At 38.9% G+C, this 72,089-nt stretch overlaps 1 long non-coding RNA gene across 2 annotated transcripts; it reads right to left on the reverse strand.

Moving 5' to 3' along the window:
• Window positions 1–23,570: 23,570 nt before the first annotated feature.
• LOC120536028 lies at window positions 23,571–54,001 on the reverse strand. Of its 2 annotated transcripts, none has more exons than XR_005635000.1 (4): window positions 53,778–54,001; window positions 31,052–31,390; window positions 28,842–29,111; window positions 23,571–23,605 (listed from the first exon to the last, which is right to left on the reverse strand). It is a non-coding gene; the product is annotated as an uncharacterized LOC120536028 (long non-coding RNA). The 2 variants fall into 2 exon arrangements; XR_005634999.1 differs by having other exon boundaries at window positions 23,599–23,638.
• Window positions 54,002–72,089: the final 18,088 nt, after the last annotated feature.

Genomic DNA, 72,089 nt, shown 5'->3' on the forward strand with positions numbered 1-72,089 from the left:
GCCTCATTTATTTATCACTTTCACATATAATCCTGCTTCGCTGGAAATTCTGCATGCACTGTCGGATACCCAAAGACCAGAGCACAAACCTGATATTGTAGTACAAGTCTTTTGGATTAAGCTGCAGGAATTACTTAGAGACATTCTACAACAACATCTTTTTGGGGTTGTTATTGATTATATTTACGTAATCGAATTTCAGAAGAGCAGCCTTCTTCATACCCACATACTGTTTACTCTTCACAATAATTCTAACAACCAGTCTTCAGCCACGGTCAGTTGTACGTGGCTTTTAACAGGGTTAGATCTTTCGACTCATTATCTGTCGTCGCCACCAAAACACCTATTAACAACTGTGTCTTTCAAGAAGTATTTATTTCTTCTTGATTTCTGAATTCCTTTCTCACCATTTTCCGTTCCTATTCTTACACCGCCGTATGCTACGGCGGGCGTCAGCTAGTATCTTTATAACATAAGACAGTTAAAGGATAAGTTCTGTATTTTTCAAGTCAAACTTATTTCTTCATAAACACTGTGTTCTAAAGTCAAGTGTTTTCTATAAATATAAAAAAATAGTTTGCCTGCCTTGGACTTTTATAAAAGAAGTCCAGAGAAAACGAAACAAGCTTTCTTTGTTTTTGAGGCATGCTTGTGACAATAAAAGTGGTCTGGAAATAATAATTTTATTATATATTACTGGTACTTTTTTGTTGAAGTAAGGAAATGTTTTCTGTTTGCTTAGAGTAGTTGGATCAGTGGCCTTCCTGGAAGGGGTTTTCATGTAAATAGTGACATATAGCAACTTGATACCAAGTATGTGGCAGGAACAGTTTAATCTGATTTTTTCTTTTGAGAAAAATGGTCTGGAAATACACATTTTCAGGGTTTGAAGACAAAATGACAAAAAAAAAAAAAACATTTACAGTTTCCAATTACCTCCATATGGTAATCAAGACACGTTCAAATTATGGCTTGTTGTGCTTAGGTTGGCAAGCAATATAGCATAGTATGTAACTAATTGTATTTCAAATGCTCTAAGTAACCTTGGATAAAGGCATTGGTCAAATAAATAAATGACTTTAAGACCTACTAAAAGTGGACCTACAAGTTTGTAGTGCTCATTTATTCATGGATGACTACTTACAGCTAAAGAATTAAACAAAAATATACCTGATCATTCACTGCTGAAGCCTACTTCAGTTCCTACAATAAAAATGTAATTTACTAGCAATACTGAATAGATGAGTAGTTATAATGTATGGTGTATGGGTGCCATAGTGTATGGGCACCATTGTTAGCAATACTGCTTCCTGGGTTTGAAACTCATGCTCACTGGTTGTCCATGTTAAGTTTTCATGTCCTTTGTGAGATCTGTGTTTTCTTCCACTTTTTCAAAGACATATAGCTAATGTGATTTTACAATTTAGCATAAGATAGATACATAGAAATGTGTATGGCTGTTGGCATAATAATTTGCTGATTAATTTGTTGGCTGAAAGTAGTCAGTTTTAGTGTGTCAGAGAAAGGATGTGCTGCTTCTTCATAATGGCACTCAGTTTTGTTTTAATTTTCTCCCTTGCTACAACCACCATGAGGTCCAGAGTGTGTCCTATGACTTATCCTGCCCTTTTAATTAGCTTGTTGATTCAGTGGGCCTCTCTTGAAGTTATGTTACTAGGCAGAACACAAGAGCATAGCAAAATCACACTGGTCATCACAGTGTTGTAGAACATACGAAAGATGTCACTTAACACATTAAACGATTACAGTCTCCTAAGGAAAAGGAGCCTGCTCTGCCCTTTCTTATATAGTTCCTCTGTGTCCCGATGCCAGTTCAAACTGTCATTAATGTGGACCCTCAACTATTTGTAGACCACGTCTACATCCACTTCCTGATAGTGACCGGACATAGAGGCTCTTTGGTGTGGCAAAAATAAACAACCAGGTTGTTGTTTTTGCTGATATTAAAATGCAGGCAATTCTCTTTGCACCAATAAACAAAGTTCTCCACATGATTCCTATTCTCACTGTCATCCCATTTATCAATACACCTCGTAAGTGCAGAATCATCTTACAATATCTGAAAGTAATATGATCTTTTCTTATATTTGCAGTCTGAAGTGTACAGAGTAAAGAGAAAAGGAGAGAGGACTGTTCCTTGTGGTGCTCCAGTGTTGGTCACATCCATATCAGAGATACAGTTCTTGAGTCTCAAAAACTGCTGTGTGCCCAAAAGATAGTTCATCATCTAGGACACCATAGGCTCACCCACTTGCATATATATCTCTGAGTTTACCTCATAACAGGGATGGACGGAGGGTACTGAAGGTACTGTAGAAATCAAAAACATAATTCTCTCAGTGCTGCCAGGTTTGACCAGGTGAGAATACCCCTTTGTGGAGCAGACAGGTAATTACATTCTCTACTCCGATCTTTGTCCAATAGGCAAATTGCAATGGGTCTAGGTGGTCTACCACAAGAGGACTCATATAGTCCAGAACCAGTCTGTCAAAGGTCTTCATGATGTGAGATGTAAATGCCACTGGTCTGTAGTCATTAGGTGAAGTGGAACAATGCAGGATGTTTTCCATAGCAGTGGCATTTTCTGAAGCCTTTGGGACCGACTGAACAGGTGACAAAGGACACCACAAAGCTGGCCAACACACATTGATTTAGAGCCAAAATCCAGATGTTTCCCAACCTATTTTATTATTTACATAGAAAAATGAATGGTAATACACTGGTCGGTTTTTGTGTGTTTTGTGCTACAGTACAAATATGAGTGCCAATCTGTCCATTTTCCATATCTCCCCCATCTTACCTGAGTGTAAAGAAATGGAGTAGACAGCAAGGCACAGCTTCACTGCTCAAAAAGTAAATGACTCAGTGGTTTTTTGGTCTTCCCTGAATGTTTATTCCCTGTAACAACACCTACCCAGTTTTGCATTCTTTCGTAACCAGTGCCATCAAAGACATTCCATCAAACATTCTCCAAAAGTTGTTTCATCTGGTTCCCTAATCACATGTAACAGGGGTCAGTTTGCCCTGTATTAACCATCAGCTGCACCCATAATATCTCTGGAATGATGACTAATCCCTTAAGTTTTAGTATTGTTTTTTGCTGTTTCTTTCCTGTTTATTTAGATGCAGTTGTTAATGTGACATACTTCAAGAATAGAATTCCTGGGTATTTCAGCCACAACAAATTTAAAATTCAAGTCCGTGCCAGTTTGATGTTCTGGAAAACCTACCAACTACGCCAGACTTCCAAAGTACAACACCAGTCCCATGTTTAAAATAAGACTCATTTTTTTATCTTAAAATATATTTCTAAATATCACTGTTTATCACATTCTCTTCTATGTTTTCCTCTCTCTTCTTTCTTCCTCCACCTCCACTCCAGATGAGTTTTGACTTACTCCACTCCCAGCTTTCACTCAGAGTGGGCTTCTCTTAAAGCTAGACTAACAAGCAATTCTCGGTACATCAAAGCATACCTTGGAAGCACATATGGAATGGAAAGATAAAGGCTGAGATACCGCATCTGATGAGCTCTTTCCACAATTCAACTATGATTCCCATGCAACCTTGCTAAATTTCAGACTAGTGTTAATACCACAGGCATGCTGCCATGCAATGTACCGGGGGTAAAATACTAGCCTGGCAGGTAGTCCTTCACTGCCCCATCCATTAAATTCATGTGCTATACAAGGAAGCTACCATAAATCACCCTGGCCGGCCAACCAGTCCATCCATGGCCTACTTCACACCAAAAAACAAAACAGTATATATACTGCATGCAGACATATTTAAATATACTAATAGATATGCAGTATATAAATGTGTGTGCATGCTAAAATAATTTTTCACAGTTTCCAAAACTGTATAGAGACCCAAATATGCTAGGTGCCAGCCTTCCTGGTCCGGCATACCAATACACACACTCTGAGAGCAAACTGGAAACTGTAGTCCTGTTGGGCACCTCTGCTGGGTTCTGTGGATGCCGTTGGGAGAGCTGCAGGGAATGGCTTTCCCTACTTGTGGGGCTCCCATCTGAGCCTAAAGTCCTTTCTCCATGAAGTGCACTTTCAATGGAAGCACTCCCGGGGTCTTCATTAAAGGGGATCCTTCATATCATTTGTGGAGCCTGAGTTGCATGGAAGAGGAGAAAACCTGGCAGGAAGAGTGAGGGAAGATGTGAAGGATAGGAAAAGAAAATAAGTGTGTCTTTAAATTGTGGTAAAGAAGAAACACATATAAGGTAAATTGTTTCACGAATAGTATTGTTTTGAACCCTTTTGTTGGGCAATAGTGTCTAAGGTCTGGTGGTTTGTGACACACTCTAGTGGCCACAACTTTACAGGCAGAGTAATCTGTAAATCATATCAGAAACTACAAAAAAGCATTTTGAAAAGCAACAAAGAATGTCCTGGTTTTATAATCAGTAAACAATAAATGGAAAGTCACCATTCAAGGAATAAATCCTTCTATAAGCTGACTGATGTTATATTAAATTTGAATACCACGCACAATTTTCCAAGTTCATACTCTTAAAATCTACTCTGGATTACGCCCTCCTTATAAAATGTGCTGCCAAGCTGTTTGTTTATGCCATGCGTAGGAAGCTTATAGAATTATTAATAGACTGTCATTATGAGGTGTTTCAGCTAGTTGGATGCAATTGAGTGTTGTTTTGTTTTGGGTTTTATTATTATTTTTACATATTGCTTTTTCTGGATCTTGACATGTTGCTGATTTATGAGACTGCATGATGAAGTAGGAGTGGTCATGGGAGTCAATCTGGGTTGTTTTTCTTACATATGATAGGAGGTCTGGAAGTATACTATAGTTATCTGCTCTTTCAATCACTTTTCTAAGTACTTTGTTAAAGAGTACATGCCTTTATTCAAGGTGACTTACAAAGCAAATTAATTTATATGCAATAATAATTAGATGGTGTAAGCATCAAAAACAACAGAGGATAAGGTAAAAATCAGAGCAAGAGGGAGTACTACTACTAAATAACTCTAACTGCAACTAGATAGAGGCAAAGCTGACAGTATAACACCAGCTATCCTATAAAACATAAACTAAGCAGTTCCAAAGCATTTAATAAAAGGGTGCATTTACAAAAGACACCTAAACAGGAGTAAATTGGGTGTAGTTCATACAGACAAAGAGTGATCATTCTACAGCTTTCAAGCAAGAACAGAGACACATTGTCCATTCCTACCTGGCAAAAGGAGAGATTTCTTGAAGGGACATATGAAGAGACTACAAACAGGAGCCACTGAAGAGCAGAACCATTCAGAGAACCCATCAATTAAAACAAGGGTTTTATACTGGATCCATGTAGCAACAAGAGCCAGTTTAGAGACTGAATGAAAGGAATCGTCATCAATGTGCCATGCATTGACCCATGAGACTTCCACAATGGTTTTCCACAAAAATCAATTTAAAGTTTTCTTCCCTGGTGATGTCCATATCAGACCATGATCTTTCAGTTCTTTTTACAAGATGCAGTGCCATATCAATTTAGGGTTGCCTTATTTCCTTATGGTGTGCAACATAATGTGATCTTTGAATGAGTTTCTGGTTGCATGTGAAGAACACGGCCCAACCATTTCCACCACTTATTCTTGACAATTCTTGTGAGTAGTTCTGTGTTAGATGACTGGGGCAAGTTTTGTCTTTTTCTGATTTATCTGATTTGCCTGATGCATCTGAGGCACTTTATCTGAAAATCCATGCTCATTACTCTGTGAATACTGTTGTGCATGAAAAACCTAGCATGGTTTTTTCTACCTGGTATTTTTGTGCTGGTGCATGCAGTACCCGGTGCCATGCTGCATTGAAGGCCTCTTTGATTTATGCCTGTACACATGATCAATTAATAGATAATTACTGTTAAATTACAATTTTTAAACATACTGTATGATTCAGCTACTGATTGAGCATTCAAGGTTACGTATGCTTATTCACCACACAACCTTTAATCTTGTCCTGTCGCGTAAATGCCTCTGATTTTTTGACTTCTGATTCTTATGTTCTTATATTTTAATACTCATTTCTGCTTTGTACACTGTGTCACTTTTAAATAATAAACACACTTGTTTTAACTACTTTGATTTAGCTTTTATTTTAAAATTAGAATGCATTATTTACCTACTGTAATTTACATCTTATAAGATTAATGTATCTAATAGATCTCAAATATATGCATAAAATGTGCCTTGATTTGAATCCTTCCATGGATCTCCCTTTCAGTTTCCTGACATTATTCAACTAACTAATTAACTAACACATACATATATCAAAGTAATTACTATGTGCAGTATGTTAAGCACTCATCATTTCTTTTGAAACAGTTTACTGATTGCTGAGAAAGTGTTGAGCCGACAGGTGAAAAAACAGATTTATGTCTATTTCTGGCCTGCTTATTGTACAAACACTGCATAATACAAAACACAGCAATGTGATTTAACACTATAATAACCAATATAAACACAACATCAATGGCACAATATTTAATTGAACAAAGAATAATGAAAGCAAATGACAATATGGTGACATGGGGTTAAATGTTGCTGTTGAGTTTTTGTTTCCTTTCCATACCAAAAATGTGCAGGTAATGCTAACTGGTGACTCTAAACTGGTCTATAATGTGCCCTGTAATGGACTGGTGCTCTCTCCATGACCAATTCCTGCCTTTTGCATGATGCTGTTGTAATGGGCTCCAACTCTCCATAACACACAACTCCACAACTGAACTGGATTTTGTTTGGCAAATACAGGAGATACGTGGATATGCTGAGGTTTTCATTAAAAAGAAAATGCAGTTTAATTGGTCTTGACTTAAGGCTTGGAAGAAGTTGTGTGCAGTGATATATTTTGAGATTGACCTGCTGAAACAAGAGAATGAAAGAAATATATTGCATCATTTTTATTTATCCCCAAAATATTTATGTTTATCAGTAACCTAGAACTTCTGTGGATATATGCAGCCAAAACACTGAAGTATGAAAGAAATGTAATCGAATTACAGATCTGAATGACATGCCTATAACTAACCCTACAGCCTTTTATCCTTGAGTATCCTTGTTTATTGAACATGAAGAACAGTCATGTTAAAATCATAAGGATATCTTTAGTCTGCAGTAGCGGCAACTGTTAATTTGGGCAGAGGCGTAGTTTTTGGGGAGACAAACTGAAGGAGCACTTCATAGCTCAGGAGAAAATAAAAGGAAAACTCATACACAAACTGTAATGTTGCCTACACACAAAGCACTTTAACTAATGAGAAAGGAGCTATACAGTATATGTAAATGTAAAGAATTATTATTTTAGTAGTAGTTTTTAGTGAGTAGGGATATATAATTTCACCCAGATAGGATGGTTTATAGAACTTGACTATCAGCAGCCGAACGAGGGGATCCTCTAATAAAACCCTGCTCAGTAATGCATACAACATTGGAAGATGCATACACACAAATTCAAATACCCTGGCATTAGAAACAAAAATGTAACATTCTTGGCTATTATAATGAGGAAACTAAAAGTATGGCCTCATAATGAGGTAAAAAAGAATAAAAACAAAAAAAATTAACTGGCATGATAGCACACAAACTATTGACGCCAGTAGTAGCGTACGGTGAACAACACTGTTGAATGAATATTTTCCTCTCTCTCAAGCTCTCACTCAGTTCAACCTTAACACAAACAGTATGCCTATTACTAAAGCTATTACTATTAATATACACATTGTAGATGTGCAGACATTGTGGTGGGGTGGTTAAGGCTTTGCACGTTAAATGTTGAGTTTGCAGGTTCACGTCCTAATACTGACATTGTTTGACCATTAGCAAGTCACTTCACCAGTCTGTGCGGCGTGTGGGCACTGGGCAAAGGAATGTAACCAGTAGTATCAAAATGTTGTACTGTATGCTGGATAAAGGCATCAGTTGTAAATGTAGAATATTTTGCCTTTAGAATAAGTAACTGGTTATCAATAGCTGTGTGAAAAAGTACAGTCACTGGTTGCAACCAAATATTTAGATGGGAGCGAATAAGAAGATGTCCGAATGCATACCTAACTTTAGCCTTGTGTACATTTCAGACACAAGGGTAGATTCTGATAAACAGGTTCCTCATGATCACCAGAGCATCAGCGTGTTAAATGAATCAAGTGCAATTGTCAATGCTTTTCCTCCTTGGTGAATCAAGCACAATCATCAGAACAGGGGTTGAGGAGGTTCCCACAAGTTGGAAAACGAAGTTCAAAACATCCTCTAAACGCTTTGGTACTCCTGGTATTCCACCCTTCAGAGGTGTCAATGTATTGATTCTTAAGAAGATTCTCACTCAGTCAATGTGCAGAGAGAGACAGTTTGGGAGCATGTGCTCCACCTGGATTGGGACCCAAATGCAGCGGGTGACACCTCAGCACTACACTGGAATAGTGTGAGGTTTTTTTTACAGTGGCTAGAGTGCCAATCCTGCCACCAACCCCAAGTTTACTCTGTAAGTTGGAGGACCTGCTTGCAGAGCTGGCAGCTAGAATGAAAAATATCTTTCCCTCCATACTGAGCAGAGAGATAGTACTGAACTGTTTAATTGTCCTTGACTTCTTCTCCTTAGGAATGCAAGAACCTACTATGAAACTCCATTGACGTGCTACATCCCCCCTCCTCTAGTTAACTCTGAGGATCTTCCACAATTGTTGTAACAGCCTAAAACACCTGTAGTATACTTTATAAGGTACTCTTCTGGGTTCTGGGGCTGAACTGACTTTGCTTTCCAACTGGGCGCCATGCTGCTAAAGTCAGCTATGGGTCTTGGTGGTCCTATCAGGCTTAAATCCTACTTCCTCGCTGCATCACTATATGTGTTTTGAAGATGGTGATCTATCTCCTTTTGGGAGCATGCAAGGTGGCCTGTGTGTTTCTGGTCTAGCAGCTGATTGGTGACTCCAGAAGAATTTGTGATAAAGGCAGACAGTTTCCTGATCCGCTCTTTTGCCATCCTTCTGTACTATTTTGCTCAGCAGAAAAGTGGTGACATTCCTTCTGAGAATGCTGAGGAGTTTATCCTAGTGCATCCTTACCTTCTTCACTGCCTGCTTTAGGGTTTATAGCTCCTTTCTTAGCTGGCCGATCTTCTTGGCTGTATGGTTCTTCACATAGAGTGACTCTGTTCCACCACCCTACCAAACCTTTCTACAGCAAAATCGATGATGATGGTGGTGGTTATTGTCTTTGAATTTCCATCAGCATTCCCTTTTATGGTGGCTTCAAGGCTGTTGTCTATATCGTCCTCATCAAACTGTTGGTCCTGTTTGTTCTTGGCTAGAGGACATTTGATCCAGCAATGTTCACTTACTCTGCTTCGGGCTAAAGATGATGGCATGTGGAGTTTTCAGTTACTGGGGGGTGCTTTCAAGCTTGGTTCCTCCTGCGTTTCACAAGGAGAATCCCCTGTGTACTACACCGTTCACTCCCTATCCAAACATTTTATTTTAACCTGGTGGAGTTAGTTTGGCCTAGAATGTACTCCATATTCATTTCATAATTGTTGTCATTAATCCTAAAACACAGATCATTCCACGTAGATCGTTCCTATTGGAGTATTTTATACCATCTCAAATGTAATACCAGTTTACTATTTTTTTTTGTGAAGACAGGTAGATGTTCCTTAGGCCTTAACCAAACATTAGCTTACTAGTAAATTCATATTTCTTCAGTTCTTGCATGTGCCTACATTAAACTCTTAGGTTATTGGGAGTGTCTTGCTTCTGCCTTCCATTAACATATATTTATTTGCACAATAAACTAGGTTGTTATAATATATCTTGTGCTTATACTATAAGCCTTCGTTTGAAAGTTGTCAGGAAAATTGTATAATGAAAAATGGATTTCTAACATTTATTTAGTTTCATTCTACTAAACTCTTACACACACATCTGTTTGTATTTCATGAGCATATCTGGTAAGGCAATCACAAGTACAGTGTTCATTTTAGGATATTGTCATTTTTCACTTTTTTGTAAAACCTTCCCTCTTTGGAAACTGAACTGAATTTAGCTGTAAAATAAATATATTCTCTAGTGACAGATCAGAATTAAAACAGCAACAGCTAGTTCAGTTCATAATTACAAGCATGTGAACAGACTATAGTGGAATCTTTACTTACCGTATATACTCGCGGATAAGTCCTCCCGCAGATAAGTTGAGACTTGATTTTACTGTATAATTTCTGGTATTTTATAATGTCAGTTGTAGAAGTTGAATGCGGAAAACTCACGCTATTGGTCCAAGAGATTATAATATGCTAACACTCACCTGAGAGACCAACCATGGAGCACACTGCCTTTTTTTCGATGTGGGTGCGGAATTGCACGGTATCAGCGCATGTTCCTAACCTCTCTCTTTCTCTCTATTGTGCCTACGTCACCACATGGTAATACCCAAACTATTCAGAAGCAATGTTTGCACTGATTTGTGGTTTTTGTATCTCACACCCTCACCTTTATCGTAAGAGCATCCCTTATCTGTGATGGAGTGTTCGATCAGAACAGAATATTAAGCTGGTTTTAAATTAAACATCGTTGAAGTAGTGAAAGAAATTGGTAACTGCGCTGCAACAAAATTTGATGCGTCTGAGAAACTGATGCGAGATTGGAGGAGGCAAGAAGAGGTAAAAAAAAAAAAAGTGTTGCATTTTTGAGCAAGTGTATTGATTTTATGATCGTTTTTTTTTTGGGTTTCAAAACCCAACTTATACGTGAGTATATATGGTACATGTCTAATCAACATAAAACATCACTACCATCTTTAGTGATTAAATGAGTAAATCAATCAAGCGTGATTCTCCCAAAAGGTTTGTATCACTAAGAAGGATTTTAACTTGTACTTTAATATGTGCGTGGTGGTTTCCCAACTCTTTGCAACTAAATTAGCACATTAAATGTATTTATTAGCTATGCCTGACCTGACTCATACTTTAATCCTAAAGTACAACGTTAACTGGTTGCCTCCTGCAGTACCCAAGCACCACACTAAAGCCAAAGGCAGAAGGCAATTGATTAACAAATAGCTGTAAATGCCTAAGGAAATGCAAAAAAAAAGAACAAAGAAAATAAATAAAAAGCACTATAAGAAGTCACATTTGATCTTAGTCTAATATATATGTACATGATGTAATGCAATCATGCATCTGTGAGAACTAATCATTGGGTTGTAGCAGCAGAAAAAACTTCCCTATAGGAACTTAATTGATGGCTTCTAACAAATGTAAATGAACGGGTCTCAGTTTAATCAATTGATATAAAAAGAACAATCAGGTTTTAATGCCACTATGAAAGAAATGGTAGCATGTCAAATAATCATTGTCCTGAACCAGGGGCACCAATAAAGACGCCTACTTTGTCCATGCAGCATTCTTGTATAGGGTAATGGTGGTTCTGCAGCTAGTGGAGGAAGACTTGCCATGACCCACCCATCATAACTATGTCACCTGTTATGCAGCTCCTAGCAACAATGAGATTTTTTGCCACCTAAAGGATTCCAAGCAGGCAGTCGGATATCCACAAGGCAGCAATATACAAAGAAATACACAGAGTCACAAGGCTACTTCTTCACCACACACAAATCTAGCATCCCCACTCACCCCTAAAGTGCTGCAGTAACTACTTCTATCCATCCATCCATCCTCTTCCGCTTATCCGAGGTCGGGTCGCGGGGGTAGCAGCTTAAGCAGAGAGGCCCAAACTTTCCTCTCCCCGGCCACTTCTTCCAGCTCTTCCGGAGAATCCCAAAGCTCCCAGGCCAGCCGGGAGACATAGTCCCTCCAGCGTGTCCTGGGTCTTCCCCGGGCCTCCTCCCGTTGGACGTGCCCGAACACCTCACCAGGGAGGCGCCCAGGAGGCATCCTGATCAGATGCCCGAGCCACCTCATCTGACTCCTCTCGATGCGGAGGAGCAGCGGCTCTACTCTGAGCCCCTCCCGGATGACTGAGCTTCTCACCCTATCTTTAAGGGAAAGCCCAGACACCCTGCGGAGGAAACTCATTTCAGCCGCTTGTATTCGCGATCTCGTTCTTTCGGTCACTACCCACAGCTCATGACCATAGGTGAGGGTAGGAGCGTAGATCGACTGGTAAATTGAGAGCTTTGCCTTACGGCTCAGCTCCTTTTCACCACGACAGACCGATGCAGAGCCCATCACTGCGGATGCCGCACTGATCCGCCTGTCGATCTCACGCTCCATTCTTCCCTCACTCGTGAACAAGACCCCGAGATACTTGAACTCCTCCACTTGGGGCAGGATCTCTCCTCCAACCCTGAGAGGGCACTCCACCCTTTTCCGGCTGAGGACCATGCTCTCGGATTTGGAGGTGCTGATTCTCATCCCAGCCGCTTCACACTCAGCTGCGAACCGATCCAGAGAGAGCTGAAGATCACGGCCTGATGAAGCAAACAGGACAACATCATCTGCAAAAGCAGTGACCCAATCCTGAGTCCACCAAACCGACCCCTTCAACACCCTGGCTGCCCTAGAAATTCTGTCCATAAAAGTTATGAACAGAATCGGTGACAAAGGGCAGCCCTGGCGGAGTCCAACTCTCACTGGAAACGGGCTCGACTTACTGCCGCAATGCGGACCAAGCTCTGACACCGTTGTACAGAGACCGAACAGCTCTTATCAGGGGTCCGTACCCCATACTCCCGAGCACCCCCACAGGATTCCCGAGGGACACGGTCGAATGCCTTTCCAAGTCCACAAAACACATGTAGACCGGTCGGGCAAACTCCCATGCACCCTCCAGGACTCTGCTAAGGGTGAAGAGCTGGTCCACTGTTCCGACCAGGACTAAAACCACACTGTTCCTCCTGAATCCGAGGTTCACTATCCGACGGACCCTCCTCTCCAGAACCCCGAATAGACTTTTCCAGGGAGGCTGAGGAGTGTGATCCCTCTATAGTTGGAACACACCCTCCGTCCCCTTTTAAAGAGGGGACCACCACCCCGTCTGCCAATCCAGAGGCACTGTCCCGATGTCCATGCGATGTTGCAGAGACGGTCAACCAAGACAGTCCTACAACATCCAGAGCCTTAAGGAACTCCGGCGATCTCATCCACCCCGGGCCCTGCCACCAAGGAGTTTTTGACCACCTCGGTGACTTCAGTCCCAGAGATGGGAGAGCCCACCTCAGAGTCCCCAGGCTCTGCTTCCTCATTGGAAGGCATGTTAGTGGGATTGAGGAGGTCTTGAAGTACTCCTCCCACCACCCATAACGCCCTGAAGTCGAGGTCAGCAGGCACCATCCCCACCATATACGGTGTTGACACTGCACTGCTTCCCTCCTGAGACGCCGGACGGTGGACCAGAATCTCCTCGGCCGTCGAAAGTCGCTCTCCATGGCCTCTCCAAACTCCTCCCATGCCCGAAGTTTTGCCTCAGCAACAACCGAAGCTCCGCTTGGCCTGCCGGTACCTATCAGCTGCCTCCAGAGACCCACAGGACAAAAAGTCCTATAGGACTCCTTCTTCAGCTTGACGGCATCCCTCACCGGTGTCCACCAACGGGTTCGGGGATTGCCGCCACGACCGGGACCGACCACCTTGCGCCACAGCTCCGTCAGCCGCCTCAACAATAGAGGCACGGAACATGGCCCATTCGACTCGGGGCGGGTTGAAGTTCTGCCGGAGGTGGGAGTTGAAGCTACTTCTGACAGGGGACTCTGCCAGCCGCTCCCAGCAGACCCTCACAACACGCTTGGGCCTACCAGGTCTGACCGCATCTTCCCCACCATCGGCCAACTCACCACCAGGTGGTGATCAGTTGACAGCTCCGCCCCTCTCTTCACCCGAAAGTGTCCAAGACATATGGCCGCAAGTCCATACACGACCACAAAGTCGATCATCGACCTGAGGCCTAGGGTGTCCTGGTGCCAAGTGCACATATGAACACCCTTATGCTTGAACATGGTGTTCGTTATGGACAATCCATGACGAGCACAGAAGTCCAATAACAAAACACCGCCGGGTTCAGATCGGGGCCATTCCTCCCAATCACGCCCTTCCAGGTCTCACTGTCATTGCCCACGTGAGCATTGAAGTCTCCCAGCAAAACGAGGGAATCCCCAGAAGGTATGCCCTCTAGCAACCCTCCAGAGACTCCAAAAGGGTGGATACTCCAAACTGCTGTTCGCGCATACGCACAAACAACAGTCAGGACCCTTCCCCCACCCGGCGGAGGGAGGCCACCCTCTCGCCCACCGGGTAAACCCCAATGCACAGGCTCCAGTCGGGGCAATAAGTATGCCCACACCTGCTCGGCGCCTCACCGGGGCAACTCCAGAGTGGTAGAGAGTCCATCCCCTCTCAAGAAGATTGGTTCCAGAGTCCAAGCTGTGCGTCGAGGTGAGTCCGACTATATCTAGCCGAACCTCTCGACCTCGCGCACTAGCTCAGGCTCCTTCCCTTCAGAGAGGTGACATTCCACGCCCCAAGAGCCAGTTTCTGTAGCCGAGGATCAGACCGCCAAGGTCCCTGCCTTCGGCCACCACCCAACTCACACTGCACCCAACCTCCTTGGCCCCTCCTATAGGTGGTGAGCCCATGGGGAGGAGGACCCACGTTACCTCTTCGGCTGTGCCCGCCGAGCCCCATGGGTGCAGGCCCGCCACCAGGCGCCGCCATCGAGCCCCACCTCCAGGCCTGGCTCCAGAGGGGGCCCGTGACCAGCGTCCGGGCAAGGGAAAACGTCGTCCAAAGGTTTCTCTCATCATTGGAGGTTTGTTGAACCGCTCTTTGTCTCATCCCTCACCTAGGACCAGTTTGCCTTGGTGGTTCTACCAGGCATAAAGCCCCGGACAACATAGCTCCTAGGATCATTGGGACACGCAAACCCCTCCACCACGATAAGGTGACGGTTCAAGGAGGAGAGTAACTACTTCTGTTACTGTTAAATTTTGCATATTCATGGTCATTTAAAAAAAAAAAACCAGTAAAACGTAAAGCCAGTATTTGAACTATACAATGTGTTGTTAAGGATTGTCTCCTTCCTTTGTGGGTGGTGGTTGTCTATCTGAAAAGAGAGTACAGCAATGAGTAGTTACATTTAGCCACACAAGGCAAAATACAGCAAAGGTGTCTGTTAGGGTTTTGCTTAATTGGTATTTTAATCTGTATGTTTTCTTTTGGCACTGTTATTTTATCTTATTATAGGACTTATGACAGCGCTTTGCTTTGAAAATGTACTCAATCAGTTATATTCAATCGACTTGTTGAAAGGCTGCGTTAACCAATGTTGTACTTCATTTTCGTTCATAAGATTTCCATCTTAAGAAGCCCCTTGGGAAACCGGCATAAAGGTTGCTTGTTAGTTACCTGTGTACTTCTTTAAGTAGTTTGCTACTCATGAACATTTTTGGGATACACACCCCAAAACAACTATATGACTAATAAAGCAAAAAAATAATAGGAAAACATAGAAATAGAAAAAATGTCCTAAGCAATACAAATTACAAAAATTATCAAAATATAAATGAAAAAAATATATAAAACACGTAATAAAAAAGACAATAAATATTAAAAAATATATACAGTATATATAGAAAATAGTAAAGAAGGATTTTTTTTCTTTTGTTGCCATATTTTTATATGTTTAGTTTCATTACTTCTTTTTGTGTTTTCTTAGGTTTTTGCACTATTGTTTCATTTCTGTTAATTTAAGATAGAATAAGATAGAATAAGCTAGAATTTGTGCAAGTAACTACAGTCAAACTGATTGGCTAATTTTCACTACAAAGGACTCAAACAGTAATCAATAAATTGGTCAATCAGAAAAAAACAAATTTTTCAGCTCCTTCTTTTCTAAGCTTTATGGTAAATTAGTTGTAGTGCTCCTTTTACACAATGTATTATGGTAGCTGAGCCAGCGTATGATTTTTTTTTCCAGTGAAATTCCTGTAGTGTAAATGAAGAGCAGCAACTCTTAGGATGGCAATACTTATCAGACTGCGACCTATACGCCTGTTCAAAAATGCAACATTTAATTTCACTTCCAATTTCGCATCAGTTTCTCAGATGCATCGAATTTTGTTACAGCAGCACAGTTACCAATTTCTTTCACTACTTCAATGACGTTTAACTTAAAACCAGCTTCATATTTTCTTCTGATCGAACGCTCCATTGTAGATAAGATAAAGGTGTATGAAGGTGTGAGATACAAAAAACCCAAATCAGAGCAAACGTAGCTTCTGAATAGTTCGGGTATTACTGTGTGGTCACATAGGCACAAGAGAGAGACAGAGAGAGGTTAGGAGCACGCGCTGATACAGCGCATTGCGGCACCCACATAAAAAAATGGGGAAGTGTGCTCCGTGGTTACTCTCTCAAATGGGCATTAGCATCTCATAATCTCTTGGACCAATAGCGTGAGTTTTCCGCATTTGACTTATATGATTGACATTAAAAAATACCAGAAATTATACAGTAACACCAAGTCCCGACTTATCCGTGAGTATATATGGTATTTTTGAAATCAAAACTGACACAAGTATTTTATGTGTCATTATTTCCATTACCAAGTATTTTTAATGAGCACAGAAATTCATTTTCGAATGATGACAACATTTTAGTGTGTTTCTTATTAATTGGTATAGGTCAATCTATATTTAAATTAACTAATATCATGACATTGCATCAAGGTCACCATAACAAATTTATTGCAAAATTTACATGCCATATCATTTTCTAGCCTGCTTAACCCAGACCATGGTTGCCAGGGAAGTGGAGGAAGGGCATTGTGTGTTGCTGCTGGAGCATATGTCAGCTAGTATAGGGCACAGGGCAAGAACAGAAAGTAGATAGGGCATCAGTCCATTGTAGAGACAATACACACATGCACCCACACATCAAACACACACTAGGGCTAATTCAGTGATTGTGGAAAGAAACCAGAGCAGGCTTAGTAAGAAATCCTATTCAGAAACACCATGCATGGAAGACTCCTCAGTGCCACCCAGAATTATCACACAAACATAATAAAGATTATATGCACTTTTTCATGTACTTAAACTGATCCCTTTAAAATATTAAAATTTACAAAAAAAATAACATTTCCATATTTGCATTTTCTATTATATTTCGTCCTTCTATTTTATTGAGAAAAAATTTGTCTTATTAGCATAACATTTATTTAAGTTTCAATAGATTAGATAAAGTAACAGTAACATTTTTATCCTTAATCATCTTTTGTCTCTGCGAGTGCAAGGCAGGAAAATTCCCTGGACAGGGTTAGAGCCCATCACAGTGTAAACACACCCACACACACACACACGTACACATGCATATACACACGCACACATATATCATGGGCCAATTTAACATTGTCAATCCACCTAACCTGCTTGTCTTTGGAATGTAAGAGGAAACAGAAGCACAATGCAATTTTAACAATAAAAAGCTAGTTATAAAAATTATTTTATTGCACTAGATGCTATGAATGCAATTTAAATACAGTGGTACCTTGGTATACGTCTGCTTTGGAATAAGTCCAACTTGGTATACGTCCTGTTTGGACACGAAAAATTTTGCTTGGAATACGACTCGCGTGCTAACCTTGTTTACCTCTCTCGAGACAAAGCCACGACTGCCCACGAGCGTTAGTGCGCCAGTGCTAGCATTCAGTGAACAACCCGCGCTATAACTCTCTGTGAACTTTCACGTGTGTGATATAGCGGGTCCACAGCTCCTGTCAAAGTCCAGCTTTAAAATAAATAATCACCGCGCTCGCAGCTTGGTGAGGGGGCGTGGTGGTTATGTGGCTGAAGGTTGCCAGGGCGATTAGCGATGTGGGCGTTTCTCACCAAAGTGCACTTGTGAGGGACCGTCCGCATTCATGATTGTTCCTGGGGCTGCTTATCTTGATAAACAGAAGCGCGAGTCGGCTAGAAGGGGAGTAAAAAAGAACGGACGGGAGGTTGAGTGAGTGAGTGAGAGAGAGAGAGAGCGAGCGAGTGTAGTAGGCAGAGTTAATGTCAGCTGCAATATATGAATAATTAAAATACTGAGATGTATACGTGATATCTTTTTCATGATGATAGGAGTTAAAACATGTCATTAAACAGGGGAACATGGTGCGTGATTGTGTGCGACCTTCGATGAAATTATTGTAGCAGTACTGTCTCTTTCAAACGTACTAATCTCCAATTTCTGTCCTAACTTTTCTTTCTCCAAATACCCAATCGCTACACAATCAGCTCTGTAATAGACATTAACCCATCTGTAAGCTTACAACGACGATTCCTCAAAACTTTTAAGGATCATTGAAATATCTTTGTAGTACATGTTTAATTATTCTATCCATCTATCCTTCCAGTGTCGCGTAAGCCCCAGAAAAAATACAGCACAAGGTAGGATCAATCCGTGAACTAGCTAGCACTGCAGAACCGTGTCCTCACATGTTTAATTATTAACAATACAGATTATTTAAATTAAGTTAAAGTTTTATCTATATAATATAATCAACATATTTTACTGCATTTCATCTTAAAAATGATATCATCATCATATGTAAATACGCGCTTTATAAACTGGCGCAGGTTGTGCAATATTATAACTGTAGTGCAAGTTTACAGTGAGATGATTGTACTTATAAGTACAAACAGTTCTACAAGGAGCACTTGATGGACTGATTGATTGTTTAAAGTTCTTGGGATGAAACTGTTTTTGAACCGCGAGGTCCGTACAGGAAAGTCTCTGAAGCGTTTTGCCGTGGCTGAGGCAGCATGTGCTTGATGCTGTATACCGATAATTCTCTTTCCGATCAGCTGCTGCTGTGATTCCCCACTCAGAATCAGTGATATTAATACTCCGAGTGGTGCAGTGACAGTAATATGGAAAAAGATGATCTGCTGTGGCAACACCTAACGGGAGCAGCTGAAAGAAGAAAAAAAAGGTGCAGTGAGAGTAACAACGCTAAAGCATTTATGGTATTTGGAATACTATGGCCATTCCCTGGACCATTATATTGTTACAAGTTAATTGCAATTAGATGCATTACACTAATAAACAATATGTGGTTAGTTTCAGTGTATTTATAAAGACGCGTCAGGAAAATAAAAAGTAACCACACATATAAAGTACCACTCCTATGATGCTGGGTGCTGCCAGTATGCAAAACTGAGCGGAGAACTTGCGTACGACAGGGTATGAGGTACCATGGAAACCATGTGTGTGGTTTTACGCCAAGTGTAGGTTTTATACATTGCAATTTGAACATGGAAACGTTCTTATGCAACATTTCTGTGCCTACGCACCGTTTACGCATGAGGCCCCTGGAATGTTCTTGATCTATTCTAGTAATTTTGCTGGTTAGCTCTGATACCTGCTTGGTTTCCAATTTATTTCTGTGGGAAAGATATGAGATAATCTGTTCTCTTAAGGAGGCCTTCAGGATTTCCCAGAGTATTCCTGTCGAGACCTCTAAGGATGTATTTGTCTCTAGAAAAAAACTGATTTGTTTTGATATAAATTCTGTATAGTTCTTGTCTGCTAATAAAAGTGGGTTAAGACACCGTCTTCGAGAGGAGTATGTGGGGCATAATGATTTTAACTCCAAGATCAGAGGGACAAGGTCAGTGATAACAATAGCGTCGTATCTGCATGATTTAATCGTAAGCAAGAAATTGTTATCAACAAAGAAATAATCAATTCTTGCGTAGCAATGATGCACTGGTGAGTAGAAGGAATATGCTCTTGAGTTTAGATTTAGAAATCTCTAGGGGTCTGATAAGTTATGGTCAGTTACAAACTGTGTAATTGTCTTTGCAGTGTCACTGTGACAGGATACCTATCTAGGTCTGGATTTAAGACACAAAGTCCCCAGCCATTATAATTTTATGAGTATTCAAATTGGGAATGGATGCAAATATATTTTACATAAATTCCCTATTATCCACATTGAGTGCATAAACATTTATCAGAATCACTTTATAGTTAAATAAATTACCCATGTATCTCCCTTCAGGATCAGATGCTACATCTGATACTACAAATGAGACTGTTTTATGTATAAGAATTCCCACACCTCTAGTTTTCTTTGTATAGCTGGAATGGAACATTTGGCCAGTCCAGTGTTTTTGCAGCCGGAACTGATCCTTGCTTAATAAGTGGGTCTCCTGTAAAAATACTATTTTAGCATTTAGACCTGTTAGGTGAGAGAATACTTTCTCTTTAATTTGTGATTCAGACCTTTAACATTCCAGCTCACAAAGTTACCTGTCCCATCTTGGAGACATTGGTTCTGAATTTTTGATGTCATTTTGTAGTCTTAACTGAAGTGAGACAGCTTTGACCTTAATTTAAAATTTTCCCAGGAGTTATTGCCATGCAGCCTATTGTTACATTGGTAATTATAATTATAAGGATTAAAAGGATAGATTAGAGAAAGCTTGCTCTCTTTCTCTCCCCCTACATTTTGCCTCCCCACGTGAGGCTGGACCCCACTTCACAAAGTCCCAGTCCTCTGACACACCTAAAGACAGAGCACGTCCAAAACAAATCAAACACACCAGTAGCGGCGTATAAGGATTAAAATTGAGATATCTATTGCCGATACAGTCTAAATACTATAAGCATAAAATATAATCCAGGGAATGGTGTTAAAAAGTGGCCCTGGATAAGCATAGCATACCCTAATACAATAATAACAATAAACCAAGGGTATGATGTTTAACAGTCTCCTTTAGAATAGTAGAAAGATAAAAAAAGTTACTAATTTAATTTCTTCCATACATACATAAATACATATATGTGTATAATTGTAATTAAAACATAAACAGAAAGTGGCCGAGAAGGGAAAAGGATGTATAATTAAGGTACCAGTATCACTGCAACCAGACCAGACAGCTGGTAATATCTTCTTTGCCATGCCATGACAGGGTGCAACTCGTGATCGTATTTCAGAAATGTGCTGGGATCAGCTTTCTTAACTCTTTATCTGCTTCATCCGTAGAGATGTATATGTAATGCTTGGCTTGAATATCCACTTTTAGTTTGGCATGTTACAAGAGGCTACATCTGATATCGGCTTTCCATAAGCACTGTTTAATGTTGTAAAAAGCATCACGTTTAGCAGCTGTTGGTGAGAAATCAGGGAAAATACGAATGAGGTTATTTTCATATATAATCTCATTTCTGTTTGAGAAGTGACATTACATTAAATTTAGATTGTGATTTTTGAAACACATGACAAAAGTCCTAGGTTTAGAAGTGTTTGATCCCCGTATGCAGTAAGCTGCTGCTATCTCAATAAAGTCCTCCCCAATTATTTTTGAGAATAGTTCAGCTACGAATTTCACTGGGTTTGGACTTTCACATTCTCAGGTAGACCTTCGATTTAAATATTATTCCTTCTGAATCCATCTTGCAGAGCAGCAAGTCTGTCTGTGAGTTTTTTGCACTCGGAAAGCATCGGCTACGGATGCCAGATCTTCGGCTGTTTCAATTCAAACAAGTGTTCTCAGTTTTTCCTCAAATTTTGATGCATTTTCCTTAATGTGCTCCTCAAAAGGCTGCCTCAAAGCGATTATATACATGTTTTTCTGAGTTTTTATTATCTTGCTGCAGCTCCTGCAGCTCCAGCCACAGCTTCTTGCTTGTCTTTTTACTTGTCTTGAGCATACTATTTATTTCTTTCTTTATATCTTTCTTTATCTCTTGCTTGAGCTCAGTGATCATTACCTTCAGTTCGGACAGATCGTTTTGGCCTTTGCACTCCGTAGGTGAAGCAAGCCCCTTTACAGCCGATGCTTCCGGCTTGTGAGGAGTAGATGATAACACGGACAGCAAAGCCATTTCCAGTTTCAAGTGATCTTCTGGAATCAGCAAGCTGTCACGACATGCATCACTCGCACATTCTCTCCCACTTTTGCTCTCAACTCGAGACGAGGCAGCGGACTGTGGTCCTGGGAAATCTGTGCTTTCTCTTTTCTGCTCCAGGTAAGTCTCTGTAAGGTCATACCTTGAAGTTAAACTTGTACTTGATGCATGTCTAGGCTTGGGGGTATCTTTGGGTTTCTTTTTCATTTCTTTCTGAGCCTGTTTCTTACAGCTCATGTTTATATATGCTTGCATATACTGTAATAGAACCTCCTCGAGTTGGGTAAATACATGATACCTCAGGATAATAATAAAAAAAAATTAAAGCCGCCATTAAGAGTCTTGAGAGAGTAATCCCAGGGAATGATGTTAAACAGTAGCCCTGGATAAGCATAATAAGCCCTAATACAATAAACCAAGGGTATGATGTTATACAGTCTCCTTTAAAAAAAAAGAAGTTTACACATACATATAATTGTAATTAAAACATAGACAAAAATAGCTGAGAAAGAAATAGGATGTAAAATCTTTGCCATGCCAGAACAGGATCTAACTCATGATCATATTTCAAAAAAGGATCAGTTTTCTTAACTATTTTTCTGGCTTTCAGTTTGGCAAGATACAAGAGGCTGTATCTGATCTCGGCTTTCCATAAGGGCTGTTTAATGTTGTAAAATGCAGCACGTTAAGCAGCTGTTGAGGGTGAGAAATCAGGGATAATGTGAATAAGGTTATTGTAGCTGCATTTACCTAAAATTACCAAACTTCTGGAGCTCCAGCTGGTAAATGGGATTCAGCAAAAGACAAACACATTAAAATGATTCCACAGACAAAATTTCTTCATTTTTAAAAGTTTTAGTTCAAATTCAAAGTAAAACAGTTCACACAAAAAAGAAGAAATTAAAATAGCAAAAATTGGAAAAGTTCTTGTTTAACAGAAGTTCAAAGCTTATAAATCTTTCTAATCATTACATCTCACTTCTAAGAATGGTCAGAAAACTGTATGCCTATCCCATTTCTGTGTTGAAAATGGGTCTTTTAAGTTCCTGTGCACTGGGACCTATTCTAAAAAACAACTGACTCAATTATCACACTGTATCTTAGTTATAGCAAGAAAGTTCTATCTCATACTAACTTACAGGAGGAAAGACTATACCATTGTCTATGATTATGAAAGAAATTTATATTCTATTCCATTTAAGCAAAAACTAACTCAAAGCTTTAACTTTCTAAGATTGGCTGTTACATTTCCTGTCCCTAATTAGCTATGCAGGAACAGAGACAATTACTATACTTTACTTCAATATAAGCCAACTAACGTTACTTTTACATTAACTGTTATTTTCAAATCACTAGCAATAACAACAACATTTATTTATATAGCACATTTTTATACAAATGATGTAGCTCAAAGTGCTTTACATGATGAAAGAGAAGACAAAAAAGACAAAATAAATAAGAAAATAGAATTAGGGAACATTAATTAACATAGAATAAAAGTAAAGTCCGATGGCCCGGGAGGACAGAAAAAACAAACAAAAAAACTCCAGATGGCTGGAGAAAAAAATAAAATCTGCAGGGATTCCAGGCCACAAGACCGCCCAGCCCCCTCTAGGCATTCTTCCTAACATAAATGACCTCACAATCAGTCCTTATTATATTCAGGGTTAACATGGAAGAATTTGATGATGATGATGATGGTCATGTGGACTTCTGGCTTTTAATCCATCAATATTGGGACATCACAGTGCTTTGATCAGGTGGTGGTGGTGTAGATTGCCACCACAGAAAACCAGAAAACAGAAGAGAAAGTAGGGGTTAGTACGGATTACAGAGCCACCAGGAATGATATTGATAATTAAATGCATATACAGAGTATCATGATTAAACTAAAATGAAGCTATGAGAAAGCCATGTTAAAATAATGAGTTTATAGTAGTTTTTTAAAGTGCTCCACCGTATTAGCCTGGTGAATTCCTATTGGCAAGCTATTCCAGATTTTAGGTGCATAGACGCAGAAGGCTGACTCACCACTTTTTTTTAAATTTAACTCTTGGAATAATAAGCAGACACTCATTTGAATATCTAAGGTTATGAGTTGGAGTGTAAGGTGAAAGACATTCTGAAATACAGTGATCCCTCGCTATATCACGTTTCCACTTTCACGGCTTCACTTTATCGCGATTTTTTTCTCATATACGCTTACGTCACAACGCATGCGTTTTCTGAGAACTTTTATCTAAGCCCTACGATGGCTCCTAAACGTGCTGCTTTTTCCAATCCTTCTGACAATAAAACTAAGTGCCGGAGGAAGATGCTTACTATCCAGGAGAAGGTGAAAGTCTTGGATATGATTAAAGATGGCAATACCCTACAAAAGCCTCCTCACGCATATGAAAAGACAGCGCCAGCAACTGCCTATCAAGATGTTCTTCAGCCGCGCACCCAGACACCCACTGCCTACTCCTAGTACTCCTTCAGTGGAAGAAGACAACAACGCACCTACTGAGGTCGTGCCTTCATAGGTTAGTGGTTGTGTTTTTTACAACTGTGTGTGTTTGTGTGCAATTAAATGTACAGTACAATAATCTACTATATAAAAGCATTCGGGATTGTCCTTCCGTCCTGTGAGTGCAAAGCGTAGCGGTATTCCGCTTATTAAAAACTTACTACTTGCGGCTTGAGGTACGAAGCGACGCGATGTGAGCAGAGTTCTGGTGCTCTCATCGTTCTCTTGCTTTTATGCGCGATGCGCTGGAAAAATAGACAAAATTATGTCTCTGGAAATAATTAATGTTGATGGAGTACAAATGCCTCACCGCGTAGTAAATATCAGGGGAGATGGTGCTTGCTTATTAGAACATTAGAACAATCTAAACGAGAACAGGCCATTCAGCCCAACAAAGCTCTCCAGTCCTATCCACTTGTTTCCTCCAAGAAAACATCAAGTCGAGTTTTGAAAGTCCCTAACGTCTTACTGTCTACCACACTATTTGGTAGCTTATTCCAAGTGTCTATCGTTCTTTGTGTAAATAAAAACTTCCTAATGTTTGTGCAAAATTTACCCTTAACAAGTTTCTAACTGTGTCCCCGTGTTCTTGATGAACTCATTTTAAAATACAAGTCTCGATCCACTGTACTAATTCCCTTCATAATTTTAAACACTTCAATCATGTCACCTCTTAATCTTCTTTTGCTTAAACTGTAAAGGCTCAGCTCTTTTAATCTTTCCTAATTATTCAAGTACTCATAACACAGTACTCAAGATGAGGCCTCACCAGTGCATTATAAAGGTTGAGCATAACCTCCTTGGACTTGTACTCCACAGATCGTGCTATATAACCTAACATTCTGTTAGCCTTCTTAATGGCTTCTGAACACTGTTGGGAAGTTGATAGCTTAGAGTCCACTATGACTCCTTAAACCTTCTCATAAGGTGTACTCTCGATTTTCCGACTGCCCATTGTGTATTCAAACCTAATATTTTTACTTCCTATGTGTAATACTTTACATTGACTGACATTAAATTTCATCTGCCACAAATCTGCCCAAGCCTGTATGCTATCCAAGTCCTTCTGTAATGTTATTCTCATCTATAGCTTATTTGGTGCATGAAACTCCGTCTTTAGCGGTACAGATTCGGGCTGACATTGTACGACTTTGGACAGGCACTTGAGGGGATAAAAAAAAACTTAGGTTTTCGGGAGATGTTATCAATGGGCACTTTGATGTTCTCATTCCCTACACTTACATGCCTGATGTACACATGAAGCGCACAAAAATTGAGGATAAAAGTCGGTCGCCTTAAAAGGCGAGTGCGTCTAGTAATATGATATTTCTAACATATAATATGTCTTATTTTCTCTTATTTTGTCTAATATATTGGGTAATACGAGTGTAATGGTGATATTGGTGATAGGGTGTTATTTCATGTCTAGAGGGCTCTAATAACGTTAAAAAACGTATTTAGAAGGTTGTAAACAGGTTTTCTATACTCTAACTGCGAAAATATTCGATTTATAAATAAAGAATCCTACTTCGCGAAAATTCATTTATCACAGTAGAGTCTGGAACGGATTAACCGTGATAAACGAGGGTTCACTGCATAGGATGGAGTGAGATTTAAGGCTTTATAAACTATATGCAGTATTTTAAAGTCAATTCTAAATGACACAGGTAACCAATGTAGTGACATCAGAGTTGGAGATATATGCTCGGATTTTCTTTTCCTAGTTAAGAGTCTAAGAGCTGCATTCTGTACTAGTTGCAATCGATTGATCTCTTTTTTGGGTAGTCCTGAGAGAAGTGCATTACAGTAATCTAGCCGACTGAAAACAAAAGCGTAAACTAATTTCTCAGCATCTTGCAATGTTATAAGAGATCTATCTTTTGCTATATTTCTTAAGTGAAAAATGCTGTCCTAGCAATCTGATTAATATGTGATTTAAAATTCAGGTCAGAGTCAATAGTTACCCCTAAATTATTTACCTCTGTCTTGACTTTTAATCCTAATGCATCAAGTTAGTTTCTAATAACCTCATTATATCCATTTTTGCTAATCACTAAAATTTCTGCTTTCTCCTTATTTAGTTTGAGATAATTACTACTCATCCATTCAGAAACACAAGTAAGAGATTGTGTCGGTGAATTAAGAGTGTCAGGGTCATCAGGCGCTATTGATAAATACAGCTGTGTGTCATCAGCATAGTTATGGTAGCTCACGTTATGTCCTGAGATAATCTGACCTAATGGAAGCATGTAAATTGAAACGAGCAACAGACCCAGGATAGAGCCTTGTGGAACACCATATAGAATATCATGTGTCTTTGAATTATAATTACCACAATTAACAAAGAATTTTCTACCTGCCAGGTAGGATTCAAGCCAATTTAAGACACTGCCAGAGAGGCCCACCCACTGACTAAGGCGATTTCTAAGAATATTGTGATCAATGGTATGAAATGCGGCACTCAGATCTAAGAGGATGAGAACAGATAAACGGCCTCTGTCTGCATTCACCCGCATTTGTTCTGAAACCCAACTGAAACTTATCAAGAAGGGCATGTTTATTGAGGTATTTAGCTGCATAATGACTACCTTCTGTAGGATTTTACTTAAGAAAGGCAGGTTAGAAGTATGTCTAAAATTTTCAAAAGCAGAGGAGTCAAGATTAGTTTTCTTCAGCAGGGGTTTAATTACAGCAGTCTTATGACAGTCTGGGTAGACCCCTGCATCTAATGATGAGTTTACTATGTCAAGAATGCTATCAATTAGCACGTTGGATACTTCTTTGAAAAAACTTATTTTGGTATTGTGTCAAGGACGCAGGTGGATGGTCTCAGTTGAGAAATTATTTTATATAAATCAGGTAAATCTATCCTGGTGAAAGAATTTAATTTGTTTATAATGGAGTACCAGGGCTTAAGAGGATCAGTATTTGGGGGATGTACTATATTATTTCTAATAGAAATTTTTTGATTAAAAAATACAGCAAAAGCCTTACAAGTTTCACTGGAAGTTTTTTGGAGGCATTCCATTGAGTTACCAGGGTTTAGCAGACGATCAATTGTAGAGAATTAGACTCTGGGATTACTAGCATTGTTATTTATAATTCTAGAGAAATAACACCTACTCTCAAGGCGGACTATGATGTTGTATTCTGTTATTTTAAACTTCAATATCTCATAGTGGATAATCAGTTTAGTTTTTCTCCATTTACTCTCAGCTCTCTAGCATGTTCTCTTTACATGAGACACTCTTTGCGTCTTCCATGGTATAACAGTGCTAGAAGATTTTTTAACTGTCTTTTCAGGTGTGACTATGTCAGCAGTAGCTCTTACTTTAGTATTAAAATTTTCCACCTTACTATTTACATTATCCTCAATATTGTACAAACAGACCGGTTGCTTAGAATGTTAGTAAATTTTGAAGGTACTGATGAATCAAAAAAGTTTATTTAAGAGTATGCTTCTTGTGAATTTTTTCTATCATTATTTCTATATTAAATAGTAAGCGAAAATGGTCTGATAAACCAATATCAACAATCTTCTTCACTTCAACTTTTAGTCCTTTAGTAATCACTAAATCTAACATATGACTTGCTTTCTGTGTAGGCTGACTAATGTGCTGGCTCAAATCAAAAGAGTCCAGGAGGGTCATGAATTCTTTTACTTTCAGGTCACAATGATTATCGATATGAAACTTAAAGTCACCAACTATTAGGAATGTGTCATAGTTCGTAAATACAATTGACACCAAGTCTGAGAAGTCCTCAAAGAAGGATGCATTGTATTTAGGAGGTCTATACACGAACAATACTAGACACTGAGAAACTCAATGAATAACAACGGCAAGATACTCAAAGGACTTGAATTTGCCAAAGCCGACTACTTTACACTTTAACTGGCTCAAGTAAATGTTTGGTAAACCGCCCCCTTTCTTACCTTGGTGATTCGCATGAGCAAAGCTGTAATTCGGAGGCGGAGATTTGATTAAAACAGCCGCACCATCCGAGCTAAGCCACGTCTCACTTTGTGCAATGAAATCGATTTTCTTATTACTAATGAGATCGTTCACGGAAAATTTCTTGTTTGGTAGATGCTCTAACATTTAATAAAGCCATATTTAATGTCTCAGAAGAGCAGAATTAAATTGTAAGAGCATTATGGGTATTCAAGAAAGAACTTATTAGAGCCGCTCTCTGCGTATTTTCTATTTAATATATAGTCTGTTTTTATAGTTTTAATACATTGTTCATCTAGAGGTGTAATTGTAATTAAATTATTCATATTTATGCCGCACTATCTAGATTTTTTACATGAATTAAGGTTAGTTATTATAGTATTAAGGCAGTGCACTTTCGAGGAAGATTTTGTTACTGAATTATCATGTCCTAGAAAACCATTACAGAAAGGTTTAGGAGTAATAGTTTAGAGTCAAGAGAGACTAAATACCTTAGAGATGTTTTCAGAGAGGACATGGGCGCTGAAACTATTAGGGTGCAGACCATCCTGCTTGAAGAATCGCAGCCTCTCCCAGAAAAGATCCCAGTTGTCTATGAACCTGATGTTTTGTCCCTCGCAGAAGCTTTTCAGCCAGATATTGTCAATATTGCCTTTAAAAATACTCAAACACTGGGCTTTGTTATTTTCTACCAGCCATGTTGATCTCTGATTCCATCTCAGGCACAAACAATTTATAGACAGAATTTTGCACCTGCAGGCCTGGAAAGATATAAAAAAATAAGAAAAGAAGATTCTACTGTGTTTTGACAGGTGTGACAATGAAAATCATGGGGGTTAAGGAAGAATAAGGCTCTTGGCTTGAATCAGTGTGCAGACCCCACCCAGCTGTATTGAGGGAAATAAAGAAAAACAAGCATGTAGTGTGAAGGTTAGGGGCAGTGAGACTTGAATAGCCCATCATAAGAACAGTAAAAACTTAATGAGCACAGCATGAGCAGGTAATAAGAGTATGAACAGGTACAGAATTACACAGACAGCATCTGAGATTAAGAACAATTTATGCATTATCTAAACATGTTTATCCAGAGCAGGTTCACAGGATCCTGGAGCCTACCCCAGCAGGTTTGAATGCAAAGCAGGAAAAATCCCTGGTATGCAATATGTATGATATGGCTGATGTTAAGAGCAAAAAGAATATGATATTTCAGCTATCTAATTTGAGAGAGAGAGAAACATTGAAAAAATGGGACAGATATTTTAAAGCATAATTCTGCTACTGGATTATTTTACCAATAGCAGGTATTTTGAGCTGTGAATATGAACTAAAAAAGATAAATTAATAAATACAGAATAAATACAAAAACAAATGAGTATGTTTAGCTTTTCACTACTTCCCCCTCCTACCTGTAGTTCAGTAGAGACATTGCCAGCTGAGGAATTTTACAAGGTTTGTTAAACGACGTTTTTAAAGCAAAAATGATTGGTCAGCAACAATATGCTGATCTTGTATGATGACCTTGTCAGTCTCTCAATCAGTGCTGTTTTATTTTCAAAAATTGGGAGTGGTTCCTCCTAGACTGTCTTGTGTACTCAGATATGGGGATGGATATTTGAGGAGTAAACCGCAAGACAATGATTATATTATGTACATTAAAGAACCATCATCAACAAATCAAATTAATAATATATTGAACAATTATTATAAAAGTAAAGTTGAATAAACCAGACTCGGCAGCTGCATGAATAAAAAAAAAGTCGAGTATGTTTTCAGGTAAAATACAACTTCCGGTTAATGGATTTGGCCCAAAAGTTAATACTGATCTACAGTTTGGTGTAACAACCACATGCCAAATTTCATCCATCTATCTAGTTGCATTTTTGAGATATCGTGTGTATACACACACACACACACACACATAGACATAATTCAAAAAACAGTATTTTCGGACTCTTGGAATTCTAAAACTGAAACGTTACTCACTTGTGATTTTTCTGTCCATACGGTAAAGTTTTTGATGAGCAGCACATTCTGATTTCAGGCATTTGAATTGCATCTTGATATACAAGTGCAAAGAAAGGCAGCACATAAATTTTCTTTCTATTCCACATGCTTTACACACGTATTCAGCTCACTCTGTCACCGCAAATGCTGTGTGAAAAGCCGTCCTCTGTCACCAGCCGCCGTTCACTGGATGAATACGTGCTGGCGGCTTGTGGTAATGGCTTTCAGTTTTAGAGTTAAATGTTATAAAGGTTAAAAACTAACAGCAAAAAATGAATTCAAAAACTAAAATTATGTTTAGCAAATTACCGTATTATTTTATTTCAGTTAGTTTTTACAGCTACTTTAACAGTTTCGTTTAGTTTTAGTTTTTCATTTCAGTTTTGTTAATTATTTTATTTCAATTTACGAAAATGTTTTTTTAATGATAGTTTCAGTTTTGATTTTAGTTTCCGTTAACTTTAATAACTTTGGTTCCCACTGCCCTGTTCTTGTGACTCTCAAAGACTGTCGGTGCTCTTCTCATAATATTTTGAGCACAAGCACCGGGAAAACAAGAGACAAAAGATTTCTGATTAGGGCATGAAATAGTTAGGTCTCGTACAATAGAATCTCCAATTACAAATACATCACCTGGGGTTGAAGGTAAACTGGGGGAGCAGAGAGGGTTGAAACGGTTCTGGGTGGAGATGCTTACCTATGCCAATGGAGGCAATCTAGCCTTAACACCCCACCTGCATAGCTGAAACAGGCCAAGTTCTTCGTCGTTGATGTCATCACTCTGACGACGAGGCGTGGGGGTAAAACTTACTTGGCTTTGACATTGACCGGCATGGCGTGAAGTCGATGTTACAGAGCCATGATTTGCTGAGATGATTTCAGATGTAGGGGAGGATTTTTCCAGTAGACGAGCCTTCAGATTCCTCAGGTGCCTTCATCTGGACAGGAGTTTCTGGATTTAGGATATCGAGAGCCTGGAGTTCTTCGACAATGCAGTCCATCTCACCATCGGTCATTGTCTGCTTCTGTTTTGTACCTTAGGAAAGAAAATTAGAAGGTTCTAATAATACTGTCAACAAACATTTAAAAAATGCATTATTTAAAACATTGACTGTTTCTTAAAGCAGGCACAGTTTATTCACACGTCTGTCCAATGTGCTGGTTTTGGTCTGCACACAAGCTCTTCTCACTGCACCTTTGGTATCTGGCATTGTCTTGATGACTCAACCCATTACCCAGGAACTGCGGGGTACAGGATCATCTACAATCAAGACAATGTCCCCTGGTTTCAAATTCTTCTTGGTGCAAGCCATTTTTGATGTTCTTGAAGTATTCACAAATACACTTTAGACCGTCTTTTCCAAAACAACTCAGCCATGTATTGAACTTGCCTACAGTGTCTTTCAATGTACTGGTCATTTTTAGAAATTAATCGGTTGGATAATGGATGGATGAATGAATCCAGGAGGCATGTTGGGTTGTGTCTTCAGTAGTAGCAAGTGATTGGGTGTGAGTGCCTTCAAATTATTTGAGTCATTTGAAGTCTTTGTGAGGGGTATTTTTTTGATGATTGATTCAACTTCATACACCATTGTTTGTAGACTTTCATCGTCAAGTGTTAATGGTTAAGTATTGAGTTTAGAATCTTTCTTATCCTTCTGATTTGTCTCTCCCACACTCCACCTTGATGAGAAGCTGATGGTGGATTGAAAATCCCCACATCTTGTTAGTTGAGACTGTTATTTGTTGAACTGTGCTCCCCCTTCATCTTGTCATTTATTAACACACCAGTCAGTCACGTCCCACACTCACAGTGGTACTATAAAAGTCTATGAGACTCCCATAATGCACGTAGGTCCCATAATAAACATTTGAATACAATACACCCCATGTCTCTCACGTAGGCACCCCTTTATCTCTTGTTTCAGTCACATCTAAAACGTATCCTTAGGGTATATAAACCCCTGGGTCTGGTTAGTTGTGGTACGCAGCAATTTGAACCTCTGTCAACGCGCTTCTCTTTGTCTTGATCCATCCGTGGAAATCACTCGCCTTGTAAGTGTCTTTTAAAGCTTTATTGTTTAATGTACACTGTCTGCTATGTATTGCTTTGTAAATCATTCTTTATTGTTTTTGATTGTACACATGTAAATGCCTGTATGTTTCTTTTGTATATATTTCAGTTTACAATGAAGTACGTCCAGTAAAAGCCTTCAAGATAGCTCGCTCACCCCTTGTCATTTTTTATGTGGATGTGCCGAGTTGTTTAAGCTCTCTGCGGCCACATTGCACGGACAGTGCGGAGTGAGGCAGAAAACCACTTGATTTCTTTCATCATAGCGTTGCTGATTTTTTTTCTTGGTCAAAATTTTTAACTGCTTCTCATAACTCTTTTTCTGCTCCAACAAAGTTTGTTCCATTATCTAAGCACACAATTTTTACTTGTCCTCTTCTGCACATTAATCTCACATCACAACTCTCAATATTCTATCTTATATGATCGGATCGATTTTAAAGATTTGACTGTTCTATTTTACACAAGACCTTTTCTTTAAAGCCTTTGGTTCTTCTGGAAATTCTTGCTGTTGACTGCTCTTTTTCGGCTTTAGCCAAGTATTCTTGAAAAATAGGACTTGGTTTTAAAGTCAGTTCATACCGTTTCATGTGCTCTGTGATGATTGATTTTTCTTCTTCTGGAATACTTTTAGATTAACCCAATTCTACTTTTTCTTTCATTTTTTTTAAGTGTAGTAGTATTTCTTTAACACTATAATTCCTGAAGCCTACAAAAAAACTTGTAATCCTGGCCCACCTTAAATCCCTTCACACTTCTACCATCAGTGTCTTTTGTTTCGTAAATGCGTGGATCAGCACAAACAGCAAGCAGCCTGCTGTCCCATCCCCCACCTTAACGGAGCTCAGCTTACTGGCAAAAAGGTCTCCCAGCTCAAGCTAAGGCTCCTTAACTCTGTGTTGGGGTGCCTGGAGTTGTATAGGGTAAATAATACAGTATATCATTATTTGGAATACATGCATTTCATACATGTTCCACGTCTACAAAGATCTGGGTAAGTGTAGGATGAAAGGAAATGCAAAAAATGCTGAACACATACCTAAAGTACCAACTTTTTCCATGTTATACTAATAGTAATAAGAAGTGTATAATGTTTGAAGACTTTAGTCCAAATAAATAAACATGTGCACTTTTATTTAAGAATATAACTAAAGAAAAAAAAAGCATTGGCTGTCAATGAGTTAAAAACACAAGCTCAAAAAGAAGAAGCCTTTGATTTCAGTACACCATCAGTACGCCGCTGTCAGATACAAACACTAGCGTGCCGAATTGCTCGCATACTGAAATGACTTTAGCTGCAGGTGGAAATCCTATTTGACTTATGGTGCGAAGCAGAGTTACATTGCATTACTGCATTCTATTAGCCAGCAAAAGCACTGTGAAGAAGCTGTCTGTTGTTACAGTCCTGCCTCTGTCCAGTTCAATAGTGATTACGGGACATTGTATCTTTGTTTGCCTCTGCAACAAACAGTTCTGAGCAAGCATCAGCCACAGCGCTGCTCTTGTGAAAAGAATGGAGATAAATGGCATCAACTCAAAGAGAGAATAAAACTGAATAATAAAAAAGGCTAACCTGGGGCCTCATGTATAAACGGTGCATACGCACAAAAATGTTGCGTAAGAACGTTTTTTAAGTTCAAATTGCGATGTATAAAACCTAAACTTGGTATAAAGCCACACACATTTCTACGGTAGCTCATACTCTGTCATATTTTTTTTTCTCTATTTCTCTATTTCACTGATCACTTCTACCACTTTCTTTTATGTGGAATTGCTCCCTGGACACTTTTTACTATTTTACTACTTGACATGGATTTTACATTCCGAGACTCGCCTATTCAAGTAGTCAGCTTAAAGCACTGAGAAGAAATGCTCATGCCGGTGTGGTTCCTTATTTACCTGACGAGGTAAGAAGACGATATCGGGGCAGCCGAGCCGGCGCAAAGATAAAAGATAAGATAAAAGCGAGACAACTTGAGAGAAAATGGCGTTATAAACCGTCGGTGCCTTCTGTGATCCTGGGAAATGTGAACTCACTACCAAATAAGATCGACGAACTGGCTGTGCTGGTGAAAAATGTCAGAACCTACAGAGAATGCAGCTTGCTGTGTTTTAGTGAAACGTGGCTAACAACTACCATCCCAGATGCTAACGTGGAGCTACCCGGTTTAGCACAGTTAGAGCAGACAGAGACGCAAGTACCTGTGGGAAGAAAAAAGGAGGAGGACTCGCTCTCTATGTCAATACAAAGTGGTGCAACTCAGGACATGTAAACGTTAAAATCTCCACTTGCTGCAGGGACATCGAACTGTTGGCCGTAAGTCTGCGTCCCTATTACTTGCCCAGAGAGTTTGGACACGTGATTGTTGTTATTGTTTACATCCCCCCTCAAGCGAACGCGAGATAGCGAGTGACATCATCCATTCCGCAGTTGCTAAGTTACAAACGCAGCACCCTGAGGCACTTGTGCTAATCGCTGGAGACTTTAACCATGTAACGCTGGACAAAACATTACCTGCCTTCTCCCAGTATGTGGATTGTAACACCCGGGGAAACAGGACTATCGACCTACTGTATGCAAACGTTAAAGATGCATACAGCGCCACCCCGCTGCCTGCACTTGGGAAAGCAGATCATAACCTGGTTCTGCTTCAGCCTCACTACAAACCAAGAGTGAGGGAACTACCTACAACCACACGCTCATTCAGGAAGTGGTCCCCTTAGGCAGTGCAGGCTCTGAGAGACTGCTTTGGAACTACAGACTGGGATATATTGCAGGGTTACATAGTGAGAACATTGAAGAGGCTGTTGAATGCACAACTGATTACATCAACTTCTGTATGGACATTGTAGTTCCAGTAAGAACAGTACACTGCTATGCTAACAACAAGCCATGGATTACAAGTGACATCAAGGGCCTTTTGAACCAGAAGAAAAGGGCTTTTAAAGGTGGTGATCAGCATGAGCTCAAGCGCGTGCAGAAGGAACTCCGAGTCCAGCTCAGGGTGGCGAAAGAGCAGTACAGGAGAAAGCTGGAGCAGAAGTTGCAGAACAACAGCATGAAGGAAGTGTGGGATGGGATGAAGATTATCACTGGCTGCAGCTCGAGCGGGTGCCGCATCGAGACAGACGTGGAGAGAGCAAACCAAATGAACAACTTCTTTAATAGGTTTGATCACCTAACCCACTCTCACCTCGAGTACTGCATCCTCCAACCATCCTTCTGCTGATACCAGCATAGGTGAGACATCCCCACCCACAATTACAGCAGCCCATGTGAGCAGAGAGCTGAGAAGACTTCGTGCCAGCAAAGCAGCGGGTCCAGATGGTGTATCGCCATGACTGCTGAAGGCCTGTGCATTGGAACTGGGGAGTCCTCTACAGCGCATCTTCAACCTGAGCCTGGAACAGGGAGAGTCCCAAGGCTTTGGAAAACATCTTGTATCACCCTGTCCCAAAGGTATCACGTCCTAGTGAGCTGAATGACTTCGGCCTGTTGCTCTGACGTCACATCTGATGAAGACCATGGAGCGGCTCTGCTTCACCACCTGAGGCCACAGGTCCACCACAACCTCGACCCTCTGCAGTTGCATACCAGGAGAAGGTGGGAGCGAGGATGCCATCATCTATATGCTACACCATCCCTCTCCCACCTGGACAGAGGCAGTGGTGCTGTAAGAATTATGTTTTGGACTTCTCTAGCGCCTTCAACACCATCCAACCTCTGCTCCTTAGAGACAAGCTGACTGAGATGGGAGTAGACTCACACCTGGTGGCATGGATTGTGGACTATCTTACAGACAGACCTCAATATGTGTGTCTTGGGAACTGCAGGTCTGACATTGTGTTCAGCAATACAGGGCGCCGAGGGGACTGTACTTTCTCGGTCCTGTTCAATCTATATACATCAGACTTCCAATATGACTGGAGTCCTGCCACGTGCAAAAGTTCGCTGATGACACTGCTATTGTGGGCTGCATCAGGAGTGGGCAGGAGGAGGAGTACAGGAAGCTAATCAAAGACTTTGTTAAATGGTGCACTCAAACCACTTACACCTTAACACCAGCAAGACCAAGGAGCTGGTGGTGGATTTTAGGAGGCCCAGGCCCCTCATGGACCCTGTGATCATCAGAGGTGACTGTGTGCAGAGGGTGCAGACCTATAAATATCTGGGAGTGCAGCTGGATGACAAATTGGACTGGACTGCCAATACTGATGCTCTATGTAAGAAAGGTCAGAGCAGACTATACTTTCTGAGAAGGTTGGCATCCTTCAACATCTGCAATAAGATGCTGCAGATGTTCTACCAGACAGTTGTGGCGAGTACCCTCTTCTACGCGGTGGTGTGCTGGGAAGGCAGCATAAAGATGAAAGACGCCTCACGCCTGGACAAACTTGTTAAGAAGGCAGGCTCTATTGTAGGAGTAAAGTTGGACAGTTTAACATCTGTGGCAGAGTGACGGGCACTAAGCAAACTCCTGTCAATCATGAAGAATCCACTGCATCCACTGAACAGTGTCATTTCCAGGCAGAGGAGTAGCTTCAGTGACAGACTTTTGTCACTGTCCTGCTCCACTGACAGACTGAGGAGATCGTTCCTCCCCACACTATGTAACTCTTCAATTCCACCCGGGAGTAAATGCTAACATTACTCAAAGTTATTGTCTGCTTTTTTATTTATTTATTTTTTTTTCATTTTTATTACTATTTAATTTAATATTGTTTTTTGTATCAGTATACTGCTGCTGGATTATGTGAATTTCCCCTTGGGATTAATAAAGTATCTATCTATCTTCAAGTTCTGCGCTCGGTTTTGCAGACTGGTGGCACCCAGCGTCAAAGCAGTGCTTCTGTTCCTGTGTGGTTACCCTTTCTTTTTTAGATCCACATCCCTGATGCTGCTTTGCAAATAGAAATTAACTGCATATTGTTTATTAGTGTAATGCATTTGATTGTAATTAACCTGTAACAATATAATGGTCCACAGAATGGTCAAACTATTCCAAATACCATAACTGCTTTAGCGTTGTTACTCTCACTGCACCTTCTTCTTCTTCTTTCAGCTGCTCCTGTTACGGGTTGCCGTATCGGATCATCTTTTTCCATATTACTCTCACTGCACCATCTGAAATTTAATGGTGATGGGCCTTTTACTCCCATTACTTTTGTTGAAGCCATTGCGTGATCAAAATGCTCATCTTCATTTTTAAGATTTGGCTTCAGGACTTTGTTTTTTGTAAGGACTTCCTCTACCATGGTCACAGAAATCACACCAATAAAAGCCATTAAATTGTTTGGTGTTTCTTAGAAGTGGGCGAGCAACTAAATAAAAACTGCGTACAAGAGCACACACCTTGCTCTACATTTGCTGAGTCTTTCCATTTAATGCCATCTTTTTCAAGAACTAACAGCTCATTTACAAATAGCTTCAAAAATGTCAACGTTTGTCTTCTTTTCTCCAAACCAAGGAAACGGAAGACAGATGCTTGCCGTTGCGTTCATTAGGTTCAAGTTCTATAACCAAGCATTAGATGGGCCAGATTTGATACTTATAACTCCTGAAGATTGGAATTCCATCACAGTTCCGACCTGAAGATATGTCATCTTCACTCAGTTCTCCAGATTCTTTTACTTTATGGTACTCTTCTCCACACTGTATACCAAAAATGGCATCTACAGACAGACAATCTTTTTTAAAACTTGTTAGTTTTTGTTCAAGCAATGTTTTGACCCGTGATGCCAAACTAAGCATTTTGAACCGTGATACCAAACTAAGCACAAGAAAGAAAAAGCCAATTTTAAGAGAGCTCTCTGAATCAGTTAATGTATAACAAGCTCTACAATGTAGCTCACTTGTATTTCTCCCTAAGTTGTTTCCACATGCTGGACAGTCAAAATGTGGTTAATAATTTCCATACTGACCATAATGTTATGAAAAAGATATGTAGTTACTGGTACCACGCCTGTAAAATGCTCATTAAAAATCTTTAGTAAATTCTTTAGTGACAGCTGCCTTAGTACTTAAGACATTAGCAAGAGTAAAATTTGTCACTTTTTCCCTTTGTCAAAGGCACTCCAGGATACACAGGATCATCTTCATCCAAAGGGTCCACCTGTGATGACATTTCCAAATGCTGGCTTTAGGTACCTTTCATGAAATTATATTTGGTGTGTCCTGCTGCTGCTGCTGCTCTTTTGCTGTCTGGCTGCTTGCTACATCTGTGACAGGTCCTTCATCTGGAGTATTCTGGTTTGGGGGTCAGCTAGATAATACCATCATATATAGTTATTTTATAATAATGATGACAAACACAGTTCTGGATGAAAATTTTACTAAGCAAATTGTAGGTTTTTTTGCAGACTCAGAATTGTATTTAAGCATTGAAGCAGCACACAGTGACAACTGGTATAAGGCTAATGTTAATGTTGTCAACTTCTATATTAAAACATCCATTATACATACTGTTGTGAATAGAAACATAATGTAGTCTAACTCGTTTAAGACCTGTCTCCTATTTGTCTTAGAGTATGCACAATTATGTTATTTCTTGTAATGTCCTCTACCGCTGAACGTATTCTACAATGAAGAAAACATTCACTTGTGGTCAAATTAAAAGATGAATTGTATTATTATTATTATTTTAGTTTTACACCAAATAGTAATATATAGGCTAAAAAACTTCTTTCATAAATACAGTTATTAGAAAAAATATGAGAAAAATAAAAAAAACTTTCTACTAACATTAACTTCTGCTATCCGTCTATGTTTGGTAACATTTGATGTTTTGCTCCTCATCCTGTAGATAGCCTTTATATTTTCTTTTAAGCGCCATTTCTGCTACATGGGGCAATACAGTGCATCCGGAAAGTATTCACAGCGCCTCGCTTTTACCACATTTTGTTATGTTACAGCCTTATTCCAAAATGGATTAAAATTCATTTTTTCCTCAGAATTCTACACACAACACCCCATAATGACAACGTGAAAAAAGTTTACTTGAGGTTTTTGTAAATGTATTAAAAGAAAAAAACTGAGAAATCACATGTACATAAGTATTCACAGCCTTTGCTCAATACTTTGTTGATGCAGCTTTGGCAGCAATTACAGCCTCAAGTCTTTTTGAATATGATGCCACAAGCTTGGCACTCCTAACCTTGGCCAGTTTCGCCCATTCCTCTGTGCAGCACCTCTTAAGTTCCATCAGGTTGGATGGGAAGCGTCAGTGCACAGTCATTTTAAGATCTCTCCAGAGATGTTCAATCGAATTCAAGTCTGGGCTCTGGCTGGGCCACTCAAGGACATTCACAGAGTTGTCCTGAAGCCACTCCTTTGATATCTTGGCTGTGTGCTTAGGGTTGTTGTCCTGCTGAAAGATGAACCGTCTCCCCAGTCTGAGGTCAAGAGCGCTCTGGAGCAGGTTTTCATCCAGGATGTCTCTGTACATTGCTGCAGTCATCTTTCCCTTTATCTTGACTAGTCTCCCAGTTCCTGCCACTGAAAAACATCCCCACAGCATGATGCTGCCACCACCATGCTTCACTGTAGGGATGGTATTGGCCTGGTGATGAGCGGAGCCTGGTTTCCTCCAAGCGTGACGCCTGGCATTCACACCAAAGAGTTCAATCTTTGTCTCATCAGACCAGAGAATTTTGTTTCTCATGGTCTGAGAGTCCTTCAGGTGCCTTTTGACAAACTCCAGGTGGGCTGCCATGTGCCTTTTACTAAGGAGTGGCTTCCGTCTGGCCACTCTACCATACAGGCCTGATTGGCGGATTGCTGCACAGATGGTTGTCCTTCTGGAAGGTTCTCCTCCCTCCGCAGAGGACCTCTGGAACTCTGACAGAGTGACCATCGGGTTCTTGGTCACCTCCCTGAATAAGGCCCTTCTCCCCCGATCGCTCAGTTTAGATGGACGGCCAGCTCTAGGAAGAGTCCTGGGGGTTTCGAACTTCTTCCACTTACGGATGATGGAAGCCACTGTGCTCATTGGAACCTTCAAAGCAGCAGAACTTTTTATGCAACCTTCCCCAGATGTGTTCCTCGAGACAATCCTGTCTCGGAGGTCTGCAGACAATTCCTTTGACTTCATGCATTGGTTTGTGCTCTGACATGAACTGTCAACTGTGGGACCTTATATAGACAGGAGTGTGCCTTTCCAAATCATGTCCAATCAACTGAATTTACCACAGGTGGACTCCAATTAAGCTGTAGAAATATCTCAAGGATGATCAGGGGAAACAGGATGCACCTGAGCTAAATTTTGAGCTTCATGGCAAAGGCTGTGAATACTTATGTTCATGTGCTTTCTCAATTTTTTTATTTTTAATAAATTTGCAAAAATCTCAAGTAAACTTTTTTCACGTCATTATGGGGTGTTGTGTGTAGAATTCTGAGGAGAAAAATGAATTTAATCCATTTTGGAATAAGGCTGTAACATAACAAAATGTTTCTTTCCGGATGCACTGTATATGTAAAACGTTGAAAGTAGCTAGTCCTCTTAAATGTGGTGTTACTTAGGAATCCATTTTGGGTCCTATCTGATTCTCTATATACCTTCATCCTATTGGAGCTATTTTTAGGAAATTTAACATTTCTTTTCACTGCTATGCTGATGATATTCAGGTTTATATTCCTGTCTGCAACTCTGCAATAAATCAACTCCACAACTGTCTTTCTGAACTAAGATCCTGGATGGCTAATAATTTTCTTGATCTGAATCAAAATAAAATGGAGGTGCTGATAAGTGGGTCCATCAGCTAAAGCCCAAGTTGGTCTTGGACTTCTCGGCTCTTTCTCTGTCTTTTGCAAACCTCAAGTCCACAATCTAGGGGTTATCTTTGATAGTAACCTCTCTTTTGAGAAACAAGTAAATTCTGTAGTCAAGAGTTGCTTTTTCCAGCTTTATCTATTAGGTAAGATCAGCCTTTTTTATCTTCTAGGGATCTTGAGAAAGCTACTCATGCTTTTATTTTTTCTCACCTCGATTACTGCAACTCGCTGTATTCTGGGATTAACAAAATGGATAGTAGGTCATTATTTGATTTATAACAAACACTTTTAAAATGCAGCCAATTAGAGTAGAGTATTGTGCGCATGTGAGCATAGATGTCAACTGTAAACAATATGTTTTACCTATCTACGTTGTTTTAATTACTGTTACTGTCAGGCTATAAAAAAATGCTGTGGAAGATGTGTGTGTTCTGAGATTTTACAAATGCATGTTTTTTGCCATCTACCTAAGCACTGCTGCTCATTGGATCATCGCTGAGGGAGATGAAATGCATATAGCACGTGGACTATTTCCTGCAAGTTTCGAAAATACAAATGTTTCCGTTTAAATTTGGGATATATTATTTTTCGTGACAAGTCTATTCATGTTTAGAGTGTTGACATTGTCGCACCTCAGTACAAGAATAAACTGGTGCAGGTGATGACACGGCCCAACCTCTCCAGTGAACAAGGCTGGATTGAGGTTAAATGGGCAAATAGGAACGTGCCACAGAAGAAAATGGCCATAAAACCAACTTTACTAGATTTGTATTATTACAAGGGCATAAAAATGTGAAAATATGGTGTTGAAGTATCTTTTTAATGTTTATTAGAACGTAAACATAAGAACTGCCATAAGTAAAGAATAATGGATGACATGGGAGTTCGAGGTGTAACAGCACATCCCTGCCTCCAAAATCCATTACTTTGTTACCTATATTTACTGGAATCCATTATCCCATAGAATTTACAGGTGCAAGATGTTATTTGAGTGCTTTAAAACACAAGGTGGGAATTGGTTGTATGTTGTTGCTATATAGGTTATAGTTAGTTAGAAAGTTTGCTTCCTTTTAGCACAAATGGGTAACTGCTACATAGCGACCCAATGATGAAAAAAAATGGCCTTAATAGTTAAACCATATTTTAACCTTAAGCGTCCTTGGTGTTTTGGATGACTCACGTTTTTTCTACTCAAATAAAGGCAAGGTGTGTCGCAGTGGTCTGATTTTGTAAAAGGACATTTATAGAGATGCTTATTTTCACCTCCAAGTGCTCAAATTGAATTGCTTTATATGGAACAATGCGGCTATGGAAAAACTAGACCCTAGCAGCATCTCTTTTTTTGGGTGAAGTTAGGTGTATTCAGTTGTATCCAGCAGCAGCTTGAAGACTTGGCTTTCCATACCCTGGCCTTCCGTGCCACACCCCCCAGCATTCACATCCGTCCTCTGTCACATCTCTTTCATTGAAAAACTAGTAATGTTGATTAACACAATAAACCCTAAAACATGATATTAACATGCCTTCCTCCAATCACGATGCAAGAATCCGACTTTATCCTTATGGTATTACTGTTGTATTTCTTTTTAGAAACAAAAAAACTGTTTTATTATTTATGATTATGGATTTGATAGTTAAAAGAAAGTGGACGTATTTTTAGATTAAGGAAACACCATACTATATATGAATGTGGTTGCTCTAACTGCTAATATAGTAAATTATATAATTCAAAATATCTGAAATTATTTTTACATTATTTTTGAAACCTTGTTCGATAAAAGAGAAAGTTTTGTTAATGACATTAATTTATTGTGTTACAAAATATATGATGATCAACAGGCATGAAGATGAAGGTCTGGGTGTATCATCTTAATGCACTAAAATTGCTGAAGACTATACAGGTATATATATTTTAAGTGCAAAATTCTTTTTTTTTAAGACTATATTGGTAATAGATATCTCTATCTTTTAACCCTAAAATGCCTCTGCTTGGGGGCTTGTTTTGCTTTGGAAGTGCTCTGTCTCTGAGTATGTCAGAGGACTGGGACTGTGTGAAGTGGGCTTTAGCCTCACTTGGGGAGGCAAAAACGGAGGGTGGGGGTTAAGGGGGGGAGAGAAAGAGAGCAGGCTTGATCTATACCTAATCTATCCTCTTAATCTTTATAATTATAACTACCAAGGTAATAATAAGCTGCATGGCAACAACTCTAGGGGAAATAGGAAATTAAGGCCGAAACTGTCTCACTTCCAGTTAAGACTATAAAATGACATCAAAAACTCAGAATAAGTGTCTCCATGATGGGAAAGTTAACTTCGTAAGCTGGAATGTTAAAGGCCTGAATCACGAATTAAAGAGAAAGAAAGTACTCTCTCACCTAACAGGTCTAAATGCTAAAATACTTTTTTTTACAGGAGACCCACTTACTAAGCAAGGATCAGTTCCGGCTGCAAAAAGACTGGACTGGCCAAATGTTCCATTCTAGTTTTACGAAAAAAACAAGAGGTGTGGGAATTCTCATACATAGAACAGTACCATTTGTAGCATAAGATGTAGTATTGGATCCTGAAGGGTGATATGTAATGGTCATGGGAGACTTATCTAACTGTAAAATGATCTTGATAAATGTTTATGCACCAGAGATAACCAATCTCTTCCTCAAACCTTTCACCAAGCACTAATCACCGTTTTTCCAAAACAAAATAAGGACTTATTACAATGTGCATCAAACAGACCAATTTCACTTCTGAATAACGACGTTAGAATACTCTCTAAAATCATAGCTAGAAGGATGGAGAAAGTGCTCCCCTCGGTAATATCACAAGACCAAACTGGATTTATTAGGAGCCGACACTTATCTTCAAATATTCGACGCCTGTTTAATCTATACTAATAAAAGGCAAAGCCCTCACTCACTCACTGACTCATCACTAATTCTCCAACTTCCCGTGTGGGTGGAAGGCTGAAATTTGGCAGGCTCATTCCTTACAGCTTACTTACAAAAGTTGGGCAGGTTTTATATCGAAATTCTACGCATAATGGTCATAACTGGAAGCTGTTTTTCTCCATTTACTGTAATGGAGATGAGCTTCAACGCCGTGGGGGCGGAGTTTCGTGTGACATCATCACGCCTCCCACGTAATCACGCAGTACATAGAAAACCAGGAAGAGGCCCAAAAAGCGCTGAAGAAAACATGCATTATATAATTGAGAAGGCAGCGAAACAATAAGAAGCGAGCGAGTGACATATACAACCATATTCATGAGTTCTGCTACTGAAACAAAGCACGATGTAAACCTACACTTTAAATTAAGTTCATAGACAGGCTGCGCTGGCGCTTGTAATTTAGTGCCTGCCCATATAAGGCCGTCCGTCAGCGGCAATCCAATAGCAAACTGCCACGGGTAAATATTCACGGGTGAAGGACTGTCCTTATGCAGAGGAAGATGAGATGGTCAGGGTGGTGTTTCATACAAACTCAGCGAAACTGCGAGAGAAAGTTTTAAGTGCCAGGACTAAGGTAACATTAAATACAGCCATGGACATAGCACGACATGGCACCAGCACAGCTGGGAACCTTCGATGCATGTACACCGAGCGGCTCACGTGAACTGACGCAGTGCACAGATAAAAAGCAACAGTTCCAAAGAGTGCTGAACAAAACCGAATTACACAATTGAAAAGGCAGCAAAAATATGAAGCGCCTGATACTTACAAGCATATTCATAAATCCAGCTACTGCGGAAACAAAGCACACGTTGGAAAAGTCAATGTCCCGCTAAAGGAAGACAGTGTAAAAAAAACCCGTGCATGCAGTGTGTCAGGTCTCAGATAAAGAAGAAGACGAGCTGTTTATTGATGCAGTAAGAAACGAATCGATGAATGAAACCTGTCATCTTTAGAACGATTGACAAACACGGAATGTAACTTGAACACAACACATCCTACAAATACGAACCTGATTGAAAGAAATAATGATAATCAAATCCTTGATGACAGCAACACTCAGTAACACTCACAAAACAAATACTGTATATTGACAGTCATGTTACGTTATTTTTAAAATGTTCCCTTTTCTTTTTCTAGCTTTTAACACACTACTTCTCTGCTGCGATACACGGGTATATATATATGTATATATATATCCCGATCTACATACTCGAATAATGGATACTTTATTTGCCATCAATGATTGTTTTGGTAAAGCCATACTCAGTGTATTCATTAGATGAACGGTAAAAAAGTAAGAGCGAGGGGAGGATGACTTATTGAGGCATGCAGGCTGTAGTGCGTCAACTCTATCTGAATTGCGAATCACATTTGAAAAATATACCTTTTCAAGTTCTATTTAGTCCATATGTGTCAAACTCAAGGCCCAGGCCACATCCGCCCAGCGTAATTATATCCGGCCCACGAGATCATTTTATATATTATTGTTATTAATGGCCCGGGGATATGAAGCGCTGGTAACACAATAAACTACAGATCCCATAATGCAGCGCTTCAGCTGCCTTGCTGAACACTTACCACGTTAATCAAGTCTAGCTTATGATGCTGCAAGTTATTGTGAAGCTAGACAACACGATGCCAAAGAGAAAAGTTGATTCTGAAAATAGAGCCTTTAAAAAACAATGGGAGGCTTAGTATATGTTTACTGACATTGCCGGTAAACCCGTGTGTCTCATTTGTGGAGCTAATGTAGCTGTAATTGCAGAATTTAATCTAACATGGCACTATGAGACAAAACATCAGGATAACCTAAAAGACCTGAATGCAATGCAGAAGATACAGAAAGCAGAAGAGTTAAAGAAGAATCTGACACTTTAGCAGACGTTTTTACCCGTGCAAAATCACAAAGTGATTTCAAGTGAAGCTGCTTTTATGGGAGACAAAAATGCACCTGTGCAACTTGCCCCACTTTCCCTGTTGCCAAGTAATGTTGAACCAAGTCGGCACAACGGTATTCCCAAATACACACTTTGCTGATAAACTTAGCGCACTGAGTTTGCACGGCGCTTTGGTGACTTTAAAGAACAAAAAAAGAATCTTGAGTTGTTTCACAACCCATTTGCCGTTGATGTGGAAACTGCACCTGTGCAGATTCAGATGGAGGTGATTGAGCTGCAGTGTAATGACACACTGAAGGCTAAGTACGATACTGCAGGGCCCGCACAGTTTATTCCATTCCCGCAGAAATGCTCCAGCTCCGTCTACATGCGGCTCGAACCTTGTGCATGTTTGGTAGCACATATCTGTGTGAGAAGCTCTTCTCAGTGATGAAGCCTAACAAAACAGCACACAGGAGTAGCCTCACTGATGAGCACCTGCAGTCCATCCTGAGAATCTCCACAACACAGAACCTCACACCAAACATAAACAAACTTGTTGCCAAAAAAAGATGCCAGGCGTCCAGCTCTGATAAAATGACATATGAGCAAAGAAAACTGAATGATTTGATTTGCTATTGATGAAAAGAACAAATTTTATTTACATTTCCAGGTTTTCTTATGCAGCATGTTCATATTTGAATTTGTATAATTTTCACAGGATATATTTTTATGGAGAGCAAAATCTTTTGGGATATTTAACATTTAAGTATATTTTTTATATAAAATTACATAAGAGTAAAGAAATTTGAATGTTTGTTCTTTTAACGTTTACTTTATTTCTAACTTGTATAATTTAGACAGGATATATTTTTATGGAGAGCAAAACATTATAAGTTATTTAAGGTTTGAGTTGATTTATTCCGGAATAATATTCCTGTCTGTTTTTATTCATATTTATGTTCAAAAAAGTTTAAGTTTTAAAAGTTTTAAAGTTTTAAAACTTTAGTTTTACTGTGTTCAATAAATGTTTATCCTGTTCGGCCCGCAACCTAAAGTGTGTTTTGGAATTTGGCCCCCTGTGCAATTGAGTTTGACACCCCTGATTTAGTCGACACAAATATCTTTGGTTGGAATGTAAGGCGAATTTACATTTGTATGGTGAAGAAAAATTTATACAATGATGCCTACATTTAACTTACATTCCTACCAAAGATATTTCTGTCGACTAAATAAAAATTCCTTCTATTTAAAATTTAAATAGAACTTGAACAGATACGATAGTTCATAATATCCACGCAGACTTGCACGTAAGAGCGGGTGTTTTAACAAACAGCGTATTGCACTGATACGAAATAGCCTGCCCATTTAATTATTTAGGAATGGATCAATAAATTAAGATTTTGTACAAATAATGTTTTTCATTTTTCTTCCTTGATGGATTCTGCCACCCCCAGCAACAGTTGCTCACACCCCAAAGAGTGTGAGTATATATATATATATATATATATATATATATATATATATATATATATATATATAGCTGCTCAAAAAATTAAAGGAACACTTTGAAAACACATCAGATCTCAATGGGAAAAGAAATCCTCCTGATATCTATACTGATATAGACTGGGTAATGTGTTAGGAACGAAAGGATGCCACATCGTTTGATGGAAATGAAAATGATCAACCTACAGAGCCCTGAATTCAAAGACGCCCCAAAAATCAGAGTGAAAAAATTATGTGGCAGGCTAGTCCATTTTGCCAAAATTTAATTGCAGCAACTCAAAATTGTACACAGCACTTTGTATGGCCCCTGTGTCCTTGTATACATGACTGACAACATTGGTGCATGCTTCTAATGAGATGACAGATGGTGTTGTGGGAGATCTCCTCCCAGATCTGGACCAGGGCATCACTGAGCTCCTGGACAGTCTGAGGTGCAACCTGGTGGCATTGGATGGACCAAAACATAATGTCCCAGAGGTGTTCTATTGGATTTAGGTCAGGAAAGTGTGGTGGCCAGTCAATGGTATCAATTCCTTCATCCTCCAGGAACTGCCTTCATACTCTCACCACATGAGGCCAGGAATTGTCGTGCACCAGGAGCCACTGTACCAGCATAAGGTCTGACAATGGGTCCAAGGATTTCATCCTGATACCTAATGGCAGCCAAGGTGCCTTTGTCAAGCCTGTAGCGGTCTGTGTGACCCTCCATGGATATGCCTCCCCAGACAATCATTAAACCACCACCAAACTGCTCATGCTGAATGATGTTACAGGCAGCATAATGTTCTCCATGGCTTCTCCAGACCCTTTCACTTCTGTCACGTGCTCAGGGTGACCCTGCTCTCATCTGTAAAAAGCACAGGGAACCAGTGGTGCATCTGCCAATTCTGGTATTCTATGGCGAATGCCAATCGAGCTGCATGCTGCTGGGCAGTGAGCTCAGGGCCCATTAGAGGACATGGGGCCCTTGGGTCACCCTCATGAAGTCTTTCTGGTTGTTTGGTCAGAGACATTCACACCAGTGGCCTGCTGGAGGTCATTTTCTAGGGCTCTGGCAGTGCTCATCCTGTTCCTCCTTGCCTAAAGGAGCAGATACTGGTCCTGCTGATGGGTTATGGACCTTCTATGGCCCTCTCCAGCTCTCCTAGAGTAACTGCTTGTCTCCTAAAATCTCCTCCATGCCCTTGAGACTGTGCAGGGACACACAGCAGTTCATTCAAACTTGACAAACAGATAAATTGTGAGGTTAAATGAAGCTTTTTTCCAGTTGAGACTTTAAGGTAAAAGCTTTACTTTCTTTTAGTGATCTTGAAAAGGCCATCCAAGCTTTTATAACATTTCATTTGGACTATTGCAGTTCTTTGTAGGTAGGTGTCAGATGTGTGACCAGAACATCATGTGTGGGTGGGCATTTGGCTTGTCTGGAGGTTCAAAAAATATCCATCCATCCATCCATCCACCCCCATTTATGTAGGGGGGTCAAATAATAATAACAACATAGTTTTATATAACATATTAAAGCAAAAATTGTGGCATAAATCATAACCTATTGTTCAATAAAATTAATAGAGGCAATGGAACTTTTATTATTTTTTGTTAACAAATATAGAACTACATCTACAAGGTAAATATCAATAAAGTCAAATGTATACAACATATGAGAGCAAGAACAGAAACGTGGCTCATTGTAGTCATTAGGGAGGCTATAGGATATCAGTTTCTAGTGTTTAACCTGGATATTATCTACAGGACCGGTCTGCATTTACTCTTGGCAAATTCTGAAATAAATTCATTCATGTCTAGATTTTCTGTGATGTTTTTCTCATGTGCCAGAATGAGTACATTTCTCTTCCTTGAATGCAGCATTGTTCGGCGAAGTGGAGTGAGAATGCAGTTCAAAGTAGAGAAAGAGCTTTCGCATGCAGTTGAAGACACACCAATGATGAGTGCTGTGACATATAGCGAATGCAATATAGGGGAGGCCTCTTTGTACTGCTGAATGCATTTGCATGCTTCAGAGAGATTAGCATCAGCTGGCAGTTTACTAATCAACATTGCTTTTGCCACAGCAATTTCATTTTGCAAGCTGTTTTGCTCTGTGCCTGCAAGTACCTGAAGTGGTTTCAGGAGAGAATGATCAAGAAATAATTCTGATTTTGGAAGGAGAAGCGATGTGACCCTCAATAATTCAACATTTCTCAGAGAGAATCTTGTCTCCATTTCCACAATAGCTCTATCAAGAATGCTGAACATAGCGCTTTTTAAAAGTCTGATTAGGAGCAATTTGTTCATCAGTGTCACCATGCCCAAGCGTAGACACGACAATACTATCATCAAGCTGTGAATTAACTTTCTGTTTCCTTTTGAGCGAATTGGTAGGCCTACTTTCACACTGAGAGAAATGCTCCTCCGAGAATAAGTCACATCTCATCTCCTTCAGTGTGGCCAGTGAAGCTGTCACCACCTCCCCAGCAGTGCACAAATCCACTGCATGTTCCTGTAGAATTGCATTGGCTGGTTTCAGCACACCAAGCACATGAAGGAGGAATTTTCATGTATTGAAGAAATTCTGCTTTTTTAATTGGGTCAAAAGACCACATGCCTCTATGCAAATGTCAAAAGGGGCAGTGTCAGCCTCTGCTACCTCTGAGAGAAGCCCCCTTATAGCTTCCTCATTGTTGGCAATGGACTTGGTGACATGATAATGACTGGTCCATTGTATTTCTAGAAGTCTTGCCAGTGTGGGTGTATTATTGTATGTGCGTGAAACATAATGTCTGTGACAAAATGTGTACAATGAATTTGACCAGTCAAAGAACTTCTTAGCCAGAGGTTCTGATTCCATTGCATGTATCACTAGTAAATGGAGGTGGTGGTTGTAGCAGTGTACATATGGAATATACTTACCAACTTTGTTTTATAACAAAACCTGGACACCACCCCTTGCCCCAGACATGATAGAAGCACCTTCAAAACACTGACACACTAAATTGTCTGGGTTGTAACCTAGCTCAGAGAGATGTGACAGAATTTGGTTACAAATATATTCAGCATCAATCTGATTCAGTTAAATTAAGCCAGGTGTTCTTCAGGGATGGAGTTCTGGACAAATGTAATCACTACAGACAAATTCTCAATGTTACAGCGATCCCTGGTACCATCACTTTTAATGCAAAATCCAGGAGAGTCAGCTTTTTCATATTTGGTCCTGATATCTTTTACCAAATTTTTTGGCAAGAGTCTCAATTATTTCCTTTTTGAATTACATTGGATGTGTATTTTGCGTTGTCTGGGATGTATTTTACAATTTTTGTAAGTTTGGCATATTTTTTGATTGCGTAATCAAAGAACTTAAGGAAAAGTCCCTCTTCCCCACCTTCGTGATTGTGTGCACGCAAAGCCAGTTCATTGACTGCAAGGAACTGAACGGCCTCCCCAATGCTTTTTCACATAATATCTATTCTTTTCTATCTGGGTTGGACCCAGTAGTTGAACTATGCATTCACCTGTCTCTGCCCGGCGCCGATACTCTTGCCATGCAGACATAGCTCTGACGTGCGGGATACTAGACGCGTGTTTGTGGAAGCCGCCACCGTCTTTTTCTATAGCATTTTTCCAATTAGTGTAATCCAACTCACTTTGGCCAAAGCATTTTTACTCTTCTACCCTCTGGCAGGTGCTTCAGAGCCCTTATGCCCACACTGCCAGGCTAAAGAACAGCTTTAACCCCAAAGCAATTAGCCTATTAAATACACAGTGATCACTAGTTTATTGTCTACTCATATTTTTATATAAGGCATCTACAGGCTTGCTCCAAATTATATTTCATTATATCGTGCAGTGACAATAAAGGTATCTTGCATCTTGCAAATATGAATCCTTTCAGCTATGGTTACTTATTCACTAACTCATGAACTAGCCGTAATGTACTAAAACTTATCTGCTTGGGAAAGCACTGTATCTACTGTATTTCCTCATTTTTAATGCGCCATGGACTGTCCAGGAGAAATTTATAATTTTTTGAATATTTTTCTGAATTTGGGCTTTCTTTATCACTGGTAAAAATTAAAAGCCGCACAATAATCAGCATTTGCGGAAGTAGTGCGCACACTTGTTTTCCCAGAATCTTCACTTCTTTGATAGTAAACAATGCAGATATTGACGAGAATAGTCAATGTCTGTCCAACTTGGCTTTTTCACTTCATCTTCTTGGCGAGTAGACAGTTCATTATAAATGTTGTTCCTTTCCTTAATTATTTGTATTCCTAATTCACCATAACTAAGTGAATTCATTCAAAATCGAAATAACAATTTCACGTTTTTTAAGTGAGTTCTTATTTTTGATTCTTCTTTCGGCAGATTGATTAAACAAGAAGTTTCATACTTCCAGGTACAGTCCATCATATTTAAGCGTGAGTAAGTACTGCTTTTTAATATTTTAATGGAAAAATGTTATTACCACCCATTGTTCCAAAATGGACTTATAATTGTAAATGAATGAGTCAACTCTTAAAGTTTCAGTTAATTAAAAAAAAAGATCACACATTTATTCTGTCATATAAATGCAATATCTTTTTAGTTATCAGTTGATTAAGTAATACGTCACTTCTTCAAGTAACTTAATAACATTTTATAGTCTTTCATTTACATAAATTCAAGAATACCCATTATGCCAAAAGAAAGTGCAACTTCACATACTACTTGAACAACAAATATCCTTATTTTCGAAAGGGCAGAACAGATTCAATGAAGTGCCTAATGCTCACAAGATTCAATTTCAGTAGCATGCTACGTAAAGATTTTTTTTCAAATTTATCCAAGAACACAGATTTACTGAGATAAATAGCTTCAGTGGTAAATATAAAAGAATATAATTAAATACAAATACACTAAATTGAAAAGAGTAAAATAATTTTTGTTTTACTAGCAGTGAATTTACCAAGTGTATTATTTTTTACAGGTTTAAGACAGTTAAGCTATACAAATAAGAATGGAAGGAATGAAGTCTGTTAATTTAAGAGGCTTTTCATATTCAAAATATTTAATGGGTTATTAGTTTTCCAGTTACTGTGATTGTTGTCATCATTTCATAATTACAGTGATAAACTGCTACTAAAGGTTTATATAAAAAAACGTAAGGCAGTATAAATGTGAATTATGGCATCATAGGGAAAGGTGTCCTCAAAAGTCCTAATTTTTCAACCCAGATGTCCTCATTTGGGCATCTACAGAGTAGCAGAACGACCATAATTACTGGAGAAGTCAGGTTCAAGAACAAGTACTATGCATAGGATTGGCCCCAACCAACTTGTGTAATGTAGATGACTCAAAGATGGTTTTCATTTGCACCAGGGACACCAGGCTAGAGCTTTTCTTAGTGACTTCTATTGTCCCTGTTACTCCAAAGATAATATCGGCTTTAAAGGGCCAGAATAACATAGCAGCTTTTTGATTATATCCCTTTGATAAACATTGTAACAAAAACGACAAAGTGATTATCTTTGGGGCACCCAAAGACATACCCTGTATATATTTAAATAAAATGCAGGTATTGATGTGTCAAAAGAAAAAGATAAACGTTGTATAGCCCAAAATAGACTGTGCAAGATAGGGAGCTTGCTGTATTATTGGCTCCAGGTAGGAAGAGGTAGGTCCAGGCAGATGGACACAAGGAGTGAAATCAGATATGTCCTGGTTGTTAAAAGAGAGTGTGGCAATGACACCCTAGGGTGCTGCTGATATATTATAATTACTCAGGTCTTCTCCTTCCGTCTCAGTGGCACACTCCACCAGGTCCCCAGTCCAACACACCAACAGGGAAAGTTTCAACAACAACAATTTTATTCAAAGGAGGCACCCTCAATTGAATGGTGTCCCAAACAAAGAAAATAGAATAAAAGCTTAATAACAGTGCAGTGAAAATTAATAAACAGTAATAAGTATCTTATGCAAATATAATATATATAATCCTATAACCTGTGCCTCTAAGCAAGCAGTATTTAATAAAAGCTCCCTTTATGCTCCCAGTCCCTCAGGAAACCTTCTTCCCCTCCCACCTCACTGGCCAGTGATACCAGGAAAACAAACAAAAAGAAAACGGCGTTGGGGCCCTTTGTTTCTATCGTTGGAGCGCTCTATCTCCAAATGGAGCATTTGTAATCCACCGAAAAGATATCTGTTCTCCAAATAGGTGGCCACAATAGAGTAAAGTAAAGATAGGGATAATTGTGCGATATACAGCTCACCACTCCTGGGTTCTGGAAGACGCGGGCTGCAGACGCTCCTCAGTGATCCAATAATCCCCAACGGCCCCCTCGAAGCTTCGATAAAATCACTCCTCTCACCCGTTCCTCCAGGTCGATACTCTCTCTCCTCCGCAAAAGTCTATTCCTCTCCGCAAAAGTCTATCTCCTCCGCCCCCTCACTCTCCAAGTCCGTTCCCCGTCCGTCTCCGCCACCCCAAAAACAGAGTTCCCCCACTGTATTCTATTCCTGTCCTGATCTGCAGCTCTGCTGCCATCTAATGTCTAGTTCTTAAAATTGCAGCTCCATGACTCTCTTATTCAGACATACACACACAAGATGTCTGTGTGCATAGCTACAAGAGGAAGAGAAAAGGCACCAGTCAATAGTGCCTTCTGGCTTTCTGACAGGAAATTAAAATTATCTAATAAAATAAACTATCCCCCTTACACATGCATGTGACATCATTTAATTGACTAATGTATAGCACAGCAGCAGCTGTTCTATATCATCATTTAATGCATCACCCAGCATACTCATATTTTTTATGATCACAGAGATCTTAATTATGCTGGAGCAACATGCCAATGGTTTTGGGTATACTGAGGGATAAAGATTGACAACCAGCATTAAATGTTATGGCAGGCAGCTTTCGCCAGGACACAGTTGCATAGGGATTTGAAGAGAGATGAAAACTCAGCCACCACCTACAATCTGTTTTGCCTCTTGATGGTACATGATGCCTGTGACATTAGAGCATGTGGACCGGACGATGAGATAAAATTCCGAAGATCTGCCAAATGAGTCACCTAAAAAAACCTAAACCAGAGCCGAAAACTTAACCTAAAGGCATAGTAAAAGTCCTAAAAAAAACTGAGCAAGATTAATTTTTTTATCAGACATTTCCTTTAGGTTTTATACATAGTCATTTATACCTGAAGATGCATGATGCTGGCTTATGTACTGTCAAAGTGATGACAACATATGGAATGACCATGAAGAAGATTGAGGAGTTGCAAATAAAAATGCAAAACATTTATATCAAATTAAAGTAGGCCAAAACTGGTTTCAAAAGATTCTGAAACCTGAAAATACAAAGAAATTGCAAAATGAAAAATAATTAAAAAAAAATGAAAACCTAAAAATATTCATAAACTGTAGAAAAACATAACACAAAATATTTTGTTTATATTGTTTTTATAATCATATGAAGAACTAGCCATGGCACCTTTCCTCTATATTTTGTGCATGCAAACATCTCTTATCCAGCATTCCCATAAAGCCTGCCTCACAGATTCTGTCATTACTTTTGAGACACCTTTCTTACCTCCTCTCTTTGAAGGCAACACTCTCAGCATGCCTAGTACACCTTTACTCAAGCATCTCACACTCACACTTCCTGTTTTATTGTGTCAACAAAGCCAAAGTGACGAATCAGATCAAAAGAGGGACTGGGCACGCATACCTTATTATATAGTGGATTATACAATATATTATGTAATAAAAATCATTGTTAGAGTTTGTTAACATTAATTACTCTATAAATTTCCAGAGCTTCTTTTCCCCAAAGGGTTGGAGAAAACTGGAGATTGTGCAGCGTTAGATATACGGCAGATATCAATCATCAGTTAATTTAATATGTATACCTTAAAGTTATGAGAGAAACCTGAAGCTCCAGAGAACCTATAGTATATAAACACACAATGAATGAGCCAAATAGTGAGAGAGACAATGTTAAACCTTTTCAGTAAATGGGCAGGACTGAAAACACAACATTCCTAAACATGCATTTTATTGCATATTAATATTATGCCAGTCCTTCTTTGATTCAAAAACAGACAAGCGTTTCCCCTAAAAAACAAAATGTGTCTGTTGCAAAGACTTGTGCCTATGTCTGTAGTGTCAGGTGTTCGGAGAGCTGTGTGTTCTCTGGTGTCCACAAGCATCATTGTGTGCCTGTTATTTTGGTTTTCACATTTCAGTAAATGTGGTGGCCCGGTTGGTACCCCAATATTTCATCTGGACTTGTGGAGGTGGTGGCAGCTGACTTTGTCATCCATACTAATGCCAGAACACTTGATCCACTCAGTTCATCAAAAGTCCTAGGTTGTCAAGGAGGATCTAGGTTGTCAAGTCCCTTCTAGACTGAAAGACCAGGTGAGAGACAGTGCAGCCAAACATTATGGGCCCAGAAAACTGGAACAAGCCCCCAAGTAACCTAAAACAAGTTCCCAGAGAAGAAAAAGGTTGCAACCCCTGATCAGATGCTTTTGCTGCGGCGAGCTAGGACTCACCATTTCTACCTGCTTCTGAGTGGATAACCCCATTGAGTGTGGATGGACTCATAGATTGAGGTATTGTCCTACAGTCACACCTAACCCTCTTACAGTTCCCTTTTGAAGTCTGGCTTGAGTCAATGGACACTGGATGCATACTTTTTATGACTCTGGCAGCAACATTTTCATTGTTACAGGCCATTTCGTCCCATCAAAATAATATGGTGGGAGGCAGGCCAGCATGAGGTGCATTCATGGCAAGGCCTGGCGGTACTTCACTGCTGTGTCTTGGTTGCTTTTGCAGCAGCTGGTCTATCAACCCAGTTGGCGTCAACAAGAAAGTGAACACCATGTGAATTTTCTCAAGCCCTGACACGATTGAGAAAAAAGGTACTGTCATTAATACTCTTGTGGCAACACTCTTTACGGATGCCAAACAGCTAAACTTTTGGGGCATTTCTGCACCTCCACAGAAAAGAGAACTATGGGATGCCATTGTGCCTCTTACCAGGGTGGTGGATCCCAATCTGGGCAACACCTCCCTGATATAGCACAAGATCATGACCCAGCCAGGGGTTGTAATCAGTGGACATCTGTACAACATTTTTTTTTACATGCCTAAAGTAGTTAGGATATAGCAGGTTGGATAATGAACGGATGGACTGATGTTATAGACCTCAAGTGCCAGTGCAAGGTATTGTGGCTGGGATTATGTGTTACTTTTCTGGAAGCAAAAAGGAAATGAGAGAGAAGTAGAGGTGGGAATGGTATCCTCAAGATGGGGTAAAGGGGCTTCAGAAGCTTAAGTCTCTGATCTGTTGCACCCAACCACTGATCTTTTTCTTTATTATTTACATGACAATATCAGCAAATCCCTGATCCTTTTATCCAATATACAGTATATACAATTTAGGCCTTAATCAATATTAAACCATTATATGAACATACACTAGTCCAAAGGCAAACTTAAACTTATACATTTACATCTGTGGACTTTAAATAGGAACAACATACAACTGACCGAGAATATGAAAAGAAATACTGTACTTGAGTGAATGACACAAACAAATGAAAATCGCTAACATCTAAAAATGATAATATATGCTTATCTAAACTATCTAATCTAAAAAATCTAATATATGCTCATCTAAAATCAAACATCTAAAAATGATAATGTAATAATTTCACATTATTCCTACTACATACCCATTTTAGTTCAAAAGAATACACTTTCCTTTAGAATTGTGATTTGAAATGACCATCAACAAAACCCAAGTCACTAGGAAAAGCAAGAATTGATTTAATGCAGGAATATTTTACTCAAAGGTAATTAAGTTTAGCATATTCAAGACCAAGCAGCTCCAGTGACCTATTATTATTATTATTATTTATTATTTGACTGATACCTTTATCCAAGGCAACTTACAACATTTGAGATACAATTTGTTATATTTCTTTTGTTTTTGAAATTGGAGCACAGGCAGGTGAAGTAATTTGCAAATGTCAGTAGCAGGACCTGAACCTACAACCTCAGAGTTTGAATTCCTTGGCTCAAAGCCTTATATATTACATCTCACTGACTGACACTAATATTATCCTTTGGTAAAAAATGTAAAAATATCATATACAAAACAGTATTTGGTCAGTTACATAGTACTTCTGGTACAGCTGATTAACTGACAGCACTATAACTGGGGCCCAATGTTTTGTGAAATTTAACAGGAGAACATGAATGACACAGCTAGTCCAATGATAAAATATAACTATAATAAAAAAAACCCAAGATCATCATTTAACTGGTTTCCATCTCCACAAGCAATCAAAAATGTCACAATCACTAATTCACTCAATCTAGTCTCATCCTTGATAGAGCTAAATGAACAGTGCAGCACTGGATTTTCCTAATACCAACACAGAGCGCTGCAGTTGCTGGCATTCTAAGGCTGTACTTTAAACTTCCAGAGTTGTAGTTATTATTGAAGTTAACCCATTCCAGCTTGTACAGCTTCAAACAAATACAGTACATTACAGTCAATATTATAATCTCTATTTAATATCCTAACTCAACTGATATAGACCAACATCTATCACTAGGTCTAAATATGGTTCCAAACACCACTAAAAAATATAGAATACATTTAATTAATCAGGTGTCCTGCCTTTACAGAGGATTTTGTCTTGTTTTTCTCCTTACAAACCAATTAACAATGCCATCTAAGTCCAAGTTAGTTAGTTTATTTTGAATTGGCTTTTGAGAGAGTGATTTCAAATCTCCTTGTTACAGTTAATTTTTGACCTTTAAGAGGCCCTTATCATCACACCTGAGTTCAACTTCCGAGACACCTAGTTGGTTTAATTTTAATGAGGGCCTCTGGAGATCTGTGAGTGCTTGTAATTCTAAGTTTACAGAACAAATTTTCACTTCCTGTTAAGGCTAATGAAAATTAAAAAAAACTAGGGGGCTTAGCTCGCCAACCCCCGTTTTTGTATTTCCGGATACACACTTTTAAGATTTTTTTTTCTTTGAATTGTTGCTATTTCATTAGTTTCACTTTTATTACAGAACTTCTGTAAAAACAATATTTTAAATATTTCGAGTCCCAATGTGATGAATCTTTTTAATGAAGTCAGTTAACATGTGTTTAATGACTTTGTACCATAATTTAGGATAGGTTTCTCTATTTAGAATTTCAGCACAGACAAAATGATCTACATTATCAGCAGTTAATAATTTTTTTTTGCAGTGTCACCAATAAATGCATGTGAGGTAAACTCCGTTTTTGAAATTCTCTTGACATAAACTTTAAGCCTTACAATAAACATATACTTCTGACATATATGTCCATATATTCGATCTCTATTTGCCTTTTCGTTATTTCTCCGAGTGATAATTTCTCTTTCTTTGCGCTAATGCGATCTTTACTTTCTTTGTTTTGACACTGTCGTTTTTTTTGCTTTCATATTCTGTATCTTGCTCTGCATGTGTTTCTACAAGTCTTTTCAATTCCAGTTTTCATTATCTCTAACCTGCTCTGCATGTGTTTGGCCCTTGCTTTTTAACCTCTTTATGACGTTTTACTTTGTTTTCTACTCCTTTTATTTCTGTCCTCGCTTTATCCTGCTTTGGTTTCAATGACACCTGGTCCATGGTGATTACTTTCCCTTTTTCCAGTAATAATTTTCTATTTGTTTTCACTACTGCGATCTTTACTTTCTTTTTTTTATACTTTCTAATTTTCCTACTTTCATATTCTTTAACTTTCTCCACATGTGTATCTCGTAACATTTTTTTTTTTGAGCCTTTCGAATTCCACTGCTTTCATAATCTCTAACCTGCTCTGCATGTGTATAGTGCCAACGTCCGGATTGGACGTGCTTTTTTTTCCAATTCCACTTGTTCCGGGCTGATAATTACTTTCCTTATTTTCTGAATTTGCACCTAGATTATTCTTTTTTTTTTTTGTCTCTCCAGCGCTTTTGAGTCTGTTTTCTCCGTGCTGCTTTCTCGTTCGCTTAGTCGTCTATGTTTCATTTATAACGCATTGTCCTTATATGTTTTATATGCGCTGAGAGCCCTGGATCTGTGTGTGCTCAAAGCCAAAACAAGACTGAGTGTTTTGCTGCCTGTGCTGTTATTTGGTTGTAAGTAGTGTGTGTCTTGCAAGAATCTCATGTTATACATCATCGTGACACGGTTCTGGGTCAATCTCTTGGCAGAAAGTCTCATGTTTAAGGTCCCTGCAAGATGCTCCATGGCCAATCTGTTTAGTCTCGTGGGTCTTTTAAGTGTCTTCTGTGATCTTAACGTTTCCTAGTCATTCCCTCCCACAGGATTTTTTTTTTTTATAATAGAGAGACAATTCCTTGGACTTTATATAAGTACTTTGTAGTGAAAGCAAACTGTTGTGAGGGACACTTGAGGCCTAATGTATAAACAGTGCGTACACACAGAAATGTTGCGTAAGAACATTACCACGTTCAAATCGTGATGTATAAAACCTAAACTTGGCGTAAAGTCACGCACGTTTTTACAGTAGCTCATACCCTGTCGTACGCAAGTTCTGCACTTGGTTTTGCAGACTGGTGGCACCCAGCATCAAAGCAGTGCTACTGTTCCTGTATGGTTTATCTTTCTTTTTCAGATCCACATCCCTGCTGCGGCTTTATAAATACAATGAAATTAACCGCATATTTTTTATTAAGTTTAATGCATCTGATTGTACTTAACCTGTAACAATATAATGGTCCACAGAATGGTCAAACTATTCTAAATACAATAGCTGCTTTAGCGTTGTTACTCTCACTGCACCTTCTTCTTCTTCTTTCAGCTGCTCCCGTTAGGGGTTGCCACATCAGATCATGTTTTTCCATATTACTCTCACTGCACCACTCGGAGTATTTATATCCCTGTACCTGAGTGTAAATCACAGGAGTACAGCAGCTGATCGGAAAGAGAATTATCGGTATACAGCATCAAGCACACGCTGCCTCAGCCATTCGCTATTTGAACTGGTCTCATCCGACAAACGCTTCACAGCCTTTCCTGTTCGGACCTCACGGTTCACAAACAGTTTCATCCCAAGAACTATACACGCACTCAATCACTCCATCAAGTGCTCCTTGTAGAACTGTTTGTACTTGCAAGTTTACAGTGAGGTAATTGTACTTATGATACAGTTATAAGTCAACCTGAGCCACTTTATAAAGCGCGTATTTACATATGATGATGATATCATTTTTAAGATGAAATGCAGTAAAATATATTTATTATATATTATACATATTATATACTGTATATAGCAAAATCCCCGCGCTTCACAGCGACGAAGTACTGCTTTTAAATTTTTATTAAGAAGAAAAGAAAACCTTTTTAAACAGAGGGAAAATATACCAATAACTGTCTGTTAAGGATCTCTTTGTATACCTCGTTGTCAGTTCAGCACTCCGGTTTTAATATGACCAAGCTGTGCACTGAGCTTACTTTTGAGAATGCAACGTATAGTTGTCCAGGAGAAAAGAAATGTTGCCTCAAATCAATGGCAACCTTAAGTAGGGTCTGTCCTTGAGACTTATTAATTGTCATCATGAAGCAGAGCCTTACTGGAAATTGGAAGCATTTGAATTGAAATGGGAGATCAGAGGGTATAACGGTGATGCGAGGAATACAATCAAAATGTGCCGCTCTGCTGTTTTTTTTGTGTAGCTGACTTCACACAGCTTCTCCGCTGCTTTATAAACGAACGCCATATAAGGCTGTTGTTTCTCCTTGCTTCGTGGTTCTGCACTGTTTTATTGTTCGTTTATTATGATTGCTATAGTTATTGTGTAGCTATCTGAGACTTACTTTACTGTTCAAGTACCCATTTCCTTTATTTAATCCGCGGCTTGTACGCTATTTTTTGTTCGTTTATTACGATTATAGATATTTATTTATTCCCTTTTTTAGCTGACTGCCTACTCATATAAGGCGCTCCGCTGGTTTTTTGTGAAGCAGCCTTTACACAGCTTCTCCGCTGTTTTATAAACGAACGACATATAAGGTCACTCTTTTTTCTTGCTTTGCCAAGGAAGCTGCCTTTTTATTTAATCCGCTGTTTTATTGTTTGTTTATTACGGTTGTTATAGTTCTCTTTATCTAGCACGTTGTCAGTTCAGCACTCCGGTTGTAATATGCTGAAGCTGCGCGAGCTCACTCTTGAGAATGCAACATATAGTTGTCCAGGAAAAAAGCAATCTTGCCTGAAATCAATAGCAACCTTTTGTAGGGTCTGTCCCTGAGACTTATTACTTCTCATCGTGAAGCAGAGCCTTACTGGAAATTGGAGGCATCTGAATTGAAATGGGAGATCAGAGGGTATAATGGGGATGCGAGGAATACATTGAGTGTGGAGAAACTCTAGAGACAGCGTGTGTATTAACTTGTGGATTTTTCTGTGAGTATTTGGTGGCAGCGTGACGAAGTTGCTTCCGCAAGTTAGCTGTAGAGCTCAGTTCGGAGCATATTCTTTTCCTACCTTGTCAATTGTGTAATGCATTTTCTGAACAGGTTTGATGCATGGAAGTGATCACTCGTACTGCGTTCAGTCAGTTCATGTGAGCTGCTCTCTTGTGTGATGTTGCGATGTCCACGGCTTTATTTAATGTTAGCTAAGACCCGGCACTTAAAAGTTTCTCGCTACAGCAATTTTAACTCCATTACAAAGTGATCCAAAGTCTCGTTTATACCTCGTGTCTTCTCATTAAACTTGTATCTAGCGAATAAAGCATTCGACGAAGGCATGACAAACGGCAGCGGGAGCGTGTCAAACTTAATTTAAACTTACGGTTTACACCGTGCTTTGTTTCCGCAGTAGCTGCACTTATGAATAAGCTTGTATGCATTTTTCTTCAGCGCTCTTTGGGAGCTCTTCCTTCTTTTCTACGTACTGCGTTCACAGTTAGTTCACGTGATTATGTGGGAGGCGTGATGATGTGATACGCAGCTCCGCCCCCCACGGCCATCGAGCTAAAGTCTATTACAGTATATGGAGAAAAATAGGTTCCAGTTATGATCATCACGCATAGAATTTCGAAATGAAACCTGCCCAACTTTTGTAAATAAGCTGTAAGGAATGAGCCTGCCAAATTTCAGCCTTCTACCTACACGGGAAGTTGGAGAATTAGTGATGAGTGAGTGAGTGAGTGAGTGAGTGAGTGAGTCAGTCAGTCAGTCAGTCAGTCAGTCAGTGAGGGCTTTGCCTTTTATTAGTATAGATACAGATAAAACTTTAACTACATGGTGCCGCAGTGCTAGTGAGTAATTTGTGCTTCGTTCACGGTTTGTTCCTGCCTCGCGCTGTATTCTTGCTGTGGCTGGCGACACTGGAAGGATAGATGGATAGAATAATTAAATATTACGAAGATATTTCAATGTTCCTTAAAAGTTTTGAAGAATTGGGGGTTAGTATGTTTGTATGTTTGAAAAAGACAGTACTGCTGCAATAAATTTCATCGAAGGTCGCGCATGGCGCAGCAAGCATCTTGCGTAAGACATGAACAATCACTGTGCCACTGTGTTCCCATGTTTAATAACATGCTTTAACTCCTATCATCATGAAAATTATATCACGTATACTTCTCAGTATTTTAATTATTCAGAGAGCTGTAATATCACAAATGTAATGGATTCTGTGTCCTGTCGGAGAAAGAGAAAGAACGGAAGCACGTAGTGATTCACGCACATAGAGCACATAGAAGATCAAATACAAAACAAAGCATTTGACCTGCTACTTTAGCTACGATGGGATTTGAGAAACTAGTAAATTAAACAATTTTAAGATAGTTTATTTTGTCATTAAAGTAGAACGTCATAAACTTTATGTGATTAAAGTGGAAATTTAGAGATTAAAGTTGACATTTCGTGCTTTTTTCACACTGTGTGCCTTTTTTTTATCTCTGTACCCTTTCGCCTTTTCACAGCGACTTTGATATGTGACAACTTTTTTTATTTCGGGCACTGTGCGACTTTGTGAACTTGAACTTTCAAGTTTCTCCGACACGCTATGTCACTCGATCAACTTCCTTTTGTTGTTTATACCACTGTTTAAACCAACAAATATTATATTTTTCTTTGCCTCCACTTAGTATTCGCTGAAATTCTTCTATTTTTCCTCGTACTTTTGCAATTGCCTTTTCACAGAACACTGAGCTTAAGGGCTATTTATACTGATTTGCATATTCAAAGAGGTATAATTCTGGGGGGAGTTGGGGCGGGGCTGCAGGCGCGTGCACGTGCGTTAATTTCCATGCTGACCGGGACTTATGTAGCGGAAGAACGTGTAAGTTGGCAAATGCACAGATTTATGCATCTGGATTTTTTTGTGCATAAGTACATTTCCACTTTTGTGCTTATGTCATGTTATAATGTGAATTCTACGCATGGCATTATGCATGAGGCCCCTGGTGTCTTTACCTAACCAGGATGCCTCCTTAAAGGAAAGATAGGGGGTGATAGCACCCTTCAAAATCCATCTTCCCCTATCTTTTCTTTAAGGGGGCATCCTGGCCAGATAAAGAAAATGGCCATTCCTCACTCTGTGTAATGGAAATATTTAAAGAGCATTTAAAACAAATATGTGTAAAAGTGAAGCAAAATAGGAATAGGAATATATCCTAAAATATTAACTAGGAGACAATTTATCATAAAATGCACACAAATTTAGTCACATTGAAAGAAATGTTTAAGCAATTTAATTTTTCCATTACAGGGAGCAAGTGCAAAAATAATGAGAGCAAGAAAGCTACAGCAGAAAGCACAACTTCCATTGAAAGTAAAGCTCTGTAAAACTCTATAATGGTCCAACGCAATGTTTATAATACCAAAGTCTAAAATTTGAATTGTACATTACCCCTAGCCCTGTTAATGAGCAAACTTTTATTTAACATGTACATTTATGTTCTTAAGGATATCTGATCTCAACCATTAGATAAATTGGGACAAAATTAAACCAAGTGACCTTAGAATGAGCTGCATTTGTAATGCTGTTATTCAAATTGAAAAAATAGAATTCAAGGAAATGGAGTCACCATTTTGTCTAGAAAGACATTAATTCACTTTCCAATAGGTAGACACCATTCTTTTTAAATTTGTGAATACTAATTTACAGCAATGACTGCATTATTATATCCCTACAGTGAATCTATAAAGCTGTAGTGAAATAACATCTGTTACCCACAGGTTTATACAACATTTTAGCATTCAGATTAAAAATATATTCACTTTCTTCAGAAATACTGAATGAGATTTTAAGAATTTTCAACCCAAAAAGGAAATTTGTAGCCATGAAAGTATGTTATTGTAAAGACTACTGTTGGGCAATTAAGCACAGTTATTCTAAAGACAACTACACAACAAGTAAATACTGATACTAAATGTGCTTTTGTGAATACTGTCTAGTTTTTTTCCTTTTTTGCAGTCTGTTTTCTTTGTATGTTCAACTTCATTTGCTCTGCAAGGAAACCGTATTAGAAGTTTAATTATACAGCCTTGCTGTCTGAATAGCAAGATGTGTGGAAAGATGAATAAATTACAGTAAATAATCTATTGTGCTTGTTGCAATGTTTTGAGCACTTAATTTAATTGACCTTGTTCTCCTTGCAATTATAAGAAAAAAAAACTATTAACATAATAACATTTATTAGTATGTGTTTACTGTAAGGTATAAATAGAGAAATAAAAAGAAACCATGAGATTAAATTAGTTTACAAATCCACCATACATCTGTTTCTACTACTTTTAAACTAGACTGTAGCTGCCGAAATAAGGTATGGTCAAGCACGAATAAAATGCGTGTCTAAAGAAATCTCACAGTCCAAAAATTTGTTTTGAAAATATTTAGTGAAAGTTAAAAGCAAATAATCCACACAAGAATAAAATAAAAAATAGTCACACACATAGAATAAAAGGCAAAAAAGGGAAAAATGTATCTTGTCTTAAACTTAGCTTTTCTTGAGAAACTTTAGTTATTTCTGCACTTAAAAGTTCTTTACTTTTTGTTCTCTACTTAAAGATTCTTAAATTCTTCTATACTTAAAGATTCTTAGCTTCTTCTTCTGTATGCTTTAAGCATACAGCACAGCACATGAATTAAGTGCTGTTTTCTTACATATTTACTTCACACACTTAAAAGGCCCGTAAGCCGATTGGCACATAGATATATACCCAGGCACGTTTTAAAACCATATGCCTTCTATTCCTTACTCAAGGCAAAGCTGTTCATATCTGAAGATTATCATTTTAGTCAAAACTGTTAGAAATGGCAGGAAAATACCAACACAATTCTATTCATGGGGGTTATAGGAACCTCCCATATTTTGTGCATTATCATCTAGTAAAATATTCATGAATTTTATAGAACTAGGAAAATGGCTCTTACATAGACGCTAAAACAGAATCATAACATTTTCCTTAAAACAACTAAAAGCAACAGTCAGTATGTGGCTTATCCCAGAATATCTACAAATTGTGGTGTTTAAATGAAAACAGCTTTCAAAAGGGTTAAATTTTATGCACAGAGTGGTGCAGTATATAGTACAGTGTACAGCGGTGCTGTGGTGTACTGAATTCAGTTTTTCATATTTCCTACTGTAAAAGAAAAACACATGATAAAGAGTTTGGATCCCAGATGACAGTTTATTAAAGGGAAAGGAACCTTTCATAGTGGTAGTTTGGGAAGTGGCAGAAGAAGTTGGGTTGGGGTCACTGCTTCAAGTCAGTGACTTCTTAACTATAGAAGAAACTGATGATCAGGTGATTTTCCTCGCTTCCTCTATGATTCCCTTCATTTAATACCCCAGACACAGCCAAATGACTGCTGTTGACACTCTGTAAAAAAATTGTCTTATAGAATCCTTTTTGCTTATTGATTTTTGCAGATACAGCCTTGAAAAAAATTGTTTATTTTACTGTTTGTAATCTAAAAAGGCCCTTGCCAGAAATTTCAGACCATTCTTCTTTACAGTTCAATTTATTCAAGGTGAGCTGGTGGTGCTGAGGGTGCGAAAATGTGTAAAATTTAACAATATCCTTTAATTATATTAATTAGCTAGCAAAATACCCACGCTTCGCAGCGGCGAAGTACTGCCTTAAAATTTTTATTAAGAAGAAAATTAAACCTTTTTAAACTGAGGGAAAATATACCAATAATTATTTGTTAAGGATCTCTTTGTATACCACATTGTCAGTTCGGCCTTCTGGCTGTAATATGACCAAGCTGTGCGCTAAGCTTACTCTTGAGCATGCAACATATAGTTGGCCATTTAAAAGTAATCTTGTCTCAAATCTCACAGCTTGGATTGCTGCTGTCATAATCGGTTTGAGTTTCATGGTTTGTTTCAATAACGACAGTACTTGCAGGACTTGTGTTGAAGTGACATTTGGCATCTGTCAAGCGTTGTAAGCATACAACCGGTTTCATCGATAACTTCCCATCCAGCTTTTGAGAGTTTAAACATTCATAAACATCAAAGTGTCCACTACTGAAATCGTCACCTGTGAATCTAAGATGTTTAAGAGGCATTGGCGGTTGTCAAAGGGTGTAAAATATTTGGCCATTTTGGTACACTTGAAAGCGACAACCGAACAATTCAGAGGCAGCCATCAACTCACATGCAGAACCATAGGTAAAGGGCTTAAGCATTTCACTCTTATAGTGCTCCTGTGTAGTATAATTATCTCCTGTACCATCATCAGTCCACACCTTGAACCTGTCCTAGTCATTTAATACATAAGACCGTGCAATATGTAACAAAGAGAATGGAAAAGGCAGGTGCCATCTCCGGGCATGGAAACCACTCGGTAAGTGACAGTTCTTTGATTGATGATGATCACCTCGATAGACATGTTAATGGGGGTACGGTTGGAACGATAAAGGAAATGGGTACCTGAACAATGTAAAGTAAGTGTAAAATATCTACACAATAACTATAATTGTAATAAACGAACAATAAAACAGCGGAGAAGCCGTGGATTAAATAAAAAGGCTGTAGTTATCAGCAGGGAGACGTGAATCACATGGAGAAGCAAGGAAGGGAATCTAGAGATCGAAGCGACGGACAGCTTTATATAGGTAGGCAGCCAACAACGTGGGAGGCGTTGGTATGGGGACCAGAATGCCGCCTTGCACGGTGACCGAGCTGCAGGCTATGGACTTATATATGTACGTAAGTAGGATTCAGTTAGCATTGGGAACCTGTGTACCAAATTTAAAAGTTGGAGAATTAGTGATGAATGAGTCAGTCAGTGAGTGAGTGAGTGAGTGAGTCAGTCAGTGAGGGCTTTGCCTTTTATTAGTATAGATACAAAACAAATCATTTGGCATATCTGATTGATGTGATAGTTTATTTTGACTTGTCATATTATGAACTGATTTAACTATTGTATTTATACCTTGCGACACTAGCGACCCATGATGTTATGTTTACACCTCTCATGGGGTCATATGATACAGTGTGGATGCAGTTCCCAAGGTATGCTTTGTACTTTTCATCCAAAACAATTTAATATCATAAATTTGCCAAAATAGATTAAGACTAAAGATTTTATTATGTTTATTTGCCAAAAACAAATCAGGTTAATAAGTTTTTATTTTTACATGCACAATTTAAGTAGTGCGTTTGTAAACAGCACTCAAACAAAATATGCTTTTTCATGATTTCTTTGTATCTATATATGTTAATTGAATTGCATTTCTATCTTGTTTAGGAGGTTAGTGAAGTAAGAGATAAGAAAATAAATGGTGCAGTGCTTATCAGCACAGCAAACCCCTGGTGGCTTGATGACAAGCCAGAAGCAGGCAGTGGGGAAAAAAAAACATGAACTCAGATTGAGGCAACATAAGCCACATCACCTGAAACAGCATCTTACAGAAGCAAAAGCTGACAAAAAATACATAATACGCCACATATGTCCAATATTACAGTACTGTGAAACAGTTGACTGCTAGGAGTTAAGTTGCAATGATCACAAAAATGTAATTGTGGTCTGTAATTATTGAGCTAAGTAGCATAATCTGACTGTGTAATTTATTATTATGTAGGTTATTTTGGAAACGCTAAAACATTCATAGTGTTCAGGAAAAAGGTATAGTTATATATATATCATGCTATACAGGCCAAATTCCAATAAAACAAAGTTATCAGAACTGAAAAAATGTTTTGTATAATTGAATTAGAATAGTGGATAAAATTCAATGATGTAAATAGATAGTCCAGAGATCCGCACGTTGAATGGGAATGTAAAGATAGTCCTACCGGTAGTTCCTGAAATGGTGAAGATGGGTGGATGAGTTCAGGAGCGCTCCCTTCTTTGCAGGATAGCCATGAATCCACTTACAGTCCTCATTTACACAGGCAGACGGCAGACAATCCATATGCACAAAATGATCCAGGGCAAAATGAATAAGTACAGGTAACCCAACAGAAGGCAGACAGACAGGAACTTGAAACACAAATTTCAAAAACTTTTTTTTTTGGTTTTGGTCACCGGCCCCCTTTTTAAAAGCTGTGCTGACACCCTTTGACCTCAACGGCTCCAGCTCCAGCACCCTCAGCAGAAGACCAACCAGATCCGCTGCAGGGACTGCTGGGAGTTGCAGTTTCAAATTCTATTGGCTATATTTCACCATCCCAAGCCGCAGTTCTCTCTACAGTACTGTATTGTCACGAAAAAAGCCATACAAATTGTGGAGGATATTCGCGGTTTCCACTAACAATTATTAGTTAGGTTTTAAGGAAAAATCCACGAATGACTGAGGCTGCAAACTCTGAACTGCGACTTCGTGGGGGTCTACTATACTCCTAATTAAACTCTTTCACAGCCAGGAAAAATTATATGGGTGGCTGCCCCAAACCTTTTTTGACTCTATTGTCTCATTTTGACAATGTTCATTGGGTAAATGGTGAATTCATGAAACACAAGGAAAGTTTGGCAGTTCAGCACTTTTGCTGAAAGGTGAACCAAAAATGAATCCTCATTCTGATCAATGTGCTTAGCTTACTCAAACCATACTTTAAGAAACATGGAAATAACTGACAGAGTCTAGCTGTGCTCCACAAGTACAGCTGAAGTCAAATTTGATTTACAGTTTTTCCTCTTCTAAATATTGCCACAACAGGTCTGGTCTACAGTAACCATCCTTGAGCTCCACATCTGCAAGAATATGACAACTATGGACCGAACCAAGTGACATAAATGGCTGTTCATTAGAACTCCTGAATTGTGATTTTTACAGATACAGAGGAAATACACATTTTGCTGCTTTCTTATGAAATGGTCTTGTTTTATTGATTTTTAAACATAAAACAGACTGCACTGTAATAAGTTTTTTTTTAACACCAGTTCTATAACAAATTGCCCAGGGCTAAAGATTTTAGCAGCTATTAAATATATTGCGTATTTCATATGACTGCAAACTTTTACATTCAAAAATATGACTATGACATGAAATGACATAGAAGGGTTTAATATATCAATGTAATTTATGTTAACAAAAATATAAGTTGAGTGTTTTGTGGAACATGTTACATTTGTGTTTGTATGAGTAGTAATAGTAAAAATGATTCTGAAAATAAAATACTCTATATTACTATTTTTGAAGAGATTTGAAGTGGAATACTTAGTGGTCTTTGCGGTATTTCAAGTTAAAAGATTCACTTCACCAACAACTGGTAATAATGCATCTATTTGATATGCTGGAGAATGATGGAAACTAAAAACAGCAGAGAATGTAGTCAGTACTGTGGTAGTCCGCATTAAGAACTCAATTGCCTGCATTTTAATAAAATGTTGATATAATGTTGTTAAGGTAAATGGTAATTAAGGCAGTTTGAAGAAGAAGAATGTAGTAATGGTGCTGAACAAATTAAATCCATAGTCCCACAACAAGGATATAACTGTCTAGATATTCCTCAGCATAGGCAAGCTGATTAAGGCTGAAATTATGTAGTGGTATTTCTTTTCTAAAGGGTAGAAGAGAGAATGCAAGTTGGTTACTAAGAGATGGCATGTTGTAAATCATCCAATTAGTTTACCCGTGGTTGTCTTTTCAATAGCACTATTTAACCATTACAAGACATCATCTTGGTTCTGTCAGTTGTCTTAATTGCAAGCACTGAATGTCAAAGTTTGTCATTCAGTGATGCAGCGTGATGCATTATATCAATGTTGTGAAGGTGAATTATGATAAAGAAATGCAGAGGCATGTAGGTCTAAAGGTTGAAGTCTTCATATACAAATGTTTTTTGTGTCTCCCATGGTAATAATTAAACGTATAATTAAGCAAATAAAAGATGCACAAAGTGTGTTTAGCAGCACATAAAGGTTCTTTTCAGATAAGTAATTATAGTCATCAGTAAACTGTTTGAGCATTTAACCTAAATTCCCACAAGGATGAAACAGCACAAAAGATACACCATCAAAGGTAAAGCTGGTTTGGAAGCCTATACTTTAATTATATCAATGCAATTCTTTTTTGTCTTTTTTGCAGTATTTTCCTTTGCTAAAAATACGAAATCAGTTTAATTTTAATTTGTATGCATTTTCACAGGAACTACGCCTAGAATGAAAGAATGAAAATAGAATGAAGAATGAAAATACCCTCTAATATGGAAAATTCCAAACTTTTGCTATAAAATAAAGTATTATGAATACTTCATAATAAATAACCATAATGTGCATAATGGAACTTCTGGTATTCTATCAGTAAACGAGCCTGAGTAAATCACTTAGTTACAATTGTTAAGATGAACAAAGAAGTGTGTTTAAAATGCAGTTGATATGAGGAATACTGTGGTGCATCTTTATATAGTTATTACTTGCAGGCTGTAGATTCTATTCTTAACAAACATATTTAGCCTTCAAATTATCCTACTATTCATTTTGTCTCTATGATGTATTTTTTTCAAATTTTTTATTTATACAAGTTCTTGCAGAAGGTTTTTTCAAGATTCTTCAGTTTCCACACATATTCAAATATGTTGATATTAGGTTGATTAGTATTCCAAAATTACCTGGTATGAGTAAATTTTGATGTGGTGTATTTGCTTGAATGTGCACCTTAATAAACTAGCATATCATACAATGTTTTTCATGCTTTGTGTGCAGTGCTCCTGCAATATGCTGCAGCTCCCCATGACCTTATAATGGGAAAATGCACAGACAATGGAGGAATGGAGATTAGATTTTCACAAAATACAGTTCACAAGTCACTCACACTCTCTCCTTTATACTCTTGAACAAGAAGCAGTGTTGGGGTGGAGTCTTGGGGGGAATACTGTTTGTAAGAGATTGGGGCACCTCCCTGGAGAGAGAGAGTTGAGTGACAGGGATCCGGGATAATTAACGGTGCGTGATGAAAAGGGGAGGTGGTGGCTGGAAGTGGTAGTTGGAGCAAAAAGGAGGACAGCATCAGGTGTTAAAAGGAAGTGAACGGTTTAAGAGAGGTAGATAGGACGAAGGTGATTTGTCTTTGTTATTTTGGAGGTGTCCCCGTGACCCAGACA

Source organism: Polypterus senegalus, chromosome 1 (genome assembly GCF_016835505.1).
Source record: "Polypterus senegalus isolate Bchr_013 chromosome 1, ASM1683550v1, whole genome shotgun sequence".
Lineage (NCBI taxonomy): Eukaryota > Metazoa > Chordata > Cladistia > Polypteriformes > Polypteridae > Polypterus > Polypterus senegalus.